Source organism: Malania oleifera, chromosome 1, assembly GCF_029873635.1.
Source record: "Malania oleifera isolate guangnan ecotype guangnan chromosome 1, ASM2987363v1, whole genome shotgun sequence".
Taxonomy (NCBI): Eukaryota; Viridiplantae; Streptophyta; class Magnoliopsida; order Santalales; family Ximeniaceae; genus Malania; species Malania oleifera.
The window spans coordinates 22,649,909-22,721,997 of NC_080417.1; the positions used below are offsets into that span (position 1 = coordinate 22,649,909).

Consider the following 72,089-nt stretch of genomic DNA (forward strand, 5'->3'; position numbering starts at 1 on the left):
ACAAGACTGATTCAATGTGGCGACTCAAATTTGGAGACTCACCAGTTCAATTTATAGACCTACACCCACCAGATGAAATTCCTCCTGAGCCTCCACCAGAAAGACTATAATGTTTTTTCTTTCCTTTCTTTTCATTTGTTTTACCTCATTTTATTTTTAGTTTATTTTCAAATACATTTTTCTGTAGTTTTAGTTTTTATTTTCCCTTACTTCTCTACCCAGGTACTTTTGTACTTCCCTCATTATCATTCTTTTGTTTCTCTTTTCAAACATTGAGAACAATGCTATATTTTAGTTGGGGGGAGAGAATTTGCATGGGATACTGTGTACTTCCACCTTATGAGCTTTAATGTGATATTTGAATATTATAGATGTTTGCATGTTACCTTGGTCCACCTTTTGGGACATATTGGTATTGAGCTCAGAGCATGCTAAATTCCTTATTTGTGAACGTTACATGCCCAAAATTTTTTTCTTTTTTTTTAGGACATGGAACATGTAGGATATAGTGCAAATCAGAGTTTAAATCAAAAGAGAGTTTTATCCATTTTATTTAGTTATAACCAAGAGAAGGATGTTAGAAGTTCTGCTACATACACTACACAGGTTAGAAGATTTAGAAAGATTATCTTAGATCATTTCTGGTTGATATACATTTCAATTGTTTGGGACTCTAATGAACCATATCCTAATGGCATAGAAAAAAGGCGGGGTTTGAAGCAAATGAAAACAAGAAACAAGCTAGGGATCAATTTCGAAAAGAAGAAAAAGAAAAAAAAGGGGGGGGGGGAATAAAAAGAAGGGAACAATTGTGTATTGGAAAGGGCTACCTATTACCAGAGTCCTAACTAAACAAAAAGTGGGTATCTTTTAAAGCATAGTAGCATGAAAGCCACCTTTGTACATTCGTGCACTGGAAACTACGTACTACTGGGGTCCTAACTAATTAAGAAAATGGGTACCTTTTAAAGTGTAGTAGTGTGAAAGCCATTAGTACAATGGTTTTGAATTAGAGTAAAATCATGTGGTTGTCTTAGATTAATTGGTGTGTTTGAAACCGTTAATGTTTGTTGGTGGTCAATCTTGGAATTCTGATCCTCTCTTGTACACGTGAGTTTTGTTACACTCCATTATCTTGGTTGTTTTACTAAATGATGTATAAATATTTCAGTTGAGACATAACTTGGGTTAATTTGCGTCCTATGTTCCTAAACTCATTAAGCGTATTTCATGACATGTAATTTTCATAAGTATTGAAATTTTAGTTGCTATTCCCCTGGTTTGAATGCATGCACGTTATTTGCTAGGGACTAACAAAACATTAGTTCGGGGTGTGATTATGCGTCAAAAATGCGTAATTAGGCATTTAAATTCATGCATTGATGATTGTAATTTTAATTAAATGTCTAATTATTTCTAATATTTTAATGTCGAGCTCAATTGATAATCTTGAGATAAATAGCCTATTTTTGTCATAAATTTACAGTCATTTGTGTCCAATTATTACAGGACAATTTTTGGACATTAAAGATGTACGTGGGTCGTGAGCTTGAAGAGGTGTCATGTACATGAGACAGAGTCCAAATAAAGACCGTAAGCATCTGAGATTTTTGTGGACATTTAAAGGATAATTTTCGGAAGCCAAGCCATGCATGCAAAAAGAGGCCATTTTCAACACTACTTCATAATATGGGCGTAACTCTCTCATCCAAGCTCCAATTGAGATAATTCAAAATGCTGTGGAAAGTCAAGGAAATTATCTACAACTTTCGTGTTTGGAATCGGGCTTGTACGTTGGAAAACAAAAAAAAAGTAAAAGAAGAAACAAGAAAAGAAAATGATATAAAAAAAATAAACTGGGTCGGGTCTTTGATGTGACGCAGCCATGCAAAGGTTAACAACCCGTGAATGTGTGCTGGAGGGCTTTTCTAAAATGCAAAATGAGTGGGCTAGCTTGATTGGCTTCTGCAGTGTGAAGGATGGGCCATGGCTTTGTGTGTACTGAAACAAAATTGGGAAAGAGAAAAAAAAAAAAAAAAGCAAGGTCGGGTCTTGATGTGACCCGGCCATGCAAGCTCATGTGTGTGTGTGTGTGTGTCTTGGTAGGCTGGTCGTGTAGGTTGGGGGATTGGGAAAAAAAAGTAAAAGAAAAGTAAAAGAGGGGGTATGGAAGGAAAATGGAGTGTACAACAGTAAGGAGGAGACCCCTCACGGCCACTCTCTCTCTCTCTCTCTCTCTCTCTCTCTCTCTCTCTCTCTCTCTCTCTCTCTCTCTCTTCCTAGTCTCTTTTATTAATTAGTTGTTTGTTGTTATTTGTTTTATTTTATCATTTCAATACATGTTTAAATATTTAATTTTAGTTGATTATTACAGTGAATATTTTTTCTTAGAGTTAATATTGGACTCATTTATGTTTAAAAACATTGGTAGATTAATTTTAATTGCATTTAAGTTAATGCTAAGTTTGTCTCATTGGTATGTTTAATTTACTTTTAATTTTTATTCTCTCTCTCTTTTTTTATCTTGTGTCAATTTAATATGTGTTTTGAGTAGCTTATTGTTAAGTTTACTTTGCTTAATTTAAAATTAATGTTCGGTTAAATTTATGTTTGTTTAAGGTATTATTGTTTGAGTTTATTTTATTTGTTGAATGTTTGCATTAGATTAATGGAATTTTCATTTTGGTTCGTTATTTGAATATTTGAAGTTTGGATTATTTCTTGTCGTTTATTTGATGCATGTTATGTTTGTTTAAAATTCATTTTAATACATTGCCTTGAATACTTTATTGTTGGGTTGATTTTCATGTGAGCTCATTTTTAATGTGGATTTAATTTGTTTAAGCATTTGGTTAAGTTTAAGACTTTGTGTAGGTTAATTTATTTTTGTTTAGGATTTTTTTAAAATTTAGTTCATTCGTTTGTTTTAATTTTCTCACAAATTTTCACAAACCCCAAGAAACTGAATCTGAACCATATTCAATAAAATTGTTTTCTTATTTTCTTTTTCCTATTTTGCGCTAATTTAAAACTAATCTACATTTCTTGAGGAGACAATTTGGCCTGTTTCGGCTAATTATTACACGACGTAACTCCTATACTTGGGATAACCATAGTGCTACTCATTTTTAGAAGTGAGTCAACTCCCTTCATGGACTTGTTGATGAGGTGACGTGTCTCGTCGATGAATCCGCATTTTATAAATAGGCCTAACTCGGTTTTCTAGCGAGAATTTCATGCAAATTTCCACTCTCTCTCCAAAATTTGTCTCCTCCTCCTTCTTTCTATGATTCCGGCTTCGTTCTTCGCCGGTTTGATGGTCAGAAGCCACCATGCTACTTCTGGGAAGATTCTCTTCAAGTCTGTTGGAGTAGATTGTTGGTTAGGCCAACTTGGACACCATCCCAAAATCAGAGTAAGTTTATTATTTGGGTATTTTCAGTATTACCAAGATTATCTGCGTTTAAATTTTGTGTTGTATATGAATATACTGGTGTTTTGTGGAATAAACTAGGGTATTATGTTTTCAGGATTCAGACCTTTTTGGGACCCTGCAGATATGGGTTGAGGACCCCAACGGGTATATTTCCAAGAGCTCAAGTAAATTATAGTTTAGAAATGCTGGATATATGAAGTTGGGGAAAATATGAATGTGATAATTATTATGGTAAATTCAATTGTATGACTGGGAATTATATGAGTGTTATTTTAGGGAATTGAAAATTATGAACATCGTATGCGTGAAATTATGAGTAGTATTTAAAACTAGATAGCCAGGTAAGGGGGATACATGTTATGTCAGCCTTATTAGACATTTTATCAATATAATATAGTATTTGATCAGAGCATGAAAATTATACAGTTTTACAGAACATATTTATAGAGTTTTATTGAATTGTGTGGCATGAGAAATGCTTACGCGCTTAAATTATATAATTAGGCGTTTAAAATCATGCATTAAATATTATATTTTTAATTAAACGCTTAATTATGTGCAATAAATTAACATTGAACTCGAATTACAATATTTGGATCATTACTCGATAAATTATGAATTTTTGGTAACTTATTATTGCAGGATAATTTTTGGACATTAAAGTCGAGATTAAAAATGTACATGTGTGTACGTGAGCTAGAGTTCAAATCAAGGTCATGTGCATCGAAGACCGAACCGTGAGCCACATGCATACAAATGATGAGCCATGTACACAGTTGTTTAAAGCTGCGTGCGTATGTAAAAATTGAAGAATTCATGTCTTGCAATGAAAGTGGACAACAATCCAAGTCCGAAATTCGCTAGGAGATAGCTTGAATGTATTTAGGTATTTTAATCATAACTCTCTCATCTGATATCGGATTAGTGTGATTCAAGTGGCATTGGAAATCTTACTAAGATAGCTACGATTCATTATGAAATAACCTTTTACTAATTCGGACGTTAACTGGGTCAAAATTGGGTTTGAAAGTAAAAGACAGTCGAAGCCGTATTGAGATGAAAAAAAAAAACCCATGACTCATTGACGTGACCTGGACATGCGGAACGTGCGCACAAGAGCAAAAGGGCTAGGAATTCCTTTTTGATTAATTTGGATGTTGAAAAGTCAAAGGAAGGGAGGTAGGGTTAAAAAGTGAAATTTTTTCTTTTGGCTTTTGGGGAGGAAATAGCCGCCTTGGAGGCCGTGCGCACCAGGAAGACTCTCCTCTACGACCAGTTTTTCTCTCTCTTCTCTTTTCTCTTTTCTCTTTTCTCTCTTCTCTCTTCTCCTTTACTCTCTCATCTCTCTCTTTTTTGAACTCAATTTTGTTAAAATTAATTTTATTGTTAAGTTTTTAATTTATTCAAAACTTGGATTATTTTTATTTAAAAATAGTTTGTTTAATTTAAGAACTTTCTTTTTACTTGATAAATTTCTGTTTAAATCTATCACTCTCTTGCATTTAAATTCTTGTTTGAGCATTATTATTGTTAATTTCAATTTGTCTTCTTATTTAAAGTTTTTATAGGGATTTAATTATTTTCTTTTAGTGTTTTTATTATTAAGGTTGGTGTTTTTATTTAGAGTATATTTTTGCTTGGGTTTATGTTTAAAGTTAATATTTTTATTTAGTTGAATGGTTCCAGGGTTTAGTTCTCTCATTATTCTAGCATTGAATCTGGTATTTATTTAAATAATTTTATGTACATTTAATTTTTAGTTAGAACTTTAATTTTATTGCAAAAACTTCAAAAATCTCAGGAAACTGAATCTGAACTATGTTCAATAAATTTTTATTTTCTTAGTTTCTTTTGGAATTACACAAGTTTGGAATTAAAATGCATTCCCTAAGAAGACGATTTGGCTCTTGGGCTAATTATTATACGACTAAATTCCTATACTTAGGATAGCTTCCGAGCTGCACATTTTTTCGAGTGAGTCAAGTTTTTAGTGTTGTTGCCAGTGAATGTCAGTTTTAGTTTCAAACTAGTGTTTTTCCCGTTAGTTTAATTTTTCTCATGAAAAAAAATAATAATAAAATAAAAAAATAAAAAAAAATAAAAAAAATGAGTTTTGAAGAAAATATGGCTGCACCAGCACCATGCACGCTTATGGATTTTTTGCAACCTACATACACCACTGCACCATCTTATATTTCTTTACCTAATGACGCATTTAATTCCATGATGCAGCGCGAGAGGACGTCATTGATACCTTAGTTCTACAAGACGGAATCTGAGTGTCCTTATCGACACTTGATGGAGTTTTAATTGACTTGCAATATTTTTTTCCCTCGTGCTAAAACTGATGAATTTACTAGACTTTGTTTATTTCTTGCCTATTTGAAGGATAGGATGAAGAAGTGATCTAATTCTTTAAAACCTCACTCCATCTCTAATTGGGCTGATATGGAGTGTGAATTTATGCATAAGTTTTGCCCCTCACGAAGAACTCAATTTTTGTAAGAACATATCATTCAGTTTATGCAAAAAGGTGACAAGACTTTTCGAGCTTGCTGAGAGAGGTTCAAGGATCTGATAAGTATTTGTCCACATCACAGATTTGAATCATGGAGTTTAGTCAGTTATTTCTATACAACTCTTACTCCTGATTGTAAACAATTTGTCCAAACTATGTGCAATGGAGAACTCTTCAGCAAGGAACCGAATCAGGCATTATCATTCTTTGATTACTTAGTTGAAAGTGTCCGACAAGGAATACACGATACGATCAGGCACCCATGGCAGTACAACGTATCAGCACAATCAGTGGTGAAGGCAAATATGAGCCAACATATTATCTAGACGTTCCTCCGCCTCAATATCAGCCACAGCAAATCTATCAGAGCTACACACTTTCAGAATTTCAACCTAATGAAGCTCCTGTTTCACCAACGACATATTTTGAGGATAGTATGGCACATGTGGCTAATACACTTCAAGAATATATGCAAATTAATACTCAGACCATGAATGAATTGTGGGACACCATTAATGAGTTGAGCACACAGTTGAATATCTTAGAAAAAAGGGAATTTCCGATAGAACCTCAGCCTAATCCTCAAGAATACCAGCACCAACAGCAACAAATACATAATATTTCTCTGGAGACAGCGGAGACCATTATTACTTCAAGAAGTGGAAAAGAAGTTCTCCAACCTGAGATACTCATTGAAAAACAACCAGTTGTCTCGGCACCTGAAGTCAGTGGAAGTCAAATAAAAATCAGTGGAAGCGAGCCCAGAAGTGAAGAAGTCAGTTAATGAGGAGACCGAGACCAGTAAGGAGTACCAACCTGTGGTACCTTACCCTCAGAGATTGACAGTCATGGAACTGTCACTCCCTACTAGAGTAAATGTCAAGGAGTGCAATGCTGACACAAATTCCCACAATGGTACGGTGATGGGTATACCCGATAAAAAGGGTGAGCAGAATGGTGAACATTTAAAGGAACTAGGTAAAAATTTTAATGATGATGCTTCTGAAGAACCAAAGGTAACTGTTCTGACAACTTTGCCTCAAAGACCGGTTCTTAAAGAAGTGAATTTCTTGGAAAATATGCTAAATAAAGATCCTTTCTTGTTAAAACAAGGAAGTCAATCTGCACATGTTTTGTCTGTTGCCTTAGAATGTATTGATTTATTTGAGGCTAACTTTTGTGCAGGCAACAAGACAGATTCATTTTGGTGGCTCAAATTTGGAAACTCGTCAGTTCAATTTATAGACCTGCACCCACCAGATGAAATTCCTCTAGAGCCTTCACCAAACAGACCATGATGTTTTTCTTTCCTTTATTTTCATTTTGTTTTACCTTATTTTATTTTTAATTAATTTTTAGGTACATTTTTCCTTAGTTTCAGTTTTTCTTTTCCCTTACTTCTCCACCCAGGTATGCTCTACTTCCCCTATGCTTTCACATTGAGGACAATATTCCACTTTAGTTGGGAGGATGAGAAAAAAAAGTTTGAATATGGATGATAAAACCATGATTAACACTGAGTTATTGCGACACCCCGAACCCGCCAAGTGGGGCTCGAGTGCCACGTGTTCCAATCACCAGTATTTGATACCATAACTAACATGCACGCAGCAGAATATAAATAAATAACCTCAAATAAATACCCAAGTTCTATATAACAACCCAAAAACGAACACCACAACATCCAGATATTCATATCCACAACCAGTATTTAAAACATAACTCAGTACAAATATATCTGTATATATACTAGTATCTCACAATACCCCAAAAATAAACCACCAAAAACAATCCCAGCCAAGGACTTCAACCCCGATCTCTAAAAGACCCTAAAAAGTAGTTAATCCACTAGGGTGAGACACTTCTCAGTAAGAGTGGAATAAATTATAACGGTGTGTGACAAATGAGTTTTAATATTTATACATCAAAATAAATTGCTTCTCATATAATATCAATAACAACTGAGAAAAAGTATCATTAATAACATCTCTGACATCTAATATCATACACACGTCCAATATGCACAAGTATATAATTTTTATGTAGGCAAAAGTCCCCGAGGATAGGGAAGATTACCCGCCCATACAAGTAGCTTCCCTCTGCCCTGGTACCTAAAAGATACCTACCAGAGCACTCACCTTACTCAGTAAGCCCTCAGGTGGAGAATTACCTTGCCGTCAGTATACACATCTTTATTATTTTAAAGGCAAAGGTTTCCTAGGATCGGGATGTCTACCCGCCCATACAAGTAGCAACTCTTTGCACTGATACCCAGAAACTAACTATCAGAGCACTCGCCTTTCTCAGCAAGCCCCCGATGGTATGTTTACCTCACCGCATGCACACACATGCCTTCACAATATGCTATATCATTATTATTTTGCTATAATTAAATTCACATACGCACAACACATCCACACAGGAATCATGCATCTCATCGTCTTCCAATGTCCTCAGTACGTGGCCCACACAGAGCAACTACGTATATATCATTATGTCACCAACACAGGCACCACTACCCACACAGGGTACATAACGTGGCTCGCACATGCACCACCATTCACACAGGATACATGACATGGCCCACACAGGCGCCATTACCCACACAAGATATAACGTGGCCCACACAGGCACCACTCCAACTTCCGTAACACGTGACCCACACAGGCACCACTATTCACCAGTATCCAATTCCCATGACCTACCCGTAGTACATCAGTAGAACAAGCTCCTCGACCTGCCAATGTCCTACCCCATATAAATGACAATATGACAAGCTCCTCAACTTGCCAACATCATACCATGACTCTAAACAATATAATAACCTCCTCATGCCAACATTATATTGAGATGCATACAAATAACCACACCAGTTAGTTCACACAGACGCATCAATGCATTACCACACAGGTATTCAATAGATCAATACATTCCCACACAGTAATCCAACAGATCACTACATTTCCACGCATAAGACAAACATAACAATTCATTCATCATGTCATAATAATTCCAAACATTCCCACATGCAAACCCAAATACCACAATAATTTATATTCAATTTATTAGGAAAAAATATTCCTATGTCACACGAATTTAATATCATATGAAGTTATCCCAAATATAAACTTTAAACAAAATCATCATTTTCTAGCACCCAGGTGGTTCTAAAAATCATATACATAAATAATAAATTTCATATGCTCGTAAATAATCGGTTCACCTTAATAAAATACTGATATAATTTTATTCCCTTTACCTGATTTCTTGGACCACGCCTGTAGGGTTCCCAAAATTGTACCCGTGGCATTCACTCGAACCCTGATTCAATCAAATCAACCCCAATAAAATATTATTTTAACCTTTCCTAATTTACAATAATTAAATAAAATTAATTTTTAAATAACTCATTTATCCTAATTTTGGGGCTATGCCCACAACGACCCCATGAGAAGTCCGCTCCGCTAGACTTGTAGAGAATCATCCCTAAATTCTCGTTGTGGTGTCTGATCATCAATTTGGCTTAAAATTTAGGAAAAATTGAGGTAAGAGTGAGAATCTGCCTTACCCCAAGAGATATGTCTACGTTGCTCCTACAACAAATCCATTTCGGTGGAAATGTCGGTGGTAGAGAATGGAGTCCAGTGGTATTCTTCAATTTCGATGGGCTGAATATTTGTTGAGAAATTGAGGAAAGAGAGTGAAGTGAACGGAGGAGTGAGAAAGTGAAAATGGACACAGCTGGGCTCTCTGGTGTCTTTGCAGGAAGGAAAAAAACTCTTCCTGAAGCTTGTTCAAGCTTCAAGAAACATCACTTTACTAGATTTATATGTCTTATATTATAATATTATTATTTTATATACTTATATATATACACACACACACACACACACACACACACACACACACACACACACATAATCCCCAGATTTCTTCATTTAATCAATTTTCTTAATAATAATTAATTAATTATTAATAATAATATTTTATTTTTTTTGTAATTACATTCTCCCCTTCTTATGAAATTTCATCCTCTAAATTCACTAATAAATTCTTTTACAAAACTCAAAAATTACTTAATCATCATTCTACCACAAATTCAATATACTCCACACAATTCTAAGTAAGCATATGAATCTAAAATCAAATCAATCTTTAATATAAAATCATACTTGCTCCTGCACCATGAGCAATATCCTTATCAGCCGGAACCATGGTATACACACACGCCGGACCACCACGAGGCAGTGGCTCATTCCTCTAGTGTTGATCAGGAGCAGATGCGTTGTTCGGCAGTCCCCGATAATCTCAGGCCATGTGGTCGTATCTACCGCACCAATAGCACTTAATGTTCCTAGTTAGGCATTCTCCCCAATGCCTCAACTTACAATTGGCACAATAGGGAGGTGATAAATCGCTCTGACATCCTCGATCACCTCTATCAAATTTCTGTCCCTTAATATATCTGTCCCTCTTCCATGAGCCTGGTTTGGCATCATTAGAAAAACTAGGAGGCATAGGCCTCTTCCTCTGCTCTGCCATCTCTGCACTCCTCTGCAGACTCAATTCTGCCACGATGGCTCTATCCACCAACTCTGAAAAGCTCTGTACCTTCAGGACTGTCACTTGCTCGTGAATTCTCGGTTTCAATCCCCTCTCAAACCACCTCGCCTTCTAGAATTCATCTGGAACCATAAAAGGTGCAAAATGAGAGAGCTCCATGAACTTCGCAGCGTACTACTGAACAGTAAGTTGCCTTTGAGTCAGGTGGAAGAATTCCTCTGCCTTCGCAGCCCTGGTGGTGGCAAGGAAGTACCAATCGTAGAAAAGCCCCTTAAATTGATTCCATGTCATATCCGTGGGTACTGCCCTCTGTTCCTTTAGCAGCTTCACTACTTGCCACCAGTGCTCGGCCTCCCCTGTTAGCTTAATGGTAGCAAATAGAACCTTTTATGCCTCAGTCCAAGATAACACTACCAACATTTTCTCCATTTCTTGCACCCAGCTCTCTGCTACAAGTGGGTCAACACCGCCCGCAAATGCAGAAGGTTTCAGGCGAGTAAATTAGTCAATTGAGCAGCCCTAGTTCACAAGTGGGCAATTTTGTCCTTCAGAGTCTCACCTAATTTCTTCCCGAACCTGTCGAGCTAAACCCCGCAGTAGAGTGGAGGCATCGATCTCTCCCACACTGGTAACTCCTACATCATTCTCCTCTCCAGCATCAACGTCCTTTCCCCTGGAATCCATCCTGTGGACAGGAAAAAGCAAATTTAGAACCTTCATATCACATTAGGTACAGTTATAAAACAACAAATTTAACATTTACATCCTCAATTAAAACATCAAATGACCATCTTATCCCCAAATCAACCTAGCCCTCAAGTTCTAATTTTAAGTTCCAATCTCTCTACTTAGAAACATCACCGTCAATAGATTTACCGTGGTTTTCTGAAATTGACTGGATTCAGAAACTCATAGAAGTCCATTAAGGGATTTCTGCCTCTAAACTACAAAAAAAAACTCAAAATCTCTTATCAACATCCTAATCTACCCATTCCTATCCTTATCCTTATTCGTACCTATACTCTGGTATTAATCAATCCTAAAGTTTGCAGAACCTATAACCTAATGCTCTGATACCACAATGCAACGCCTCGAACCCACCAAGTGGGGCTCGCGTGCCATGTGTTCCAATCACCTATATATGATACCATAATTAACATGCACGCAATAGAATATAAATAAATACCCTTAAATAAATACCCAAGTTTTATATAACAACCCAAAAATGAACACCACAACATCCAGATATTCGTATCCACAACCAGTGTTTAAAACATAACCCAGTACTAATATATCTATATATATACCAGTATCTCACAATACCCCAAAAACAATCCCAGCCTAGGACTTCAACCCGATCTCTAGAAGAACCTGAAAAGTTGTTAATCCACTAGGGTGAGACACTTCTCAGTAAGGGTGGAATAAATTATAACAATGTATGACAAACGAGTTTTAATATTTATACATCAAAATAAACTACTTCTCATATAATATCAATAACAACTGAGAAAAAGTATCATTAATAACATCACTAACATCTGATATTGTACATACGTCCAATATGCACAAGTACATAATTTTTATATAGGCGAAAGTCCCTGAGGATAGGGAAGACTACCCGTCCATACAAGTAGCTTCCCTCTGCCCTGGTACCTAAAAGATACCTACCAGAGCACTCACCTTACTCAGTAAGCTCTCAGGTGGAGAATTATATCATCGTCAGTATACACATCTTTATTATTTTAAAGGCAAAGGTTTCTGACGATCGGGATGTCTACCCGCCCATATAAGTAGCATCCCTTTGCACTGATACCCAGAAACTACCTATTAGAGCACTCACCTTTCTTAGCAAGCCCCCGACGGTATGTTTATCATGCCGCATGCACACACATGCATTCACAATATGCTATATCATTATTATTTTGCTATAATTAAATTCACATGCGCACAACACATCCACACAAGAATCATGCATCTTATACTTCGTCTTCCAATGTCCTCGGTACATGGCCCACATAGAGCAACTACATACATATCAATACGCGGCCCGCACAGGCACCTACGTACTTCTTATCTACACTTGGCCTACACAGGCACCACTACCCACACAGGGTACATAACATGGCTCACACAGGCACCACCATCCACACGGGATACATAACATGGCCCACGCAGGCGCCATTATCCACACAGGATATAATGTGGCCCACACAGGCACCACCCTAACTTTCGCGACACGTGGCCCACACAGGCACTGCTATTCACCAGTATCCAATCCCCATGACCTACCTGTAGTACATCATTAAAACAAGCTCATCGACCTGCTAATGTCCTACCCCATATGAATGACAATATGACGAGCTCCTTAACTTGCCAACATCATACCATGACTCTAAACAATATAACAACCTCCTTATGCCAACGTTATATTGAGATGCATACGAATAACCACACCAGTTAGTTCACACAAACGCATCAATGCATTACCACACAGGTATCCAACAGATCAATACATTCCCACATAGTAATCCAACAGATCACTACATTTCCACACATGAGACAAACATAACAATTCATTCATCATGTCATGATAATTCCAAACATTCCCACATGCAAACCCAAATACCACAGTAATTCATATTCAATTTATTAGGAAAAATTATTCCTATGTCACACGAATTTAATATCATATGCAATTATCCCAAATATAAACTTTAAACAAAATCATCATTTTCTAGTACTCAGACGGTTCTAAAAAGCATATACATAAATAATAAAATTCATATGCTCATAAATAACCGGTTCACCTTAATAAAATACTGATATAATTTTATTCCTCTTTACCTGATTTCCTGAACCACGCCTGTAGGGTTCCCAAAATTGTACCTATGGCGTTCACCCGAACCCTGATTCAATCAAATCAACCTCAATAAAATATTATTTTAACCTTTCCTAATTTACAATAATTAAATAACAATTAATTTCTAAATAACTCATTTATCCTAGTTTTGGGGCTATGCCTAGAACGACTCCACGAGAAATCCACTCCACTAGACTTGTAGAGAATCATCCCTAGATTCTCGTGGTGGTGTCTGATCATCAATTTGGCTTAAAATTTAGGAAAAATTGAGGTAAGAGTGAGAATTTGCCTTACCCCAAGAGATATGTCTACGTTGCTTCTACAACAAATCCACTTTGGTAGAAATGTCGATGGTGGAGAATGAAGTCCAGTGGTATTCTCCAATTTTTGATCGGCCAAATATTTACCGAGAAATTGATGAGAGAAAGTGAAGTGATTGGAGGAGTGAAAAAGTGAAAATGGACGCAGCTAGGCTCTCTGGTGTCTTCGCAGGAAGGAAAACATCACTTTACTATATTTATATATCTTATATTATAATATTATTATTTTATATACTTATACACACACACACACACACATAATCCTCAGATTTCTTTTTTAATTTTTTTTTTCGTTACGCTTATGTAACCTAAGAGTTACATGCATAAGCTATATAGTGAGTTATTTATGTATAGTTTCTCTTTATATGGCTAATTTAGGAATTGTAACTCTTTGTAGGCTGACTAGTAGTTCATTCGTGTTAATTTGACTATATAAACTCTTGTATTTACATGGTATCTCATGAGGTTAAAAATACACGTTCACGTGACTTGTAGCACTTAGGGTACCTTGTGAGCAGTGAGAGAACACTCGTGGCGACTATGACACCTTGTGAGGTATTATTGAGTCATTTATCGTTCTTTTGAGTTTTTTTACGCCAGCTCAAAGTTCATGAAACTCAACTTTCCCTTTTTTTCTAGATGCTTTTTGTACACTAGTCTATGTTTTTGACTTGTTAGCCTAGAGGTGACATCTAGTAGGGAGATAGAAACCTAGGTCTTGTAGCCTACGCAAGATGTGAAGGCTGAGCCACCCCTAGAAATAGACTTATTTCATGGACTACTATTCGAACGTAATTTACATGGGTGGTATGAAGACGACAAAAGATGTGTAATGATTGTCCTAATTGAAAATGAAAAGACATAAATTGTAGAATGAGCAGAAGAAATAGAAAAAAAGAAATGCTCATGAAATGAAAAGTTAATAACTGCACCACACAAATACCACAAAGAGTCAGAGACACGACACATGTTCTCCACATATGAAAACTCTTCAACCACTTAATGCTTCAGATGTATTTACGCTTGATTTATGAATAAGTTGATCTAGGGTGGCCTTGGTGGGACATAGCGAGTAGGTGAGAAGATGCTAGGGTGAAGGACCCGACACCTCACAATAGGTTGCATCCTTTTTAGACTAGTCCACTCCATACATTTAGCGTTTGTTCCTTACAATATGTGGGATGTTTGATCATGACATTCCTCCTCACATATAACGAGTGAACCCATCCTTTTTGAGTGTTTTTAAGGGTATACCAATTAGGCAGAGTCAAAAAGACCATTTTGTAGGTGTTCATGGATACCCTTGGTGTAACGAGTCATACACATTACACATGCCTCGAGATTTCGCCTATTTATACTCAAATTTATATGGCAACATTAACTCTGTAATTGTTAGTTAACTTTATATGAGTATACTGTTCTTAACGGCTACATAATGATGAAACTTGCATGAATGACTTGCTTCAAAATTGCATAAATTGTGTATGAGCTTGTGTGTAATCTGTTGATATTCATGTATATGAAATGGTATATTCGTGTTGTATGTACATTCATTTAATATTCATTTGAATTGGTGTTTGTGGGTGTCGCCCTAGGAACCCTCACGAGACTAAAACTCGTCCATTAGGATTGACCTAGGGGTTTAAAGTCTTGTTGCAATTGGTAAATACAACTGTGATTCCTACGAAAGAGGAGGTAGATAGGGTTTGGTAGTTTTCTTAGCTTTTGGCTTGCTTAAGTACTACTAAAATGTTATGCCATGTGATTTCCATAAGTATTGGAATTCAAGTTGTTAGTCTTGGTCTGATTGCATTCACGTCATTTGCTAAAGACTAACAAAACGTTAGTTGGGGGGTGTGATTACGCACTTAAATTGCGTAATTAGGCATTTAAAATGATGTATTAAATATTATATTTTTAATTAAATACTTAATTATGTTCAATAAATTAACATTGAGCTCGAATTACAATATTTAGATCATTGCTCGATAATTTATGAATTTTTGGTAACTTATTATTGCAGGATAATTTTTGGACATTAAAGCCAAGATTAAAAATGTACGTGCATGTACGTGAGCTGGAGTTCAAATCAAGGTCATGTGCATCAAAGACCAGACCGTGAGCCACATGCATGCAAATTACGAGCCATGTACGCAGTTGTTTGAAGTCATGTGCGTGTGTCAAAATTGAAGAATTCATGTCTTGCAATGAAAAGTGGGCAACAATCCAAGTCCGAAATTCGCTAGGAGACAGATTGAACGTATTTCAGTATTTTAATCATAACTCCCTCATTTGATATTGGATTGGTGTGATTCAAGTGGCATTAGAAATCTCACTAAGGTAGCTACGATTCATTGTGAAATAGCTGTTTTCTAATTCGGACATTTACTAGGTCAAAATTGGGTTTGAAAGTGAAAGGCAATTTGAGTCGAATTAAGATGAAAAAAAAAAAATCCCATGACTCATTGACGTAACCTGGCCATGTGGAATGTGCGCACAAGAGCAAAGGGGCTGGGAATTCCTTTTTGATTAATTTGGATGTTGAAAAATCAAAGGAAGGGAGGTATGGTTAAAAAGTGATTTTTTTCCTTTTGGCTTTTGGGGAGGACATAGCAAGGGGGTCTTGGAGGCCGTGTGCACCAGGAAGACTCTCCTCTATGGCCAGCTTTTCCCTCTCTTCTCTCTTCTCCTTACTATATCATCTCTCTCTTTCTTGAACTCAATTTTGTTAAAATTAATTTTATTGTTAAGTTTTTAATTTATTCAAAGCTTGGATTAATTTTTGTTTAAAAATAGTTTGTTTAATTTAATAACTTTCTTTTTACTAAATAAATTTCTGTTTATATCTATTTCTCTCTTGCATTTAAATTCTTTTTTGAGTATTATTATTAATTTCAATTTGTTTGCTTATTTAAAGTTTTTATAGGGATTTAATTATTTTCTTTGGGTGTTTTTATTATTAAGGTTGGTGTTTTTATTTAGAGTGTATTCTTACTTGGGTTTACGTTTAAAGTTAATAAATTTATTTGGTTGAATGGTTGCAGGGTTTAGTTCTTTCATTATTCTACCATTGAATCTAGTATTTATTTAAGTTATTTCATGCATATTTAATTTTTAGTTAGAACTTAAATTCTATTTCAAAAACTTCAAAAATCTCAGGAAACTGAATCTGAACTATGTTGAGTAAAATTTTCTTTTCTTAATTTCATTTGGAATGAAAATACATTCCTTGATAAGGCAATCTGGCCCTTGGGCTAATTGTTATATGACTGAACTCCTATACTTGGGATAGCTTCTGAGCTGATCATTTTTTCGAGTGAGTTGAGAAATAGTGGAATATTATAAAATATGTTATACAGCTTTACAGAAGCATGGTTATATAGCCTAGAGAGTTATGAAACATAGCTTATACAGTTTTATATACAGAGCTACGACTATAACAGAATTATACAAAAATATAGTTTATATGATATAAAGTATTTTATAGAATTATGATTACGTAGTATATTTCAAAACAAGATTGTATAGAATTTTACACAGTTGATGATACAGTGTTTTTTTACCATGATATACAGCATATAGAACCATGATTATACATAATTTTATAGAATCATGATATAATGAATATAGAACCATGATTATATAGAATTTTATAGAATCATGATATATAGAATATAGAACCATGATATACAGAAATACAGATTATACATAATATAGAGTCATGACATACAGAATACAAAATTACAGTTACAACATTACAGAATATATAGATATACAGTTATTACAGCGTCATGGCTATACAATTTATACAGAATCATGGTTATACAGAAATACAAAATCATGGTAAAATAGCTAGACTTATATAGAAATATTATTATACAGTATCATATCCCGATGTAATACAGTAGTTTACAGAGCACTGTACTGTTGCATTACAATATAAACAGTGCAACCATACGTCTCAAATCGAGTATGGTACAGCCGATTGTGCCCTCACGTAGAGTTGTGAGCTCCCTAGCATCCGGACCAGGTGGAGCGGGCCTTTCGTGCTATAAGCATCCAGATATGCATATAGTTAGGCTAGCACTGGAGGACCAACCAGTGTTTAGCCCCACCTTCGGGCTGCATAACCCAGTCATAAGGGGGTAAGTCATGACATTTAACCATCCAGGGGGAAATTTACAGAGATATATATATATATATATATATATATATATATATAGTTATATAGTTATGCATAGTACACACAGAAAGTAGAGATTACATATTATAGATAGAAGTACTTTTGGATAGATAACTCAGAAATTTTCATAGTCTATATGATATAAGCATGTGTTATTATACAAATATTTTCTTGAAGTATATTGTATACAGTATTAATTAAATGATATGTTGTCAATTAACTCATATGTCACACACTAGTGATAACATGTTTCTCCTTACTGAGAGGTGTCTCACCCCAAAATTATTAATCATTTCAGGTAATCTAGAGAGGCGAGCAGGGCCGACTTAGAGGTAGAGTTGGCATAGTGTCGGCGTAGTTTTTGGGGTGAGTTTTGGGCTAGTCTATGGAGCCCACAGTATTTTGGGATTTTTAGGAAAAGTTATATATATATATATATATATATGTATGTATATATGTGTACAACTAGGTATATGGTACTCTGGTATTGTATTTTGGAATATGTTGGATATGTTTGTTCTTATGTTGCTTAGGTGTTATATGAAATGCACAGGATTCCACGGTCCCACTTTGGGCTGTGATGATGTCAGCTATGCTCATGCAAGGTATTAGAAATCATATATTAATATAGAAAAGAAAAAAATGGATGGAAATTTCAGGTCGTTACAATTTGGTATCGAAGCCTAGGTTGTTAGGTTCTGTAAACTATATAGTGCAGCAGAAAACAATACCAGCGTATAGGAATGGATCAAGAAGTTAGTGAGTCAATGTTTGGGAAATTAAGATGAGTATTTAGGGTTTTGTTCCATGATCAGGAAGCAGGATTTTCGTAGTAATTTCTATGTTCTTCTTAGGATGATGATTTCAGGAAAGTCATAGTAAACTATTGTTGGGTTGTGTTTCTCAATTGCTAGATTGAATCTTAAATTGAGAGTAAGAACAATAGAGTAATTGGTGATATGAGATTTCAAGTAGATGAATATGTTAGTTATGTTATGCAGACAGGGTCCTCAGATTATTTTTATTTTCCTTTTCATGATGGACCCTGGAGGGAGTAGTGCTCATGCCAGTGGGGACGATGGGGCAGGCCCCTCTGGTGCATGTGGTGGGGATTCAAACGCAATCTTACATAGTGTGGCTCAGTAGGTTATGGCTGAGATTGCACGTAGCTTCAGAGAGCAGAGAGGACCATCGACAGAGCGAGGTTGTACTATTGAAAAGTTCACGAAGATGAATCCTCTGGCCTTTTCAGGAGGAGCAGATCCTACAGTGGCTGAAAATTGGATGCAAGAGATCGAGAAAATACTAACGGTCCTCCATTGCACTGACGAGCAGAGGGTACTTTATGCTGCTTATAAACTTACAGGTGAGGCCAAAAGGTGGTGGACAGCTATGAGGTTACTAGAGGAACAAAGATAGGTACTAGTAGTTATGACCTGGTGCTGATTAAAAGAAATCTTCTTTAATCATTATTTTCCCACCACCATCAGGGAGGCGAAGGTAGTAGAATTTCTGGGATTGACTCTGGAAAAATATTATGGTCCAATAATATGTAGCGAAGTTTATCGAGTTGTCACATTTCACCCCTTATATTATTCCAGATGAGGTGAAAAAGGCCAGGATGTTTAAGAGGGGTTTGAGACGGGATATTTATAAACAAGTGGTGGTTTTAAAGTAGCAGGACTTCTCTAAGTAGGTTAACAGGGCCACTATGGCGGAGGAGAGCGAGTAGAAAGAAGCAGGAGCACTAGGCCAGAGGGATGTGGGGATCTCGAGTCAGAGAAAGAGGCCTACATCTTCAGGATTTCATACGAGTTCTAGTCGAGTCGTTGGAGGGGAAATAGATTTGGCAGAGTTCAGAGATAGGAGGGAGGATATCATGAGTATCAGGGTGAGCAGTCATACCCTATTTGCTCTATTTGTGGTAAGAGCCATACAAGAGCATGTCGATTAGGGAGTAATCATGATTCTGAAATAACTGTAATAACCATGATAATGAATAAACTGTAACTGTAATCCATACGTCATAATACTGAGAACTGTATAATAATAACGCTGAAAACTGCATAATCATAGTACTGAAACTCATATAATCATGGTACTGAGATTGGTATAATCATGATACTAGAATTCGTATAACATATCTTCATACTATATTCATATTCTCAGGCCACACCATACTTTAATACATAATTTTCATAATCTAATAAACTGTATAATATTTTAAAATTACTTAGGATAGCATATTTCTCTTACCTGACTTCTAGAAACCCCTATGGTATACTGGCCTAACACCCGCAGGACCTCCTACATAACACCCTTAAAACGACGTTTTCCATAACAAAATATCAGTATTTCTTCACCTACATCATTTTCTATAACTGTCAGATTGCCAAAAATGGACTAAAAGGCCTTACCCTGAATTTGAGATGAAATCCAACTTTGTTTCACCAATGATCTGCTCCAGAAAACTTGCAGAAAACTTTGCTAGGAGCGTCGTGGTGGCTTTGAATCGTCGATTCGGCGTCTGGCAGGGCCGAAATCGAAGAGAGAAGGGAGATGGACCGTAGGAGAGAGAGAGGAGAGAGAAAGATTACTGAAAATGTCATAAAAGTCCGATTTTTCACTACTTATAGGGCCAGATTCGTCGATGAGACACGTCACCTAGTCGACAAGTCCTTTAATAAATTTGTCGACGAAATTTACCCTTCGTTGATGAAATTCAGAGCAGCCCAAAACCTTCACTCAGTATTTTCTCGTTGACGAAATCTTATCTTCATCGATGTGGTCCTGAAGACCTTCGTCAACAAAACCCTGTATTTGTCGACGAAGCCTGGTAATTCTTGAAATTGTTATCTCCAAAATGCAATGTCGTCGACGAAGCCTAATGCCTCCTTCTGTTTCTGTTTTCATTCTCTCCCTCATTATTATTTAAATACTATTATTCTTCAGGTCACTACATAGGAGGCCTAGTTGAAGATTGTCCCTCTCCAAAGGGAGCTACGCCTAAGCTAGCCATTACGATCTTTTTATAGCTATTAATTAAGATTTGCTATAACCCCGCTCTGATACAAAAATTAGGAATAGCTTCCTAAGAGGGGGGTGAATTGGCTTTTTAAAACTTTCTCTTTAGTTCTTTTAAAGTCCTTAACTTCTTTTGTGATTTAACCAATTCTTTGACTTGTTTATTTATTTTGTCAATCAAACAAGAACTTGGTTTCTTTTGAACAATCGATCAACAACACAATTAAACATTCAATCTTCAACCACACTTTGAAAGTAAAAAAAATCAAACAATTAATCACAATTTCCAAACCAACACAACCACAATTTATTTACCAAATATAAGTTCACTGCAACACTATTAGATTGATGAAATCATTCAAGATTTAAGACTCTTGGAATATAAAACAAATCTTTATACCATCCAATCACAGTCAATATAATATTTATAACTTTTAGCTTTTGATGTTTTTAGCCCTGTGGTGAATATGAGTTTTGAACAAAGCCCTGTATATATGAAATTTCTTCCTCAATATGATGTTTAATATAACATCCAATCAACACAACATCTACACTCTTATATATTCAGAACTCAACTAAACTCTCAGTTAATTTATCCTTGGGCTGTTAACCAAGTAACGTACTCTCGTATGGTTTTTGCAAGATATGGTATAACCAACGTACTCCCTTTCGGTTTTCGCAAATCAAATCAAAATTAAACTTTAAGTTTACTTGATTTCTATATTACATAGTATATATGATTATCAATTAAACCATTCACGCAATTTAAATATGCTGAAAATAAAGAGTAAGGGAAAGAGAGAGTGAGACAGAGATTTTTACGAGGTTCGGCTTATACCCAGCCTACATCCTTGCCTTTGGCAAACCACCAAAGGATTCACTAAACCAGTTCCTTTAATGGGCGGAACAATACCTTTACAACACTCCTTGGTTAAGGCTAGAGCCCGCCCTCTCCAAACGATATCCCCTCGTCCGGTCACTCCTTACATAGGCTAGAGCCCGCCTCTCTAAGCAATATCCCCTTACTTAGCCAATGATCCAAACAACCCTTAGAATTGTCAATCTACAAGATACAAATCAAATATTTGTGTACAAAGAATTTTCTCCTAAAAGAACTAGTTAGTACAACAATTACAGAACAACTAATATACTTCAAATTCAAAATATCAAAAGAATGACGTAAGAAGCTCAATATAAATATCATCGATTAACTTCTCTTTGAAGAGGATCAAGAACTTAAATCAAATACTTCAGAGAAGTTGTAAGAGCTCAAAGATTTCTCAGAAATTTCGCAGCAATTCAAAGCTTTAAAAACAAATAGCAAGGAGCTTTGAGTGAAAGAGATCTTGAAGGAATTTTCAATGCTTGGTTGGTTTGTTTCTCATAAACCATGTACATATAGGCTTCAAAAAAACTTTCATTCGTGGTCCCCAAGTTTACTTGGAGTGCCCCCAAAATTTCCAAAAATATTAGGGCATATGTCAATTAGATTTGAAAAAGAGAAGTTTGAAAAATCTGCTTGTTGCCGTACTTCGGTTGCTTGAAGTGCAACCTCAGTAGCCTGAAGTACGTTCAGGAGCCTGAAAACACAGGTTCAGGAACCTAAAGATACAATGCCTGTTTGATTTTCTTCAGCAAAAATCTTCGGTTGCCTGAGGATTTAACCTCAGTCGCCTGGACAATATAAAAACACTTTCCTTCTTTCTTTTTCAAAGATATTTGGTTTCTGTGCTTTCTTACTTTTGAAAAACATTTTCTGGGGTATTAAAATAAAGTCTATAAGTCCATCTTTATCCCCTAATGAGCTTCATTTCATTCAAAATGACATTTTTAACTTAGAAATACTTACATGAAGATTTCCTAACAATATGAACATTTCTTGTTCTTTGAAACTTCATGATCATCTTGAAGCTTTAGGTTCATTTCATCTTCAGATGTCTTTGTGTTTCCTGGTTTGATCACTTCATGACACAACATACACCTTTAAGCTTATTGGTGATCTTTCGAAGCTTTGTTGAGTTTGGCTTTTTCAGATTCCTGAAAACATCATTACATGAACACATAATGTCATTAACATTTTCTTCATTTGTTATCATCAAAACTAGATGTGAAAGTCCTATTAGGCTAACAATCTCCCCCTTTTTTATAATGACAAATATGGAGCAAAAATTTATAAAAGCTTGTAAAACACTCCCCCTTACAATAAGCATAGATTCAAGTAATATTTCCCAATATTTGCATTTATTGTATTTTTCAACATTCAGCATAGTATTCAGTTCAGCATTGCATTTTATATAGTCAACATATAATGTTTTCAACATATAGTCAATTGCGTGCATATTCAATTTAGCTTAATATTCAGGAGCTCAATATTCAGCTCAAATATTCAATTCATATTTTTGTTCTCTCCCCCTTTGACATCATACAAAAAGGATACATAATTTTAATACAAAGAGCAAAGAACTATATGCATCTAGAGAACCAAGTGATAAATCATAACACTCCCCCTGACAATTAGCATACTCAAGAATTTATTTTAAGTCATAAGTTTAGAAGTTTCAAAGTTTGCAGATTTATCATTAACAATAGAACTTATAATACATCAAACTGATAACAAAGCTTTCAAAGATTCAGGGTTTCAGAGTTAGAAACAAATACATCTAGAGACTTATAGTCTTTGCTTACACATACTTCCCCTTTTTACATCAACAAAAAGCAAAGTACATTCAGAATTTAAGCATGTGTAGCATACAAAGTAGCAAAAACACCATCAAAAGTCTATGTATCAAAGTTAGTGTCACTATCTTCAATAGTCCCTTTTCCTTTGGATTGTTGTGAACCTTCTTCTTCTTCTTTATCATCTTCCTCTTCCTCAGCTTCCTCTTCTTCTTCATCATATCCTTCTTTCTCTTCTTCAGATTCTTCAGCTGATGAATCATCACTATGGGGTATGGAGCTAGTGTCCATAGGATCACCGTGTGAGGAACTACCTCGAATCATCTCAATGTGCATAAGACGCTGATCTAAGGAGGAATAGTTATCCTGAAGAGTTTTAATACCCTCGTGCATATCTCGGCTAAAAGAGGTGAATTCATTATAGAACGGTGTGAACCATGAGGGAGCTTCAGAGGCTGAACCATCTAGCTGATCCTGAGGTGAAAGAGGAGGTGTAGCAGCTACTCTTCGTTGTCTACCTCCTTTTAAGAACCACTCCTGATTTCTTTTTTCATATCCCATCTGTTTGAGAGTGGTTGAGGAAAAGAGTTCATATCTGGTCCTTTTTATGAAAAAGTCTGATGAGGATGTGATATTTTGATTTGCAAAGATCATATTAAGAGCTCCCCCATATGGAAGAGTGACTCGTTTTGCATCCATCTTTGCCCACATCCATTTAATAATCAGACTAGCCAAATCGAGCTTTTTTCCTTTTAATAGACACCACAACACAAAACAATCGATAAACGAGAGACGATCATATGATCCAGCTTGTGGCAAAATGTTATTTGTGATGATCTTTTAAAGGATTTGAGCTCTCAAATTTAGCTGCTTATAAAGTGGCGGATGTCCAAAGTAGATAGGCTCATTCTCTATAATTAGTGGCAAAAACTCTTCTGGTGTAAACTCTTGTTGAAGAATCCAAGATTGGGCAAATGCAGGACATTCAAACTCTCCTGGAGTAATTTGAAGAATGGGAGCCAACAATTAAGGAGTGAGAACTATTTTCCTACCCTTGACTTCAGTTAATAAGCTATTCTCTCCTTGAACTAAATTAACATAAAATATTTTGACAAGATTGGGAAAAAGTCCTTCAGCTTGGTAAATAATGAAGTTCTTCCATCCTATGGTTTGAAACAACGGCAAAATATCCAAAAATTCTGAGTTGAAAAATTGAACATCAAGGACCTTGCTAAATATAGGATCTATGGATTGAAGACGTGTTCGATAAACATGCTTTGCATGAGAAGATACCAGCCATCGATCGATATTAGGATCTTCTCTACCAGAAGATGAACCACGATTTGTTGTTTGCTTAGTTCGAGGCATTGTGAGATTTTCTTGGAGCAGCTAATACCTTCTTTCAAACCCTAGAACACGTATGATTGAGTTTAGAAGCTTGGAATCAAAAGATTTAGCATCTAAGATTGAAGGGGGTTTGGTGTTGGGAACTTCGGGTGAGTGATAGATCTTGGTTTAGGAGCCTAGAGTTTAGAAGAAATAGGGTTTCACGCGTTTAAAATATGAGGACTCCGTGACTTCAGGCGCCTGAAGAATAAGTATAGGCGCCTGAAGAATTTTCTGGGTGAAAATTCAACAGACAGTAGTTGTTCGGTCGCCTGAGGTCTGGAGCTTAGGCGCCTGAGGTACATGTAGGAGCCTGAGGTTATCTGCTCAGTCAACCGAAGTGCTTCAACTTCTGAATTTTCCTTATTTCTTTGTTTTGAACCTTTCTAACTTATTCCTCTTATTGTATAATGGTTCAAGTCTCTCTTTTTATTGATATATTCCTATCTTTTAGCAGCACTTAGGTTATAAGCTTTTAGAGTTTCCTTTTTGTTTCATTTAATCATCCAACCTTTATGGATCCTTCTACTCTCTATTTTATTTTTGGTACCCATATCTTCTTGGTTCCTTTTGATTTGTCAAGGGATGTTTCTTTTATTTTCCACACCTGTTTAGTCTTCACACCTTTTCTCTTAAATGGACATTCAAACTCCTTATTCTTACATTTATAGAAAATTGTATTCGTGTAGGCTTTACTAGATGTGGTAGCATAGACTTTGGATTCTTTTGAGAAATATTCCATATATAGATTCTTTTTCCTTTTATTTTCAACTCCATTGAACTCAATGCCTTCTTTGTTCAATAACATTCTTTGTGAGCAATCATCTTATCAAGATTTTCCTTCCCTTTTGTAAAGTTATAAATAATTTCATCCTTATCTTTGATTTAATTCTTGAGATCATTTAACTCTATGTCTTTCTTGTTATCAACCTTCTTTAATGATTTCTCTAACTCTAGAGATAATTTTCTGATTCTATCCTCTAATTCAGAAATATACATATCTTTCTCATGTACAGTAGAGGATAGGGATCGAAGGTCTTCTAACATTCTTTCATTCTTGCTTTCTAATTCTTTGATTTTCAAGTCTTTTTTATTTTCAGTAAGATTTTTGGATTCTAATTCTCTTTTCATAGATTCATTCTTACTTTCTATTTTCTTGATTCTAGAATCCTTTTCTCTTTCTTCGGCCTTAAGAGTTTCTATCTCTTTCATTATACCTTCATTCATATTTTTCAATGAAGTGTTTTGTTTAGTTACTTTAATCAGCATCTTATGAACTTTGAATAAATCATTTTGAAGTTCTTCATATGATGGCATGCTCTCATCATCGGATTCATCACAACAAGAATTATTTGAAGATTTAGATGAGAAACTTTCCTCATTGTCCCAAGCTATAAAACATGTATAAGCAACCTTTTTGTCACTTGATTCATTTTCTGAACTACTTATACTCATCATGTCCCAAGTAGTGGCTTTCATGGCCTTTTTCTTTTTCTTCTTAGGCTCTTTCTTTAGTAGTAGTGGACATTCTGGTTTTATATGTCCAACTTTATTACAATTGTAGCACATAGGAGTTTTATTCTTTGATTTCTTGCTAACTTCTTCATTTGATTTAGATTTTTGATTTCTTCTTTTGAATTTGTTTCTTCTTCTTAGTATTCTTGCTAACTTTTTAAATATGAAGGCCACTTCATCTTCATCCATTTCTTCTTCACTACTTGAGTTGTCTTTTAAGGCTCTGAAGGCTATTGAATCTTGGGTTTTGGTTTTTCCATTCTTTTCATTCATAACCATTTCATATGTAAGTAGAGAACCTATAAGCTCATCTAAGGAAGTGGTTTTCAGATTTCTTCCTTCCGTTATAGCAGTGGCTTTTGGTTCCTATTTAAGTGATAGCCCTCTAAGAATTTTTCTTATCATCTCATAAGTAGTATAGGTTTTTCCTAGTGCATTTAGGGAATTGATTATGTGAGTAAACCTAGTAAACATATTAGTTATGGAATCATCTGAGTTCATTTTAAAAGTTTCATATTCACTTGTAAGCATATCGATCCTATTATCCCTTACATCTATGGTGCCTCCGTAAGTGACTTCAAGCTTGTCCCATATTTCCTTAGCTGATTTACAAGCCATTACTCTATTAAATTCATTGGCATCTAAAGCACAATATAGAGCATTCATAGCACTAGAATTTACTTGCAGCATTTTATAATCTTGATCGGTCATATCTTTCTTCTCTTTTGGGATTTGTTTTCCATCTACTATCTTAGTGGGAATTCGATCTCCATCTATAACAACTTCTCATACTTTCCAATTCATCGTTTGGAGATAGATTTGCATTTTCTTTTTCCAAAACATGTACTTCAAACCACAAAAGATAGGAGGCCTAGTTGAAGATTGTCCCTCTCCAAAGGGAGCTATGCCTAAGTTAGTCATTAAGATCTTTTTATAACTACTAATTAAGATTTTCTATAACCCCACTATGATACCAATTGAAATTAGGAATAGCTTCCCAAGAGGGGGGGTGAATTGGCTTTTTAAAACTTTTTGTTTAGTTCTTTTAAAGTCCTTAACTTCTTTTCTGATTTAACCAATTCTTTGACTTTTTTATTTATTTTGTCAATCAAACAAGAACTTGGTTTCTTTTGAATAATCAATCAACAACACAATTAAACATTCAACCTTCAACCACACTTTGAAAGTAAAAAAATTCAAATAATTAATCACAATTTCCAAACCAACACAACCACAATTTATTTACCAAATATAAGTTCACTGCAACACTATTAGATTGATGAAATCATTCAAGATTTAAGACTCTTGGAATATGAAACAAATCTTTATACCATCCAATCACAATCAATATAATATATGTCACTTTCAGCTTTTGATATTTTCAGCCCTGCGGTGAATGTGAGTTTTGAACAAAACCCTGTATATATGAAATTTCTTCTTCAATATGATGTTCAATATAACATCCAATCAACACAATATCTACACTCTTCAATATTCAGAACTCAACTAAACTCTCAGTTAATTTATCTTTGGGCTATTAACCAAGTAACGTACTCCTGTATGGTTTTCGCAAGATATGGTATAACCAACGTACTCCCTTTCAGTTTCTGTAACCCAAATCAAAATTAAACTTTAAGTTTACTTGATATATTACGTAGTATATATGATTATCAATTAAACCATCCACGCAATTTAAATATGCTGAAAATAAAGAGTAAGGGAAAAAGAAAGTGAGATGGGGATTTTTACAAGGTTCGGCTTATACCCAACCTACTTCCTCGCCTTTGGAAAACCACCAAAGGATTCACTAAACCTGTTCCTTTAACGGGCAGAACAATACCTTTACAACACTCCTTGGTTAAGGCTAGAGCCCGCCTTCTCCAAACAATATCCCCTCGTCCGGTCACTCCTTACATAGGTTAGAGCCCGCCTCTCTAAGCAATATCCCCTTGCTTAGACAACGATCCAAACAACCCTTGGAATCGTCAATCTACAAGATACAAATCAAATATTTGTGTACAAAGAATTTGCTCCTAAAAGAGCTGGTTAGTACAACAATTACAGCACAACTAATATACTTCAAATTCAAAATATCAAAAGAATGAAGTAAGAAGCTCAATATAAATATCACCGATTAACTTCTCTTTGAGGAGGATCAAGAACCTAAATCAAATACTTCAGAGAAGTTGTAAGAGCATAAAGATTTCTCAGAAATTTCGTAGCAATTCAGAGCTTTAAAAACAAATAGCAAGGAGCTTTGAGTGAAAGAGATCTTAAAGGAATTTTCAATGATTGGTTGATTTTTTTCTCATAAACCATGTATATATAGGCTTCAAAAACACTTTCATTCGTGCTCCCCAAGTTTTCTTGGAGTGCCCTCAAATTTTCTAAAAATATTAGGGCGCAAGTCAATTAGATTTGAAAAAGAGAAGTTTAAAAAATCTGCCCGTTGCCGTACTTCGGTTGCCTAAAGTGCAACCTCAGTAGCCTTAAGTACATTCAAAAGCCTGAAGACACAGGGTTAGGCGCCTGAAGACATAGGGTCAGGCGCCTGAAGATACATTGCCTGTTTGATTTTCTTCAGCAAAAATCTTCAGTTGCCTGAGGATTTAACCTCAATCGCCTAGACAGTACAAAAACACTTTCCTTCTTTCTTTTTCAAAGATATTTGGTTTCTTTGCTTTCTTACTTTTGAAAACCATTTTCTGGGGTATTAAAATAAAGTCTCTAAGTCCATTTTTATCCCCTAATGAACTTCATTTCATTCAAAATGACATTTTTAACTTTGAAGTACTTACATGAAGATTTCCTAACAATATGAACATTTCTTGTTCTTTGAAACTTCATGATCATCTTGAAGTTTTAGGTTCATTTCATCTTCAGATGTCTTTATGCTTCCCGGTTTGATCACTTCATGACACAACATACACCTTTAAGCTTTTTGGTGATCTTTCGAAGCTTTGTTGAGTTTGGCTTTTTCAGATTCCTGAAAACATCATTGCTTGAACACATAATGTGATTAAGATTTTCTTCATTTGTTATCATCAAAACTAGATGTGAAAGCCTTGTTAGGCTAACAGGGTGTTTTTGGGATCCTGTAGATATGGGTTGAGGACTCGAGCCGGTATATTTCCAGGAGCTTAAGTAAATTATAGTTTAGAAATGCTTGATATGTGGAGTTGGGAAAAATATGAATGTGATAATTATTATGTAAATTCAGTTGTGTGACTGAGAATTATATGAGTGTTATTTCAGAGAATTGAAAATTATAAACACCGCATGCATGAAATTATAAGTAATATTTAGAGTTAGATAGCTAGGTAAGGGGAATACATGTTATGCCAGCCTTATTAGACATTTTATCAGTATAATATAGTATTTGATCAGAGCATGAAAATTATACAGTTTTACAAAACATATTTATAGAGTTTTATTGAATTTTGTGCATGAGAAATACTGGAATATTATAGAATATGTTATGCAATTTTACAGAAACATGATTATATAGCCTAGAGAGTTATGAAACATAGTTTATACAGTTTTATATACAAAGCTATGGCTATAACAGAATTATATAGAAATACAGTTTATATGATATACAATATTTTACAGAATCATGCTTATATAGTACTTTACAGAATTATGATTACGTAGTATATTTCAGAACAAGATTGTACAGTATTTTACAGAGTTGATGATACAGTATTTTATTACCATGATATACAGAATATAGAATCATGATTATACAGAATTTTATAGAATCATGATATACATAATAAAGAACCATGATTATATAGAATTTTATAGAATCATGATATATAGAATATAGAACCATGATATACAGAAATACAGATTATACAGAATATAGAGCCATGACATACAAAGTACAAAATTATAGTTACAACATTACAGAATATACAGATATACGGTTATTACAGCGTCATGACTATACAGTTTATACAAAATCATGGTTAGACAGAAATACAAAATCATGGTAAAACCGCTAGACTTATATAGAAATATTATTATATAGTGTCAGACCCTGATGGAATACAGCAGTTTACAGAGCACGGTACCATTGCATTACAGTATAGATAGTGCAACTATACGTCTCAAATAGAGTATGGTATAGCTGATTGTGCCCTCGGGTAGAGTTGTAAGCTCCCTGGCGTCCGGACCAGGTGGAGCTGGCCTTTCATGCTATGGGCATCCAGATATGCATACAGTTAGGCTAGCACTGGAGGGCCAACCAGTGTTTAGCCCCACCTTCGGGTCGCACAACCCAATCATAAGGGGGTAAGTCATGACATATAGCCATCCAGGGGGAAATTTACAAATATATATATATATATATATATATATATATAGTTATGCATAGTACACACAGGAAGTAGAGATTACGTATTATAGATAGAAGTACTTTTGAATAGATAACTCATAAATTTTCATATTCGATATGATATAAGCATGTGTTATTATACAGATGTTTTCTTGACGTATATCGTATACAGTATTAATTAAATGATATGTTGTCAACTAACTTATATGCCACACACTGGTGATAACATGTTTCTCCTTACTGAGAGGTGTCTCACCCCAAAATTATTAAACATTTCAAGTAATCCAAAGAGGCAAGCAGGGCCAGCTTAGAGGTAGAGTTGGTGTAGAGTCGGCGTAGTTTTTTGGGGTGAGTTTTGAGCTAGTCTGTGGAGCCCACAATATTTTGGGATTTTTAGGAAAAGTTATGTATATATGTGTATGTGTACAGTTAGGTATATGGTACTCAGGTATTGTATTTTGGAATATGTTGGATATGTTTGTTCTTCTACTACTTAGGTGTTATATGAAATGCACAGGATTCCATGATCCCACTTCGGGCCATGATGATGTCAGCTATGCTCATGCAAGGTATTAGAAATCATATATTAATATAGAAAAGAAAAAAAATGGATCAAAATTTCAGGTCGTTCCATTTAATGATTATTATTTTGGGGTGGAGTTGTTTGAACTGGGGAAATGTGTTTTCAGGGCTTCAGAGCCATGTTGCCGTGGGTTGGGCTTTAGGAGCGTCGCAGGAACTCTCTCAGTAAACAGGTAAAGGGATCAAGTTAAGTTAGGATTTTATTAAAGTTGAACCGATTAAACTGCTATATATATATATATATATATATATATATATATGATTTCAAGGGTTATTTCGAAAATCGACTGTTCAAAGTGGACTTTATAAATTTAGGATATATGATATGGTATTTTGGATAAAATGAACAGTGGAAAATAGGGTTTTATCTTACGAACTTCAAACTTTGTTTTCTTGATTGTTTAAATGGCTATATTCAAATGTTGAAATTGTATGGTAGGTGAATAATCGGTATAGGTTATGGTATAATTGAATTTGGGTATGGTTGTGAAATACTGAATTGTTTGTGAAAATACAAAAACTGCCTTTGTGAAATATTGGGTTTTATTTAATAGCCGAGACCTAGGTGTTACTTAACAGCTGTGAGCCGGGTTTTATTTAACGGTCGAGGGTCGGGTTGTATATGATGGCCGTGAGCTGGGTTTATTTGACAATCGGGGGCCGGGTTTTGTGAAATGACAAATTTTATGTAGAATGAAATTTATACTACATTTTTACTATTTAAATTGCATGATATGGTATAAAAACCCTGAGAACCAGTTGTATTGTGAGCACGGTACCGCTACTAGGGAATTATTATTTGGCCATGTGCGCCCACACTGGATTGAGAGGTGTAGGATGGTTTCAGCTGATTAGCTTACATAGAGGTGGTACCTTCCCTGGGGTCTGGACCAAGAAGTGGTAAGGCAATCAGACCTGCAACTAGATTGCGGATGCCTGCAGGTGTATATTAGCAAATGGATACTTTGACTTTGTCTAGATTGATCCCTCAGGGCTAAGTCCGGCTTTCGGGCCGCACAACCCGTCATGGGGGTTAAGCATGTCGTTAGTCACGGGGAGTGTCTTTTACGCATATATGTCTATTTATCTAAATGGTGTTATTATTTATAAAACAAGTTTATACTGTGGAAATGAAAAAGGGTATTTTCAACTGTGTAGGGTGAGTATAATGTATAAATGCTATTTTTGGTTAAAGGGAGAATGAGATGTTATCTATATACACTAAAACTCATGTTGGCCACACACTAATATTAGCTTAATCTGCCTTACTGAGAAGTGTCTCACCCCAATATACAAATCATCTTTTCAGGACCATCTCGAGGTCGAGTATAGTGAACTCTGGGGCGGGATGATAGTCAATTTAGTTTTTTTGAGTGTTTGTAAGAACTCTACTGTATTTAAGTTATGTGTGAAGTTTCCTAGATATGTAATACAGTCGTACGGATTGAGTTAGTTTTCTTTCTTTTGGTTGGAATGTAATATGGATGTCGAAAGACTTTTATATTTATTAGCACTTTAGAACTCTGGTAATGGATTTTGGAGAATGCTTTATTTACTTCCACTGCATTTATATAATGAATATGGTATCAAGTACACAGATGTCACTAAAGTAGCACCCCGAGCCCCACGTGGCAGGTCGGGACATTACAGTAACAATATGATTAACATCCAAACCATGTAGCATGGGATTAACTCTTCATAATAAACTAATTGTGAGTCATTGTGGTATCTAAGCTTGTGTATTTGGGTGATTGTGTGGTTATTCGTGTAATTCACAATATAACATTGGCAGACCATGAGGAGGTTGTTATATTGTCCATGATATAAATAGCAATATAACATTGGCAGGACTTGAGGAGGTCGTTATATTGTCATTTATATAAATGGGGTAAAATGTGGCAGGGTAGGAGGTTGTTTTACTGATTTACCATGAATAGGTCAATGTGAAAGTGTAGCATGTCCGAAGTGAAGTACGTATTGAGAACGATGGGGAGGTATGCCCTGAGAACCACTGAAAGTGAGATGCAGAAGTGAAGTTTTGTGTATTGTTTATTGTGGTTGTGTGTATGCACATGTGAATTGAATGTGTTGTGAATATTGATGTGTTCTGTTATAATGTATGATTCGTGTATACGTGGATCTCTGGGGTATGATTGATGTTGAATATGTGTGAAGTTAAAATGAATAAACAAATTATGGCAAGGTAAAACTCTCCACCCGAGGGCTTATTGAATAAGGTGAGTGCCCTAATAGGTATCAGTTATAGCCACACCCAAACTAAATGGGCAAAATTATAAACGGTATTAGAGCAAATGGATGTTACATGTATGGGCGTGTAATCTCTCCAATCCTCGGGGAGCTCTTGCTTATAAATAATGAATGTGTATGTGTGAGAACAATCTGCATGTGTCTTTACTGTTACTGTTAATTAATAAACGAGTATATTTTGTATACACTAAAACTCATTTGCCACACACTGTTATAATTTATTCCATCTATATTAAGAAGTGTCTCGCTCCAATATACAACTCATTTTTTATGACCTTCTGGCGATTGAGCTTAGCCAGCTCCAGGGCAGGGTTTAGAATTTTTGGTAATTATGAGTGGTTGTAAGATATGAAGTATTTAAAAGTTAGGTTTAATTCCTGGTTATGTAATATAAAGTGAATGGATACACTTTTTGGGATGTATAGTATAGAACTTTGGTATTTTAATTGAAAATGTTTAATTATTTTTCGCTGCGTGAATGGTATTTATGGTATCAGAGATAGGGGAAGGGAACACATAACACCCCGAGCCCCACTTGGCGAGTTCACGGCGTTACAACCCCACTTTGGTCCGGGTTGATTATGTCTATATTATAGTTTGGTATCAGAGCAGACATATCATATTATTTAAATATATCAAAATAATAATAATAATAATAATAATAATAATAATAATAATAATAAAGAAAAATTTTCGGGCCGTGACATCTTTGAGGAGGATGGGGGTGATTTTCACTGTGGCGGCAATGGTGAGAGTTTACCTTTTTAAGATTCCTTAGACTGCATATCATCTGTATGCAATAAAAATTAAAGAAGAAATGCTTCTTTGGTCATGAGTTTACCTTATGAATAAAACTTAAAGAGACCTTGCCATTGGTAAAAAGGAAGATGTCGAAGGAATAGTAATTGATGGAACAAGATTAATTACAGGCTCCCATTAGGATTAATTTCTAATTACTACGAGAACCCAAAAGAAGTTAACAATTACTTGGTAAAAGTAAGCAAATTAACCAAAATTGACGTATCAATTGAAGTACATCTCTCAATTGATGATTTTAATAAAGAGTATATTGATGAATTTGATCAATTAAATTAAGAAAACAACAATGACTATTGGGAAAGTCCTACCAGGCACGATATGAAAAATATGATGAAAGATTGACAGATGACATCATCGGAATCGTAGTGGACAACCTAAAAAAGTTATTATCTTTTTATCTTTCCAACTTAGCAAATAAAGATTCCGAAGATAGCTCATGTGATGCAATCCACCCGAATAAATACGAAGTTTACACCTCTCCATATAATATAACCTCTTATCTTCACTTTTGCTTCCCTTATTCTGCATAAGGAGGCTTGTCATCTAATGACAAAAAGATAACAAAATATTCCTCTCTTCCGTTTATGTTTAAATCCTTACGAGAGTATTAGTCTCGCTATTCTATGTGAATCAATTCTAAGTGATTGTAAGAATTTGTAATAGTACTCCTATTGTAAGATTTTATAAGGCCTCGTTTGGAATTCAAAAAATATCAGTGAAAGGAAAGGAAAATACAAAGGAATCCACGTTGTCATGTGTTCATTGTTGAGGAAGATAAGAAATAAATGAAAACTTTACCAAATTTATGAACAAAATTTTAATTTTACACATAATTAATATTTAATTTTTCTTAATTTTAATCATGTCAAAATAAAATTTTATTTTAATATAATTTAATATAAGAGGAAAATTCAATAAAAAAAAATGAGTTTCCTTGTTTTTTCCTTTCCTTTTCTTTCTCCAAGTAAAATTTTTAATCCAAACATATTCTAAGTATGTTATTCATTCATATTGGTTAGTGATATATTCTTATTTTCTTCTTGTTCCCAACATATATCCGAGAATGAAAGTTATTATTAATAAAGTAGTATTTTTTTTCTAATATTATTTTATTTCAGTATTTGATGTTCTCACAGTATATACATATAATTTTATATTTTATGTCCCAGACCCACCAACGAAGCCCTCCCCCTCTTAATATTTTACACTGCTTACCCGAAAAAAAAAAAATTAAATAAAAGCAGTAGACTCTTTTTTTTTTTTCCATTTTTCGAAAGTTGGCCGGTTAATATATTGTGGCCCACCGTCCACGTATCGTTTCTTGGTTGGCTAAAAAACCACATGCTGACGTGGTGGTGCGACCACCTAATATTTTCTCCTGACTGTCTCTCACCTCTCCCTCACTCGCCCTACCGTCCTCAGATCAACACCGCCGTTGACGAAGAAGACGACCGGAGAGGATTTGATCAACAACAATCTTGCACAAAATCTATGAGCGGCCCGGAGACTTGCTACAGTTGATCAGGAAGACCACCGGAGACGACTTGAAACGTTCGATTTCGGTCCTTGACTACGAAACCCGTGAGTTGCTCTCCCTCTCCATATTTTCTGTTTCTTATTCGATTTACACTAGGAAGGCGACGGATTTGAGCCGTAGATCTGTGTTCAAGACACAGCGTATAGATCTAGAGTTGTGTTTGAAATTGAGATGGGGATTTGAGCTGCACATCTGCTGTCCTTGGTGTGTTTGAGATTGAACGGAGATTTGTGGGCGTTTGTGTGTATGTGCTATCACTTCTCCTGCATCCTCGCTTCACCCCGCATGTGTTATATTCGCAACTTAGTGTTTTGATCTGCTTTTGCCCTAAACAATTTCGCAGAATCCTTTCAATAGATTTCATTTACATTACGTTTCAAAAAGAATATTTATTTGAATTCATTCACATAACGTATCAAAAATAATATTTATTTGAACTTTGAAAAGATAGTTTTATACATAGTTTTGTCAGTATTGTATATAATTTATATAACACTTCCTAAAACTCTCAGTATAAATATAGTTTTTTCAAAATTAATATTTGCTCATTGATGCCTTTTATTTTTGCCCGAAGCAATGGTTGACTGGTTGTGGACTCAATGGAAAAAGGACCTTTGATGAGAAAATTCTCTTTGATATGTGCGAATTCTCAGTGTTCTCAATCTGTCAATTTTGGTTATCATGTATGCAAAATTCTCCTTGATGAGAGAAAGACCCACAATATGGCTTTTTTGAGATCCTGATTATTGGAAATATTGGATTTTCCTTGAAGCATCATGTTCTTTGGTGTTGTCTTGTGTGTTTGGCTAGAGACAACTACTATTACGAAGAAACGAAAAAAAAATTAAATAGCAATGGCTTCTAGCCATCTATCTACCACTATTAGGAAAATCCTCATGATTTGTGGTGAGCTTTCCCCAACACAGCTTTTGAAATGAGGAATTCATGATCATGCTGCAAATATTTTAAACTTTAAAGTATTGACGGCATATGGCTTATTTCAGCATGATGGATGTAATAACTGCCCATTTGTGAAAAGTTTTAAACCAGATTCCTTGCTGAATAATAATCCAGATTTACTTATTTCTGCATTTCTCTAAATTTATGACTACTGCTGCATAGGTTGTCTATTCTATCTAATTAAAAGCCAGATCAGATCTTAGGCAAGTGGGTGTATGCTAGCCTAATGTTTGCTATGGAATGGAATGAAAATTTGCATGGCAAAAATGTAAAATTAGGTAGACCAGTTTCATCCCATCCTTGCGTATTAAACAAATCTACTAGCCTTTTTTACCACTAGGAACTAAATTAATTAGGCTTCATGATCTTATACATTTCATGAGGTCATGTAATATCTGAAAATGCCATGACATTTAGCACGACTTCATCAATTTCTACCGGCATAGCACAATAGCACATGCCATAATTCTATAGTTATGATTGTTCCACAAGGATCAGGATTATTAGGTTTAACAAGCAAAACTACAAAGAATGTAAATAGAAATAATACTTCTTGCCATATTAGTTTGTAGTTAAGCTCACATTATTGAATTTTCAGATACAGTACTATTGACATTTGGCAGTAAATATCTACTGATTGGAGTTTATACTAGTCACAGACTGGTTTTAAATTCAATGGATTTGGGTGTGAAGTTTTCTGTTAAAAGTTTAGCACTGCTAATACTTATATGAGTTCATTATAGAAAAAGTTGACGACTTATATTAAGAAAAGGTAATAGAAAATGTAAAAGCATATAAAAATTAAATTTCAGGGAAACATAAATATAAGGTTTATATTTTAGTGTGATTTGTTTCCATGTTGTAGCTAGTGATATGCATTTCCATATCGAATGGTTCTTATGACAACTTGCAATACATTTTCACAAATCATTTCAGCTACCATGCATATCAAGTTAGGAAACCCCTCAAAACAGTTTATGGGCAGGGGAGATGCAGGTCTATCTCTCTTTGTTTCTTTTCCATCCTCAAAATTTTCCTAGGTTGTGTACAGGGGCATGATTTTAAGCCATGAGTTTGGATTTGTGTGGATTTGGACGAAACTTAGTATAATTTTGTATTGATTTCTTCTAAATCCACACGAATCCGAATTCAAAATCCTAAAGGAACATGATGCTTTGTGAAATTGTCTCTAGCCAAGTTGTCTAGGTTTTGAGCCAACATGAGCTAATCGTTAATTGTCTAGTATGGCACTCTTTTATGTTCTGTCTCTACTTGCCACTTGCTATTTTGGGGAATGAAAGAGTATTTGTGAATAACGTTTTGACTGTTAAAAAAAGAATATGCAATCACTGTCAATATATTTTTTTTTCCTTTGGTCATATGGTTGTATTGTAGTTTCCACAATACCCTTTGATTTAAGTAAGGCTCTGAAAATTCAGTGACACATTTTTTAAAGTCACTAGATGGGAGAGTTAAGGAGAAAAAAAACTGAAAACTTTGATAGTGAAAAAAAAAAATCTATTGGTAGAATAAATCAAGTATATGATTCATTAAGGTGCAATATATAATATTTGAATCATCATCAACTTGCAAACATAAAAATTGATAGCATAATCAAATTTAAACAAAAAAAGAGTTAATGGGAAAGAAAACAAGCCAAACGAAATACAATTTGCAACTATGGATAAAATACCATTAGATGCATAGAAAAACTATCATATCAAGCTTTTAGAGAAGTTTCAATGAGACTTTGGTTAACCTACATTAGTATTAACATCATACATAGACAATGGTTAATTTTTGACCACATTAAAATGTTGGAAAAAGTTGGCTTTGGTTTGTGTTGTTGAATAATAATACTAAATTTGGAATAGGAGATTATATATAGACAAAATAAAATATATTAATGAAAAAAAGATTGGAAGTAAGCATATAAGCCACCACAGAGTTGCTCCCTACAGTTGATTCAACCTCCCTATCTGCTGGTTTTGACGGTTTAATTGGCTCCAAAATAAAATCCAAGTACTCTTAGTGTTGTCCCTTAAAATTGACATGTCGACAGAAAATAAATTAAACAATCTAATCAATATTATCCATATTAAGGCTGTGCAGAGAACCAGTCAAAGCCACCCAGTTTCTTGAACTGATCAGCCTGAAACCTATAGGTGGGTCAGCAAACTGTTCACAGTCAGTTGCATTGAAAAAAATAGTGGACAAACCACTTCCTGTCAGTTTTTGGTTCCACTGTGGGAAAATCAGTCATCAGTTTAACCAACCATGTTAGTCGATAAACACTGTTGTTTTATAGGCGAAATGTAATTCTCATAAGAACCCCTGCCCCCAAATACTCATATGTGTTTGAGAGTTTTGCCAATCTCTCCATTTCTCTGGAAACCCACGCCCATTACAGCATTACCATTTGTAGACTCTGATGATTGACCCCATCGCCTGACTGATTGATCTCATCGCTGTCGTTTGGGCTCTTGAATTTCCAATATAATCAATAAGAATACAACTTTGGCCTTTGACACTATCGTTCTTTGACTTCTTTTTCTTTTTGTTTGTTCTTACTTATGAATTATTTCACAATTCCTTTATATTCTTGATCTGTGAGTTTGGTGAGGGTTGTAAAGCAAATGAAGGTTAAGGGTTTATTGATCTAGTTTTGCGTTTAGGCTGAATGGCTGATGGCGAGGCTGCAAGGGTTAAGCTGTTAAGTGTGTTGATCTTTTGGCTTAGGCACGTGTGGGACAGATTGACTGAGGGTTTCGTACTTTGAAGTTTGATCATTGATGTGGAACCGTGAAAGCTTTGAGCTGGAAGGCTAATACTTAATGGGTTAAGGACTTAAGGGTTTGAGTTTGACACTTTATGACTGTTAGTGAGAACGTTCTAATTTCTGACATTTTTTTGATTATTGTGCAGTTGGGGGCATTGGGTAGCATAACTAAAATCTCCTCTAGAACTGAGAATATCCCCTAATTCCCTTCCTTCTTCAGTTTCAACTTTCAACTCAATTTTGAGCAGCTGAGAAATTGTTGTTGTATGTGAATAAAAATAAAGAGTATTAATAACTAAGTCTTATGTAATGACTAAGCAGTAAAGAGTTAGGGATTTGATCGTTTAGGTTCAGAATTTTCCATTTAAATAATTAAATGTTTGATTGTTAGTTCCCTTTTTTTTGTCATTATATATGGATTTGTAGGTTTAAAATGGATATGGATTATATTGAATATTTGGAATATGGTCTGATTATACATTTAATGTTTATAATTTATAATTTATTGTTTATGGTTGATGCACTCACACATATAATCACTGCATTTTATTCCTTTTTTTTTGGTTTAGATGGACAACCCAAAGGATGACAATCCAAATGCTACTGCCACTAGTACTAGGACAATCATAGATAGTGATGCTGCCAAAGTTCTAGGTGATGGTAAAGATGCTGAAAATTTCTCATCCAGCAAACAGCCGACTTCATCACAAAAGGAAGACACTTGCTCCAATGCTAATGTGAGTAAGCATGCCACTTGTATTGATACTGTTAGGAAAAGGTCAGAGGCATGGATTCATTTTGATAGGGTAAATAATTTTGAAGGTGGTACACATAGGGCTGTTTTTAATTTTTGGTTTTTCAGTAGTTTAGGTGTGGTTCTGTTTGGAACTGTAAATAGATGAATATTTAAATTTAAAAAATTACAAAGAAACCATTAAAGATGCTGCCAAAGTTCTAGGTGATGGTAAAGATGCTGAAAATTTCTCATCCAGCAAACAGCCGACTTCATCACAAAAGGAAGACACTTGCTCCAATGCTAATGTGAGTAAGCATGCCACTTGTATTGATACTGTTAGGAAAAGGTCAGAGGCATGGATTCATTTTAATAGGGTAGATAATTTTGAAGGTGGTACACATAGGGCTGTTTTTAATTTTTGGTTTTTCAGTAGTTTAGGTTTGGTTCTGTTTGGAACTGTAAATAGATGAATATTTAAATTTAAAAAATTACAAAGAAACCATTAAAGATAACTAAAAAGAGTGAACCCAACTTATATTCAGTCAGGTTAGGTGTACTGTTGTTTTCTGATAAAATTTGAACATCCCCCTAATAAGCAAAGAGTTCCCCTGTTTTATTACAAAAATAGGAAAAGAATAATTTATTCTTCCATGCTTCTTCTTAGTATAAGTCTTCAGAAATCCAAAGCATTTGCATGCATCAAATTCATCCTTTCAGCATGATGCATTTTGGCTCATAATTAAATAAGGATTTGATCCCCAAGGAAACATTCCAATTGTTAGAACTTGGGACTTTTTAGAGAGCTTCTGCCTCATCCTCCATCAGCTCTTCTAAATTGGGATTTCTAAGAATCTTGTCAATCCTTTCAAGTACCAATGCCTACCATGTGCCCTTGTAGTCTACAGTACATACTCTTTCTATTCAACAAGGCAAAGTACAACTGCCTTTTTGAACAAAGGAGTTTTGGACAACTCTTGGAACAACTCAAGTAAATCCCCATTCCAATTTTTTTCTTTCCCTTTTCAAGTGTTAAGATCTTGAAGTATAAAATATTTATGTTTAGAAAGTAAGTATGAAAATTTGAAACCTACATGTACCTTTCATGAGAAACTTTGTTTCTTAACATTGTTCTATCAGTAGTTTCATGATTTTGTTCTTGATTCTGGTTACCACTCATCAAGGCTAGTTTTGTAGAAGTGTTTCTAATTCACACTTCACCTGCATTTCCTTTGCATTAATAAAATAATTCTATTCTGTCATTCTTATGATTGGGTCATCTCCTCCCTGAACACTTAAATCCCTCAAGAAATTAAACTGCACCTCCCCCCCCAATCCCCACCCCCGTCCCCACCCTCACAGTGTCTCTCTCATATTTATTGGTTGAAAAAAAAAAACCTTGTCTTTTCTTGACTGAAAATAGTATATACAGGTGACTGGGGCAGTTCCAGTAATTGCTGTTCATTTGAACACTCTGCTTTGGACTTCACAGCTGCCAGCTCAATGGCTCTTGAAGGAGGGATGCTGCTTTTCTAAAGCAGCAACACATTACTGCCCTGTGCATTGATGCTTTTGGGCCTGCTCTGCACATGATGTGGGTCCACTGGACCAATTAATTAAAGTTAAATTTTTTTTGAAAGATTGTGGAGTTTTAAATAAGTTTGTGAGAGTAGCCCCCCAATATTATTGGAACTATGCAAAAAAGAAATTTCCTTTTAATTAGAGTGGTGTACTAGAACAAGAGAAAGAGTTCTACAGACAGTTTTTCCATGTAAGATTTGGAACCCTCCAATCACAAGATACTAAGTTGGCATGTCGACCCATTGAAGTGAAAGGTATGGTTTGTTGTGGGTCCTAATACCACTTTATGGATTCAAATCTTAATATATCATCTTATAGTTGGTGCATTTCAAATCCTATGTGGAGGAACCGTTCCTTAAAAGCATTTCTCCTAGAACAATGCATTCCCTTAGCTCCTAAAAAAAGGGGATGAAAGAAAACTGAGTTGCACTTTCAAGTCTTTTAAGTTTAAGCGATAGAACAGGCTTTTCTGTATGCGAAGAAAATGAATTAAGATTTTTGGCGAAGAGATTGACTCAGCGAGTGAGTGTTGTGTTTACTTTGGCAGATCGGTTGGTTGGAAGGATTAGTGTTTGTCACATGCCTTTTTTGTCGCCTGTCTTCATTGTAGTTTTTAGAGAACAAAGTGGCTAAGGCTCCTTATTAGATTCTGCTAAAAAGGACAGTTGGAAGGGCAGTTCAAATTACAACAAAAAGGCTTCTAGTTTGAAGAAGAAAGCATTAGTTGAGGTTGAGTAGAATGAACTGCTTTTCACCTTGCACATGCAATTTCCATCTATTCTTGGAACTCAAGTGGCATTTTGCTCTAACTTGTATTGTTAAAGCTGGGGCATTGCTCCAATTAGAAGATAAGGTTCTGTTTTGCAGAACTTCAATAACGTAGGGGGAAATCATTGTCAAATAACCTATATGATAAAGGTTTGATTAAAAAACAAAAAAAGAATATTTATGACCAAAATGAGTCATGATTTAACCAAGTTTCATTATTTCTTAATAAGGTTCAATATCAGATTAAGGATTTTGGAACTGTATAAATTTGGGCCTGTATCGATTTTGGGCAGAAACCAAGCTGCTAAAATCTTGTTAAATGCTAAGATTCGATATTTTGGTTTCTTGCTCTAGCTTAATCACCTCGATGGCTTTCTTATTGCAGATACCAACATTCCCAAGTTACCAACCTTCAAGTGGTGACTTTCAGATGTTCCCTATTATGTATCCTGCATTTGTTCCAGGGTTAGTCCCTCTGCAGAGCCAGGAACAGATGAATCGCGGAGCAGGCATTTATGCTGTTCCTGTTCTTCCATATATGGGGCCTCTTGCTGGAATACCGTCCACCAATCTTATTCCTCTTACGTATAATATACCCACGTAAGTATTTTCCTGTGTTTTGAATTTTGTGGAGCTGCATTTCTGGCTATTTCATTAACTTATTATTGTTTTCTTGCATCAAAGTAAAATTCATTTTTAAAAATTTTTCATACCAATGTTTCTTGGTACAATAATGATAACCAACCCTTTGTTATAATTTTTCTTATTAGATTAACCAGGTCATGTGACATTGTAACTAGAGGAAGCTCCATTAAATATGATGGAGGGGTGTTAAGGAGAGAAATCACATATTCATATGCAAATAAAGTGAGATGTGATTGACTGATAAGATTAAAATAAAAAAATAATATAACTGAACAGTCTGCTTTTTGGCAGATGTTGTATCCCCTCTATAAGTCCAAAGAAATACAAATGAGAAGGTTTCAAATAGTTAAAGTCTATGCTTCCCCAAAAAAGAGGATGTGAAAATACAGTGTACTGAAAATCAGGCTGGACCGCTAGATCAGCCTCCAGTCTGCTTCAACCTAAAAATAGAATTTGGTCAAAGGTGGTTAAGATTGATCAAAACCTGGCTAAACCAGTAGAAAAAGGAAAAAAACTGGATCTGTTTGCACATGATTTTTATTTAATGATAAAAAATATGCATAGATTATATGTTATATGCTATATTTAATTGTATAAATTAGTTAAAAACGTATTTGATCTATTTGCATAAATATTTAATATAGTAGTTCATAAAATATAAAAAAAAAGAAATTGAAGATGAGTTTGTGGTTGAATCAGATTTTCTACCCATGAACCGTTTGGCTCTCTCACTGCTCCAGTTTTTAGAACATTGCAAAATTGCCTTAAAAAAAAAAAATTAATCATGAGACATATCGTCACAGGAAAATAATAATTACTGGGAATCCTATGACATATCTTTGAAGGAGTCTCTAAGTCTGTTGGATTTTTTTCTTATTCCAATTTAAGTTCCTTGGTTCAATTACTTGTAAAGAAAGGTTCTTTGGTGCAAAACAATTGTACTCTGTAGCTTGGTTTTCTGATGGAATTCTGGGAGTCATGAGGGAAACAAATAAAGAGAGATGGGATTTTTTTAATCGGTTCTATCATCAAGTTGAACCAAAACTGTTGTGTTATGGTTTTCGTCAAAACTAGTGAATTTATTTTTTTATTTTTTTTATGACAAAGAACCAAGCTGACCCAAAATGTCAAACCTCAATGATTTCACACTTCTTTTGTACCTGTAGTCAGATTAAATACATTTTGGCTGAAATGGATTAGAATCAGTAGTTTCAAAACTTTGCAACATGTCTGAGAGTGCTTATTCTGATGGGGCTTCAAGTCAGTTATATTGCTCTTGTCACTAATTATTGAGACAAAAAATCAAAATTATTTGATTTTCTGTTGCTATTGATAAAAATAATTGTGATAAGTCATCTATTGCCATAAACTACACTAAAAAAAAATAGTTCGAATATCTAATACTACCTGCAGCAGCCAGTTTGAGTTTTAAACCTCTTTCTAGTTTAATCAGGTTTATTCTTCTTGGTGACAGTCACTTGTGTTTTTGGTGTGGTGGCAAAGCAATTGAACTCTAGTGCATCATATTAGTTTCTCACAGTATTTCCAATCCATCAGACTGTTGATGTAGAGTATTTCCTTATTCATTTTTTTGCAAATAGCAACTGTCACTTTTTCATCTTGGGCTTTATACCTGACTGGATAACTGTAGAATTCTTTGCCCTTTTTTCTTTAATAAAAGAATACTTTACTCTTTCATCGTCCAGATAAGAAAGAAAGCATCCACACTTAATTTGACAGAAATAGTTCAACAGGCATAACAAACATTAGATTTATCTGGTAGTGTGGCATCTTATCAAGTAGGCATTGCCTTTTACATATGTGGCGAAAGATATGGATTTAATAAAGTATTAAGGAAAACTTATCAATCGGCTCATCTTCAGGGCCATTTGTACAGCAGCTGGTTCAATGGACTTCTAGAAATTAGCTAGTTATCTTGAACATGTGGCACCAAATGAATACACCAGGTTAGAAAAGAAAAAGAAGCGAAAAATAGGAAGAAGAAAGGCCACTGATACGTCATCCCCCTCTTCGACGAACTGAAAGATAAAAGATAAAAACAAAATTAAACAGAAATAAATGGTAAAAAATGGAAACAAGAATGAAAAAGTATGTAACTGTAACTGTGGTCTATGGAGGAAACATACAGATTCAATCCGTAAAAGCATAAAACCATGATAAAGGATAGAAGGTATCATTTGGGAGGGAATTGTAAAGACAGATAAAGCTAGGATCATAGTTGTTAAAGCCACGATCTAGATAGTTCCAATTCTTCTTTTCCTTTCTATAAATCCATCTGGAAGGTCAATGTCCCTCTAAAATCAAAGCTTTTCTCTGGTTGGCTGTTCTTAATAGAATCAATACCAATAACTTGTTCCAGATTAGGTGACCTTTGAAGGCTCTCTTCATATATTTGTGTGTATGCTTTAACTGTTTGGAATCTGCATCCCATTTTTTTTTTATGCAATGTGAGTTTGCCTACAGGGTTTGGAATAAGTTATTTGGTTTATTGGCGAATGTGGGGTTTTTCCAGGAACAGTGGAGGATTTTTTTGGCAGGAGATAGGAAAGGGAAGCACTCTGGGAATGTGCTTTCTTTGCAGTATTTTGGGGGCTGTGGATGGAACACAATGTGTGCATTTTTTCAAGGAAGAAGTTGTCGTATTTGCTGGTCTGGGAGAAGATTCATTAATTTGCTTCTCTTTGGTGCGTGGGTCATGGGGACTTTAAGGGGGTGAGCTTTTCAGATATTCGGCGTCATTGTGATATTTGTTGGACTGTTTGGGTGGGGTGGTTTCAATTCATTCTTTTTCGCTTTTTGGTTTTCTTTTCTGTTTTGTCTAGATTTTTCCAGATTTTGCAAAGGAGACGCCTTATTCTCCTGGTTGTACATTCTTAATCTCTTAATAAAATTTTTCTTTATCTGAAAAGAAAAAAAAAACATAATCTAAATCATAGGATTGTACAATCCTGGGATTCTGTTTTACCAAAACAATCCCAATCCTATATAGAATAGCAAATTGGTAGGATTGATAAGATTGTGGTAGGATCATATATGATCCTAAAACAAATTACATTTTTAAATTTTTAGTTATTTACTTGTACTTTAGTGTTGGTGTTTATTCTGTATAAGTTGTACAAGGAACGGATAACTTAGAAGTGCTTTTCTTTATCTAATACTCAAAAAATAAAATTTATTTTTATACTGATTATCATTAAGTGATCAAAACTTCCAAGTCCAACATCAATACTGGGGTTGAGGATGAGTAGAATAGCAGATATTTAATACAACAGTGCATTTGTCGATAATAATGATGATGGTGATGATGGTTTTTGTGATGAGCTTGATGAAGGCACCCATGATGATCTCGTTGATACTAATGGACCAAATATTGGCTTGAATGTTGACACTAATGTTAAAGAGCTGGCTTGATAGTTGGATTTTGATTTGTGTTGGCTATATACAGTTGATGTTCATGTTGTATGGTAGTTTGTTGGCTAATTCATGTTAAAGATTATCTATTTTTTTCTTTTTTTTTTCCTATAAATATTTCTTTTCTTTTTTTTTTTCATTGCCAGTTGGTTTTACTGAGTTAGGATTGCAACATTTTAAAACATATACAATTTCATCTAGGATTACAACATTTTGAACACTTGAGAGCTCTACCGTTTAAACTTTTAATTGTTATCTTCGTAGTCTTGGCACTTACTAGACAATTTATCAGGTTTGTAATATTCAAATTAATGATTTGGTTATAGTTCATTGCCTAAGTTTACTTATTGTTGCCATTCACATTTCTCTGTTGCCAAATTGTTCTAAAGAAAACCTTCATTGTCATGCTTGTCCAAATTGGACCTCACCCATTGCACGTACCATAAGGTACACATTCATTTTGCATACTTACTCTGAATATCACCTGTAGTTAACATTGTTAGTGTTTGAGTTGCCTTGACTCTAATATCAGTGCACCTAGCCTGCTTGTTTACATTTTTTCCCCCACCATGACCGCTTAAAAGAAGCTCATGCTACCGTGGTAAAAAAAATTGTCTGTTTAAAGTAACCAATCCCATCTTAAAGAAACTGTAACCCAACTCCATAAGTCAATTAACCAAATCCAGGAAACCATCACTGAGTTCTGCAAAAGAGAAACTACTTTTCACACTGATAGAGCGAACTCTGATAGGTCAACAAATGGAACATCAACTTAGCTTGCATGAAAAGCATACAGCAAAACAACCTATGAAGGTGGCCCATGTAGACTAGTCTAATATGTACTCCACTTCCTCGGTGCACCATGCGGCGCTTGCTCTTGGCAACCTTCTTCACCATTGCATGGAATATTTGCAGCCTGCAGTTAGTCCTCTGCCTAGGTTGCTGCACCTAGAGTTCCTCTTGAAGATATGGTAGTAGTGTCCATAGGGGAGGAGAATCCTTATGAATGTCATAGTAGTAGGCCCTCTTTTGATTCATAAAGTAGGCGTTCTAGTTTCCATACGAGGACTGTTGATGGGCTTGGTAGGATATTCCAATTCAATTTGGTAAGGGTATACTGACATTATAAAGATGGTTAAAGTTGATGTGCCTTCCTATCAGTGTTTCGAAAGGTGTTTTTGAGGCGCGCTTGCGTTTTGGGACAAAAACGCCTCAAGGCGTATGTGTAAATGTGTAAATCCAAGAAAGCGTTCAACTCAGCCAACAAAGCGTACGCCTCAGCCAAAAAACCACGCTTTTTTAACGCTTCATAAGCAAGGTGTATGCCTTTCAGTCTCCTGCGAAGCTTCTTCTCCTCTGCTCTGTCGCCGAAGCGTGACAACACCTTCACTCTCTCTTCGAAGCCTGGACGAAGCTCGATGAAGCCTCTGCTCTCTTTCGAAGACTTGACGAAGCTCGAAAAACCTTGGTGAACCCTCTGCTTTCTCTTTCGAAGCCTGGACAAAGCTCGACGAAGCCGACGAAGCTCGACGAAGCTCGGCGAACCCTCTGCTCTCTCTTTCGAAGCCTGGACGAAGCTCGACGAAGCCTATGCTCTCTCTCGAAGCATCTGCTCTCTCTCAAAGCCTTTGCTCTCCCTCTCTCTCTCAGCATCTGGTCTCTCTCGAAGCATATGCCATCTCTCTTTCAAAGTCTCTGTCCGACGTGTCTGAGTTCTTTATTTGTCTCTCAGGCTTTTGTTTCATATTTTAATTGTTCAAATTAAATCTTGCTGCGCCTGCTGAAATTTATGAAGCTGATTCAAGGGGCAAAAAGAAAAATTTTTTTTGGAAATACATAAAAGATTTTCTCCATTATTCTAACATTTTTCTCATTTTAATACTATATATATATAATTTTTTATTTATTAATTATTTTAAAAAATACAGTCCCGAAAGGCTTTCACCTCGCCTTGCGGAGGGTAAAATGCCTCGCCTTACTCCTTCGCCTTTTAAAACATTGCTTCCTATGATAGTAGGTTAGACCCCAACATCTTCTTAGATTGGCTACAAGAGTAAGAAGACTGCCGTTGAGTGGTATGGCATAATCAATGAGTGACTTAGTACACACATGTAGGCCACCCATGTTTCAGTGAGAGGAATGAGTTGAAGAGAGAGGTTTCTTGGAACTTCGCCGATTCTTTAGAGGTGACTTATCAATAGGCTTTGGAGATATCATGGGACTTATCTGAAGAGGAGAGTCACTCCCTAGGCTCGATTAACCAATCAACCTAGATTTGTGCCCTTTAACAGATTTGTAGGGCTGCCAACTTTGTTTGTTCTCATGGCATCTAAATCCCTACAAATCTATCAACTCTAATAGCTAGTCAAAGTTTCAACCAATTTCCCTCCTGTGCAGAGTGGAGACATTTCCTAGGCTAGAATAAATGGTCAACCTAGATCACTGTTCTTGTTCCCATGGCCTTAAGATGCTCACAAACATTCTCCATCAGCTCCAATAGCTAGTCAAAGGGTCAACAATGGCCCTCCACTTCTAGGGATGTAGGGTCAGCTCCTTTCATGACCCAACCATTTAACCCACAATTAAGTGTCATCATTGCCATGCCGAGGGGCACATAGCTGCCTAGTGTCCATACCATGCACTAACTGTAAAGAGAATAAAGGAACCTCAAGAAAATGACAACAGTTACATTTATGAGCCGATCGACCCACCTTGCTCCAAAGAGTGAGGATGAGGACTTTAATGCTTGTCTTAATTTTATGAGGTATATAGTGGCCACCCCAGCAAAAAAACATTACAGTGCACTTTTATCCTCTATACTCATGTTAAATGTGGAGATAATGTTGCAAGCTTGTCATCTATAGGGGTTGTCCCATGAATTTAGTGATGGAGTTGTCCTTAAAAGAGATTGAATATCAAGCCCCAACTAAAGTATTATGTGATGTCTTACGCATGGAGATAGCTTGTATTTTTACTTGATTGGACCTGGATTTATGATTTTAATGCGCATAACATTGGGCAGGAGAACGCTTGTATGTTCAAACATGGTACAGGATAATATCTTTGCAGCTTGCGAAGTGCACTACCAAGGGGTGCCTTCTTCAGTGCCTAGCACAATAGGGTGCCACATTTTGAGCTGTAGGAAATTTGAGTCATGAATTCTGTTAGCATTGAGGTACCAAAAGGAGACTAAGTTCACCACAGACTTTGAAGAGACTCAAACCTCCAAAGATTACCCTATTGTTGAGTGACTTTCAGGATATCACTCTTAAATAAAGCCTGAAGGGTCGGCTCCCCTACAAGACATTCAACATGCTACTATTGACTTTGTCCCCAGTTTCAGTTATCAAATCTCCCACATTATATGTTGAACCCTATGGAGCATATTGAAAATGAATAGATAGATGGAGGATTGTTAAGCAAGGGGCACGTTAAGCTGAGTCTTAGTCCTCAGACCAGTCCAACTCTCTTGACTGCCAAGGAGGATGGTACGTGGAGAATGTGTTGATAACTTGATAGTCAGCCATCAACAAATCACAGTGAAGTACAAGTTTTCCATTCTTAGATTGGATAGTATCTTAGACTAATTAGTGGATCTAGTGATCTATTAAAAGCTTCATTTATGTTGTGGTTATCACCAAATTAGGATCCGACCTGGGGATGGGTGGAAGACTGCTTGCAAGACCAAGATGGTCTCTGTAAGAGGCTTGCCAATGCATTTTGGGTTGTCTTCCAACACATGTATGAGAGTCATGATGCAACTACTTTGTCTTTTTATAGGTTGAAGTTCTTTATTGTCTACTTCAATGGCATCTTGATCCGCAGTTAGTCCAGAGAGGAACTCTTGGACTGTCTTCATGAAGTTTTCATTACTTTTGGGTATACTAAGATGTTTCCCTTAAGAAATGTTCCTTCCTTCAGACTCATGCCATTTATGAGATTCATGATGCATTTAGTGGAAATGGTCTATGGCTGCTGCTATAGATCTCTGGGAATGAAAGCAAAAGATGTCTAAAGGCAGTTGTTTAATCACATCTTGACTTATCTAATATTTTCAAGGTTGCTTGTGATGTGCTTGGAATAGGTATTGGCAGAGTGTTTAAGTTAAAAGGATGCCCTCATAGCCTACTTTAGTGAGATATTTGATGATGCAAAGTTCGAATATACCACGTATAACTGAGCTCTATGCTGTGGTGCAGGCACTTGTCTACAATATCAAAAGAATCTTAGTGCTAGACATGCCAAATGGGTTGATTTTTTCCAAGAATATACTGTTGATCTTAGGGACAATGCGGGTATTGACAATAAGCATGCTGATGCTCATAGTCAAGTTGTAGCAGTTTTACACTCTTTGGGTGTTCACATAGCGGGCTTTGAGTACCATGAATCAGTACCCTTATTGTCCTGGCTTTGATATCATTTCATAGGTGTAAATGATAATTGTTGTGATTGTAATATTGTATTGATTTTTTATTAGGAGTGGTTATTTGTTTACAGGGACTAGACTCTGCATTCATTGTCCTTGCTTTGTGACTTTTTGGTTTGGAAGCTGCATGTCAGCGTACTTGTTGGCCCATTCGACAGCTCTTTCATTAAAGATATAGGCTCTATTGGGCATCCTTAAAGAAATATGTTGCTAGATTTGTGTCTCAACATCACACTAGCCAATCACTTGAGGTTAAGGAGCAGATCTAGTGCACACTTCATCCCATATTTTGATCTTCGTCTCTGCACACACGTGCACACATTTATGTTACTTGTAGGATTGTGTATTAAACATTGGATCATGATATGGGTTACTGATGGTTTGGATTGTATTTGTATAATTTCTTGATCAATTGAATATGAAATTGTCCAATAGAAAGCAACAATTTTGTGTTGATACCATGTCATAAAATGAGAATGAGTGGAACAAAGAATCTGATGATAATAATGAAAATTTAAATCTTCCTTGATACTTGCTAAATGATCATTCAGAAAACACCATATGCATTTGACCTTAGAAAGGAAGTGGTGCCCATCTTTATATGTACTATCCATTTACAGACTGCCACGTTTGTCTTATTGTGGTTGAATGGGTGCCATCAACAGCAGATCAACTCCAGAGGCTGGAGCAGCAGGTGAGGAGCATAGGCAAGCTGGGCCACAGCAGCAGCAGCAGCAGCAACAGCAACAACCTCAGCCCCAGCCTGCACCTCAGAGACAAGTTGTCGTTAGGAGATTTCAGATTGCATTTCAGCTTGACTTGTTGCTCATACTAAAGCTGGCAGCTGTAATTTTTTTGTTCAATCAAGATGGATCAAGACAAAGGCTTGTTCTCCTAGTGTTTTTTGCTTCCCTTGTCTATCTGTAAGTGTCAAAACGGTTAATTCTTTCCAATGTGAAACTTGTTCTGCATATAACTTGTGCAATTGCAGTTCTCCTAGTAAAAACCAATATCAAGGAAATTTACTATGAAACAAAGAAAGAAAATACAGTCAGCAAGCAGCAGAAGTTGTAGTAAAAGGCATGTAGCAAAACCCAATATACCCTGCCCACGAGAAAGCAAGCCAACATATTGAAAATTAAAAAACTAACAGGGAACAAGCAAATACTAATTGCTTCACACCAAGAAAAAAGACATCATAGTGACTGCTCATCAAGCATTAGGACTTCCCCACAACCACTTTGGGGCAGATGAAGTCAATCCACAGCAGACCATCCATCACAAGTTGGAATTGGCAACAATAGCACTAAAAAACTAATTAGGCTGCCTAGAAGACTTAGAATAACTAGATCGATCTGGAAATGCTGTTTGTCCTCTTGCTTTTTTTTGTTTTAAATTTATATATATATTCCTTCCATGAAAACCAGGAAAATGTTTTCCATTTATTTCCAGTTATAAGAAAGCCAGTGGTGACTTGTTCATGACTTTTTCTGGAAGCAGTCAGAAGCAACTTTTTCATGATTTCAAAAAAAAAAAGAAAAAGAAACAAAGAACAAAAACAATGATTTTTTTTGTCAAACTATTCTCATTGTTATCTTACTTTTCATAAGACAGGCTCTCAAATTGGGCAGTTCTTTAAAGCATGAAAAAGTTGCTCTCATCTGTTTCCAGAAACATTTGCACAACTTCTTTCTTTGTTTTCTTTATTATTGTAAATAAAATGAAAACATGTTTGTTTTCATGAAACAAAAAACAGAAGAGAGCCAGCATCTCCAACCACACCTAAATTATCATTTGTATTTTTGGTGTGGTTATTTTTACGATTTGGTTATGTTGTCATCAGAGTTTTTCTAGATGCGTGTGGATCGTTTTTTAATTTATACTTTTTAAGTATGTATAAATGTTATATAAGATGAGTTTTTGAACATCATTTTTATTCATTTTTTTAGAGCATAAATGACAGCTGAATTTTCTTTATATGGGGAGTACTGCAGTTATCAGACTGGAGCTCTCACGCCATTAGTAAGATGGCTTTCAGAAGGCATGCAGAGGGCAGCCGCACCTCCCCAACAGCAAAGGCATGCTGTCAGGGCTGAGAATGCCCCTGCTGCTGCAAGACAGGGGAATGACAATGCTGATGTGGCAGGTATTTTCTACAATTTGGAGATCCATAAATATCTGTATATAGCACGACTGTTGAAGTATGTATGTGTTGATTTGCACAATTATATATTACAGCATTCATTATAACGAATTGTGAGACTTGAATTTGAGCTCAAGCTCAGAAGTTTAGCCCATAAAAGATTCTTTGTTAACATGGCTTGCTCATAAAATCATAAAAGAGTTGGGCGCTGTGTAGCTTCGACGTGCCTCTCAAACAAGCTGTATTTGTGTTGGACATTTGTCAGGGTGTTGGACATTTATTCTCTGCAGGCATTCCCAACACTTATCTAATGCTTCTTCTTTAACAGCAGCAGACTACATGTAATTAAACTTCCATTTTGTTTCACTCATAAAAATAATCATAAGAATTACTTAAAACAATAATAAACTTGGCTACATTTAAAATAAAAAAGGTAATATATTGAGAAATTTCTTTTGGATACACAGCATTACACTGTAGCTACACCTAATATTTATCATGTATAGTGTATATATACATGTGGTTATGTGTTTATCTTTTTGCCTTATCCTTGTCATATCCCAAATATTTAGAATTTGTGGTGTCCTCGTGTTTATATATTATTTCATTATCTCATATTTCTGTCTGTGTTTGCTTCTGGGCTTCATGGGCCGAAATGGAATTAATGTTTAAACCCATGAATGCTGGTCAGTTCCGTTTGGTTCATGGTTCAAATCAAATCTAGCCACAGGCATGTTCCACTGCTGGACAAACTTTACTCATACCAAAACGGTTCAATTTTAATATTTCATTAGTTGAGATGTGATGGTTCTTGCATACAAAGGAAATGGGTTTGGAAGAGTGGATACTTGGCATACTTTCTTATTCATCACAACTGCCTTTGTCAGAGGGACTTGCCAGAGCTGAAAACGAGAATCCACCTCTGCCTGGCGATGTTGGGAACGGGCGGATTGAAAATGAGAACATAGCAGAACCCGGAGAAGGCAACGGTGCCAACCACTGGTGGGGCATTGTGAAGGAGATCCAGATGATTGTATTTGGCTTCATCACTTCCCTTCTCCCAGGGTTTCACAATCATGTAGATTAAGATCATACCTGACCGTTGAACAGGCCTCAATGGAAACAGCTCTGATCCTGGAAAGAAAAGCAGCAGTACTCTCTTCTTCTTCTTTCCCGCATTGAAATAAATGTAGGATACACAAATATTCCCATAGGAACTGTCCTTTACACACTCCCTATGTATGGTTGCGGATGCGTGCGTTGACGATAACAATTTGTAGAGTGAGTTTTGTTGAGTCGGGATATTATGTTCTGTGAATTGAGCCTCAGGTTTTTTTTTTCCCTCCTATTACCATAGATGATGTGTAGCATATTTATATTTTGTGCTGCCTCAACTATTTATCATATTTGGATTTCAAACGATCATGATTTCATTGCCCGAGTTCTCATTGATATTTTTTACTGAGAGCAGACATGATATATTCCTTTTTCTAGAATTTGAATATATATTTTCTTTAAAAATTGTATAATTTTTTATTTATAGTTATTAAATTTGTATTTTCAAAGTTTTTGGAGTAGGTTTGCATAAGCTATGAATGCACATTGTTTTTTCAGTTTCACTTTTATTATATTATTATTATTAGGTGTCTTCTCCAGCAGTTTGGTAAAAGGATGAGAGGACTTCCTCTAAGGTTCCAAAAATTTCATTAACCTTTCTTGAGGTTTCAATAATGCTATAGGCCTCTCCTCATTTTGTCAAAAAGACACTAACTCTCCCTCAAAAGACTTGTCTTTTGCAAAGTATAAAGGTAGATTTGTTTCTCTTTGACAAACCTCAAGGGAGGTGCATAGAGTTTTTAAAATCTTAGTGGTCTCTAGAATTTGTGAAATCTCAAGGAAGGGTTATGCCTTTTTACAAAATCATAAGGCCAATGTCTCTTGCCTTTATTATTATTATTATTATTATTATTATTATCTTCAATGGGGATTCTTTTTTTAGCAGTTACCTCTTGGCCTTATTTTTGAAAATTTTAAAATACCTCTTAATTGTATATATATTTTTTTCATTGACTAAAAGGATGTAATAGTAAAGTAATAATATAATTAGTTTTAAAAATTGAAATTTTGAGTCGTACATTAATACAATGCGTAATTTTTGGTAAATTATAGCTTTTGTATCATTGTTCTTGTTATTGTTATTAAATTATGACAAATTATTTATTTTTACCTTTCCTCGGCTAATAATTCATCAAAAACATTTTTATATTTCTCTATTGCAAAATTAATGTACATGATTTGCAGCAATTACTATGAAATTCATAAGTGAAGTAGTTAATGTATGTCTCAAGGTTCACAAATTTTTATTGGGTTAAAATAAATTAGAAACATATAATATACTTTGAAAAAGATTGTTAGCATTAGCATATAATAAAGTGAGAAAAAGACGAGTGAGAATTGAGATTGAATTCATGTTAAATTAGATATTCACATGAATTCTTATGTTTAGCACCACAAACCTTCATTTGAGTTGTTTACTTAAATATAGGTTTGATTCTCACAAATAATTAAGTTCAAGATATTTGAATTGAGGCTTTACCCCTATGCTGATTAGTTTGTTATATTTATTTGTCAATTTTTCATTTAAGTAATTCTCCTAATTGAGATAAAGCACCTCATGTTGATATTATTGATTATATCCATTAGAGAATTAAAAAAATTGTAGTTCCTCAAATTTTTTTTTAAAAAAAATTTGTGACACATGGACTATGAGTACTACCAAACATAAGATGAATTGATTCATTTGAGTTGTTACCCTTATTTTCTCATCTTATTTAGTTGAGGTCTACCTTCTTTCAGTTGCTTATGTTGAAAACAAAATTTTTCAAAGATTGAATTTTGGGAACTAACCCAGTGCAAGTAATTATGACATTGGAATTACATTTAGAAGGTAAGAAAAATATGTTAATCTTTTGTTTAGAAAAATTTTAACTTTAAATTTATGTAAGACATAATATGCCCCGAGCATAAGCTCAGGTGGTAAGAACGGGCGACAAACAGCCTGAGATAAAGGTGAAGTTTGAAGTTCAAATCCTACCGCTTGCAACGCATATTCGCAATTTATCTCTTACATGTTAATGGAGGGCATGACTTACATAAATATGAGATTAGTCTAGTGCATAATTTCAGGAAACTCAGCAATATCCAAAAGAAGAAGAAGAAGAGTGATGCCGATCATTTCCTAAACAATTGGTCAACAACATTCCATTTTCTAAACAATGGAATATGTGAGAGAGAGAGAGAGAGAGAGAGAGAGACGAAATGAAATGAAAATGTAAGATTTACCTTTCATTCGGGTGAAAGTACAAAGAGACTTTATTCACAATCTATGCGCAGATTACTAGAATCGATCATAGAAGAAACATAGATTTAACATTCGGAGGGGACATCAGCAAACATAGGAATACTGAGATGTTTCATCCTAATCTTAGCGGCAAACGTTAATCTCACTTAAAAGCAGCAAAGCAAATGGAGGCATCTGTCCTCGGGAAACCCCAAAAAATATAAATGAAAAAAGGAGCGAAGCATCTTCTGGAAGCATAGAACAGCAGATCGCAAAGCGGATCGCTGGATCCAAAAATGAAAGAAGGAAAGCGTTTCTTTCTCCAGCAGATCAAAAAAGCAAATCAGAATACAACAAAAATAATTCAAGGAAACCAAAAACAAGCATATTACGCAAATCATTGTCAACCTTTAATCTGCAAAGTGCAAACAGATAATATAAATTATGTTATCCTGCTCGTATCATTAACAAATAATACATGCATCAACCTCCTCTCATAATTGAAGGAATAAACAACACATTGATTTAAACTAAAACCAACCAGGCAAACTTATGCAAAATTCCATCACCTGCCCTTTTAATTTTCTCCATCTTTCCGGGGAAAGCCTGATCCACTGTGAAAAAGAAAAAGCAAAAGGAAAAAAATACATTGTTAGGGATCCTCTCTCTACGTTTAATGATATATTTTGTGCTCAGAATTACTTCCTCATCACCCATGTACTAATTTTATATGCAAAACTCATGATTGATTAGTCTCTAATTCTTGTACATCATCGTATTAGTTTTGGCTTGTGCAGCCGATCTTTCCAGCTATGGCTTTTTGATTTCTCCTCTTCTTCTTCTTCTTCTTCTTCTCCAGTGATAGACACCCCTTTAGCAGACCCATATAAGTGAAGGGGACCTTCTGGTGAATCGGACTGAGAGACTTTCCCTTTTACAGGAGCAGTTGATGAAGCAGGGAGTCTTCGTACGTGGAGTCTGTACTTCTGCAATGGCAAAAATTCACAATTTGATTTCCCAAAAAGGATCAAAATAGATATGGATAAAATTGAAGAAGTGTTGCGTTGCGTTGTGTTTGCAGGAGAAAAAACCCACTTGTAAATGGCTTTTCACTTCATCGTTAGTGAGGCCATCCACCTGCATTAGCTCTCTTATCTGTTTGGGAGTGGCTGCTGCAAAACACAACGCATTATATTTCAGAAACCTGAGAGACTCAATAAACACAATCAACACCTGGGGTTTTTTTTTAATTTGGTTTTTAATGGAAATCTCTTGAATATTTTTCCCCTCAAAGATGAATTTTGGTTGTGGGGAAATTCATGAACATCTTTATCCCAATATTTAAAGAAAAATTATAGTTTTCAGATGATTTCGGCTCTCCATTTTCAGATCCACAGTGAAGAACGCAAAGAAAGGGAACCTGGCTGTTTCCCCTTTGTGCAGATTCATTCAATTCACGCCCCAGTTCGGCAATGCCCATTTGGGCCATTTCCCACCCAAAATAAACAGAACAATAACCAGAAAAGCCTGAAAAACATGGAAAGGAGAGATCTTTTCAATGCAGAGATCTCTGTTCCCTCCCCTCCCCCCCCCCCCCCCCCCCCCCACCCCACACCTCTTTTTTTTCCCCAGCGGGATTGTCCAATTTCGTGGAAAAAGAAAACGATTCCCCCAAAAGCAAGAAAAAAAATTCATTAAGAACTACCAAATTATCCCCAAATCAATTTGAAGATCAGGGTCTAGAACACATATAACCTTGCCAGCCGCCAAGTCGTTGAAGTGCATCAACGAAACGCCGGTGTAGCTCCGGCGACCAACACCGCCTATGTTTCCTGAATGTATTTTGCTGCTGTGTTTTCGTCTGCTCTGTTGCCGACGACGAACCACTCAAACCGCTTCTGCTACAGCTATTCGAACTCAAATTGAGAGAGCCCACTTCAGAAATTGGAGTTTTAATCCCCGGAGTCATCAGAGAAAGGTCTGGAACCTCCCGCTCGCGCCCATCTGTTAATGCAGTCGCCGGAAAACCAGAGTTCCCTCTAAACGGCACAATTGCCCCTCCTTTATTTCTGTAATCACACTGCTGATATGGGGTCTCGTTGTCTTCTTCACATTCCTGTTGCCATAAATTTTATTTCAAAAATTTAAAAGAGAATGTGCTTATAGAGAGAAAGAGGCGGAAAAAGAAAGGGGGGGGGGGGGGTGTGGATTTGTTACCTGTTTGAGCTTCAGCTGTAATATAGAGTGCTTAGAATTCCAGAGCTGAGCAGAGCTCATCCAGTGTTTCTTGTCTTTGCAATCCTCTGCAACTTTTAACCCTCCATCTTCATCTTCATCAGAATTTGCCTTTAATGGCATGAACTCTTCCATTACAGATCGATCCTCTGATTCCCTACATTGCATTGCTTCCTCCTTCACTCTCACAATAGCTACAACAAATTCACCCCCAAAACAAAAACGAATTCATACCCATCACCACAAAATCACACACCCACAGAGAGAGAGAGAGAGAGAGAGAGAGAGAGAGAGAGAGAGAGAGAGAGAGAGAGAGAGAGAGCGAATTACCATCGTTCAAGAGAAGCATACAGAGAGGAAGCTCGCGTCTAAAGGCGTCGACCTTTCTCAATTCATCTTCCAATCTGCGAACATAATCTTCAAGCTTCGACAGCTTCTCAGAGATCTCTCCAACCTTCGCAACTTCTCTGAGAAAACCCGATACGTCATTGGGAACATACACTGCGCCCAAATCCATCCTCAGCTCTGGCTTCGAACCCATTTCCATTTTCACTCCTCTCTCCCTCTCTCCCCTTCTTTCTCTTCTCATTAATCCAGTTAAAACCCACGAACATAAATTAAATTTATACACAGCCTTCTGGTTCTGGAGATGGAGAATCAGAGGAACGCGGAGATTCGGGGACTCGAAGCCGGCTGTCCAAGTCTTGTCGCGTGATGGGTGCGACTCGGTAACTCGGTGAGAGAGACCTGGCGAGTTCCCGGGTCGGGTACTGGGAATAGAACCTTTGGGTACCGAACGCTCTTTATTTTTTTAGGGTTTTATTGGGATTTTGTTTGGTATTGGAGAATCTTTTGCGGACACTTTGGCTGAGCAATGAGCAATGAATTGCTTGTAGGGGGTAGGGGTAATTTGATCTTTTGGACCCTCGTCGTTTTCCTTATCTTATTTGATCTTTTCTTTTTTTGTTGCAATTTTTGCCTGCCCTTGTACTTGTTTGTCTACCAAGAAAATATTTTTTTTTCTTCTTCTTTCTACTTTGATTTATATTTTATGGTGAGAACATTGGAATGGAAAGATGGGGAGAAGATTTTCTCTAGGGGGAAGAGAATGTTTAGTGGATTGGTAAGCGGAGTTAAAAAAAAAAAGTCGGTGGCTAGAAAAAGTATTAATTGCATTAAAAAAAACTTACCAATTACCAAGAAAAAAGACTGGCAAATTTGTCATTTCAAAATGGAAATAAGGGGTAAATTTGTAATATATGAAAGAAATATATAGGTGGAATGCCGTAGTATTATTTTTTGAGGGTCAATAGTGTTTTAATTTAAAAATTAGGAAACGATTTAAGTTCTCACTTCCAATATAAAATGATATCCTAATTAAACACGTAGGTCGTCACTCGTGAGATCTATATAAGCTCACAATTACGCATAGTTGAGAAATCATTTAAAATGAGAAACAATTTAAGATGCCTTTGCTGAAATAGTAATTTTAAATCGTAAAAGTTAAGTTCTTTAGTTTGACTTCAAAAAATATTTTAAATAATGCCTAACACTTTTCAAGTTTGAAATGGAGTCTAGGTCTAGACTTCATTTAAATACAAAAAATAAAAAATAAAAAATAATTAATTATAAAAGATATAAATTTTAAGATCAAAATAGTATCACTTCAATTAATCATGAACTTTGAGATAAATTTTATGTTATTTGTGAGAAACAAGTATACATCATAATTTAAATTAACATTTACACTATATTTGGAGAGACCGTGAATTTGAAGTTATATTGAATTTGGATAAAATGCAGTATAAAATAATATTAAAATTTGTTCAAATCCACTCAAATCCAAATCGAAAGTGCGAAATTCATGCTCCCAAAGATTACGGGTGAAACTTCAAAAAGGTTAAACATGCCTTTAATATGCACAACTTTTACAAGCTTGTGGGAGACCAACAATTCCAATGTGAATATTTATCGGCAAGTTTTCAACAAATGCATACACTTCGAAGAAATTGTAATGTTAAGTTGATCCCTTTTATAATTAATATTGTTCTTAAATTTTGAATAATTTTATTTAAGTTTAACTTAAACCCAAAAAAGAATGTATGCTTACGAAATTAAGCAATGATATTTCCAAAATGATTGTCACAAGAAGTCATGGAAAGACTAAAAGACATTTACATTTATGCATACTATAATTTTTTTTTTTTTAATTTTTCACATCAATATGTTTTGATCCTATCTAAGACTTTGCAAAATCTTTAGGCTCCATTTGAAATTTAGAAAATATAAAGAAAAGAAAAATGTCTATTAATCCACATTTTCTTGTTTAGTTGTCGAGAAAATTAAAGAAAAAAATGAAAAGTATGCGAAATTCATGAACAAAGATCTTACACATCATTAATATTAAGTTTTAAAAAAAATTAATCATATAAAAAATTTTCATTTTTAATAGAATTTAATGTAGAAGGAACATATAATAGAAAATGAGTTTCTTACTATACCTTAAAATTTATCGTAGGATTTGATATTGAGTTTAGGTGGTTCACCTCCTCATCCCTCATTGAGGAGACTAGAGTTCAATTCCTTAAAAGGAGTAATTCGCTTGAACCCTAGAAGGGCGTGGGGTGGTTTTACTCGAGGCACTCGCTAGGAGCAAGGCAATGGAAGGTTGTTTAATAATGACAAATGAGTCTTAACTCAAGTTTATATTTGAAGCTTGCTAATAAAACAAACCACTATTGAGCTTAATTATATTTGGTTTACTAGTTTGCTCATTTAGTAGTTTGTTTAACTAGCTATCGAATCGGGTAGCTTATAACTTAGTAGTGAGCTCGTAGCCAACATATTAAATTACTTTGCCAACATGTTCTTATATAGACTCATTATTCAACTTCCCAATAGGGGTCCTAAAAAAAAAAGCTCAATGCTAGTCACTGGATGATAAAAAGCTTAACAATTCATATTCTTATCATTATTTTAATATTTTAAAATAGAATAAAAGACACTAACCTCTCTTGAGATTTGACATAAAAACAGTGACTTTCCTTGAGATTTCAAAAAATTTAGAAATCTTATTTGAGATTTTAAAAATCTTAAGGACATCTCTTGAGGTTTGTTAAAAAGACACAAATCTCCCATTTTACTTGCTAAAAAAAAGAGTAGAGGTCTATGTCATTTTGACAAACCTCAATGGAGATTTGTGATATTTTTTGAAATCTCAGGGGAGGTTTGTGTCATTTTTGAAAAACCTTAGAGGAGATTTCTATCTTTTTATCAAATCTCAGGGAGGTGAGTATCTTTTACCCTTTAAAATATATTTCTCTTGAATTACTATTTGTTAAGGTTTCAAAACCGGTCTAACTTGAATTTGATTCATTTTTTTCATATGAAACAAGCTTTAGCTGAGTCGAGTTCAAGTTATATATGTGTCAAGTCAGCCAAACTCGAATGGTACCAACCACCTATACGATTCAGGTGAAGGTAAAAAATTAAAAATGGAGTGACCTAGGATAGAACTAACGAAACCTATATTTGATGCTAGATCAGCTTGATTTAATTTATTTTAATCTAGAAAATATAAAATTTAAAAACAATTAATGTTAGAAGAGCAAATATATAAAATGCTAAAAATTAGACTTTGATTTTGGTGGTGAAAAAATTATTATGTATTTTTGTATTGTATTATATGATCGAGTTTGAATCACAACTTAATATTTTGTAGGTGAAAATTAGAATCACCTTACTTAAAATTGAGAGGTCGGCAATGAGTGTATACCCTGAAATGCTTAGATGTCTTTCATTTTTTATTATTTATATTTATAATTATAATTATAATTTTATACATAAGTAATTGATTTTAGATTATATATAAATTGAGTGCATAATTTTATATACATAAAAAACATTATGCGACACCAATTTGACCATAAGGTTGAATCATTAGTTTGATAATTCAGTGATCTTAGCGTGTCAGTCAATAGTCTGTTTTTTCAAAAACGTGTTTTTAAAGTCTTATTTTATTTAGGATTCCTTCCATAGCAATTGAGTTCAGGTTTGAACTTATACGTGAACTTAATTACGCATGCATGACATGTGTCTAATGTCTAGTCTTTATATAAAAAAATTATTCCCATTTAGCGCTTATTTTCTTCATTGCCTAAAAGCCATATTATATAAATATTAGTTAAATAGTAAACTAATGCTATATAGAAAATATTAGGAAAAAAATTTGACGAGATAAAAAGTATATATTAAGAATATTAAAAATTAATTTAACCATATAATGTATAAAATGAAAAATAATTAATTTTATAACAACTAAATAAAAAACGTATAACTTAATTTTTGATACGTAAGAATATAATGGATTGAAAATATAAAATTACATAGATCAAGTTAATTTATGTATGAAATAAATATAAGAGACATAACTAGTGTGACTATTACTATCAATACCCATGGGCTCACCCATACCCATGATAAATAAAACGGGTACACCCATATAGTTATATGGATCATAAATGGGTGACCCTTTTTGATACGTTTATTAAATAGGTCAAATGGATGTACCCACTCAACCCATCAACCCATTTAAATTTTCAACCTTAATTAGTCTATTTAATTTATCGCATTTAAAAATATATTACAAGTAAATAACTAATATTTATGCATGTTCGTAATTGCATAATTGCTTTGGCTTGCTATGTAATTAAAATTATAATTAAAGAATCGACATGCATAATTTTATAATTATGGACGACTAAGTTGTAATATGTACATAATTATACAATTATGTATATGTAGGTAATTTGATTAATTTTAATTTTTTAAACCAATTAATATGCATGTATGCACGTAACTACGTAATTGATTCGATTTAAATATCTTTGTAATTATTTAAATATATAATTATAGTATTAATTATACATATCATTTAAAATTAAAATTCATAACTATGTAACAAATTTTATAGTTCGGATATCTATGTATATGATTTTAAAATATGTTAATAGTTTGGTTCAAATATCCAAGTACTTACCTAATTATATGTACATAATTAGTTTATTTTACTGAATTATGCAATTATGAGTGTACATAATCAGTTGGATTTGTTTATGCAAACCAATTAATATGCATGCATCCATATGTAATTATGTACACTACAAAAAAATAGGACTATTAGTGACGGTTTTAAACCTAAAATCGTCACTTATAGTATTAGTCACGGTTTGAAAAGTATTAGTGATGATTTTAAATTAGTCACCATATTTGTGGTGACAAATACTTATTAGTGACGAATAATAGAAACCGTCACTAATAGTGGAGTATTAGTGACGAAAAAAAAACTGTCACTAAGCCTACCACCATCACTATAAATTATATATATTCTTGACTCAAATTTGTCACTAAAGCTTAGTATTAGTGACGGTTTAATAATCGTCACTAATATGACACTATTAGTGAGGGTCAATAAATTGTCACTAATGTTACGCTTTTAGTAACGGTTATTAAAACCGTCACTAATAATATACTATTAGTAACGGTTATAAAACCGTTACTAATATTTGGTCTTTAGTGACGAGTTTGAGCCCATAAGATGTTGATTCTATAGTGACGGTTTTAGTCTTTTAGTGACAGTTTAGAAATTGTCATTAATACTTCATTCTGCTATTAATAGTAACGGTTTTGCAAACCGTCACTAATACTTTGAAATAATTAAATTTTCTTCTTTTGAAAATTCTTGTAAAAACCTATAATTACATTTTAACATAGATAAAATTAAACCAAAATTAAGAAAACATTCAAAAATTATTAAAATTTAGAATACAAATTGTTCAAAATTCAAATACATACAAATACAAATTTAAATTAAAATATATAAATTAATTCTGTTCAGATAACAAGAAATATAGGAAAAGTCAAAAGCTGTGCACATCCGACACGACTGTAGTGCCTAGCATCGTTGTATTATTTTGACAACCGCAAACCCTACAAAATAATAATTATACAAGAAATTAATTAGCATACAATGTTTGAACATATATGTATATACTATAATTAAAAATGATTTCATAACAAAATGATCGGACATTCGAACATAGTGTAAAAAAATGATATAATTGTAACTAACTAAGTTTAATTAGTCGGAATTCACCCCACTCGGTTTGGACCTCGTATGCTCGAATTGTAAGTTAAGTGCTTAAAATGAACTAAGTTTAATTACTAAGTTTGTTCGTATTCTAACTTTATTTTTAAATGGGAAAAAAGATCTCGGAGAGGAGTTTTTTGGCACTGTAGCTTTGACATGTCCAGGTCAATGTGACGTACGTGTTAGGACTGACCCCATTCAATTTGGACCTCGTATGCCTAAATTGGACACTTAGGTGCTTAAAATAAATTAAGTTTACTATATTTGTATTCTAACTTTACTTCTAAGTAGGGAAAAAGCTCTTAGGAAGAAGTTTTTGGGCACTGTCAGTTTCGGCACGTCCAGGTCAATGTGACCGACGTGTCAGGATTGATCTAACTCAGTTTGGACCTCGTACGCCCGAATTAGACACCTGGGTGCTTAAAATAAACTAAGTTTACTATGTTTGTATTCTAACTTTACTTCTAAATGGGGAAAAAGTTCCTGAGGAGGATTTTTTGGGCACCGTCAGTTTCGACATGTCCAGGTCAATGTGACGGACATGTCAGGACTGACCCCACTCATTTTGGATCTCATATGCCCGAATTGGACACTTGGGTGCTTAAAATGAATTAAGTTTACTAAGTTCGCATCTAATCGCATAATAAGCTCCCGTGGAGGATTTTTTGGGCACTGTCAGCTCTGGCACGTCTAGGTCAATGTGACGGATGTGTCGGGACTGATTGCACTTAGTTTGGACCTCGTATGCCCGAATTGGACACTTGAGTGCTTAAAATGAACTAAATTTACTAAGTTCGCATCTAATCACATAATAAGCTCTCGGCGAGGAGTTTTTCGGCACCGTCAGCTCTGACACGTCCAGGTCAATGTGACGGACGTGTCAAGATTGACCGCACTCAGGTTGGACCTCGTATGCCCGAATTGGACACCTGGGTGCTTAAAATGAACCAAGTTTATTAAGTTTGCATATAATCGCATAATTTTCAATTGGGGAGGAGTTTTTGGACACCGTCAGCTCTGGCACGTCCAAATCAATGTGACAGACGTTTCAGGATAGACCCCACTCATTGGACCTCGTATGCCCGAATTGGACACTTGGGTGCTTAAAATTAATTAAATTTACTATGTTTGTATTCTATCTTTGCTTCTAAGTAGAGAAAAGCTCCGGGGAAGGAGTTTTTTGGCACTGTCAGCTCTGGTATGTCCAATTCAATGTGATAGACATGCGGGACTGACCCAACTCAGTTTGGACCTTGTATGCCCGAATTGGAAACTTGGATGGTTAAATTTAACTACGTGTACTATGTTTGCCTCCGCATAATTTTTAATTAGCACGGATATTTTGGGCACCGTTAGTTCTAGCACGTCGAGCTAAATGTCATGAATGTGTTAAGACCAATCCCACTTGGTTTGGACCTCGTATGCCCGAATTGGACACCTAAGTGCTTAAAATGAACTAAGTTTACTAAGTTTGTTTGTATTCTAACTTTGCTTCTAAGTGGAGAAAAAACTATTGGGAAAAAGTTTTTGGGTACCATCAAATCTGATACGTCCAGTTTGATGTTACAGACGTGTCAGGACAGACCCCACTTGATTTGGACTATCACATGCTCGAATTGGACACTTGGGTGCTTAAAATGAACTAAGTTTATTATGTTTGTATTCTAACTTTACTTCTAAGTGGGTAAAAAACTCTCAGAGAGCAATTTTTGGGTATCATCGGCTCTAGATTGTCCAGGTCAATGTGACGAACATGTCGAAACTGACTGCACTAAGTTTGGACCTTGTATGCCTGAATTGGATACCTGGGTTCTTAAAATAAAATAAGTTGACTAAGTTCGCATCTAATCACATAATTTTCAATCGGGGAGGAGTTTTTGGGCACCGTCAGCTCCGGCACGACTATTGAGCTTAATTATATTTGGTTTACTAGTTGGCTCATTTAGTAGTTTGTTTAACTAGCTATCAAACCGGGTACCTTATAACTTAGTAATGAGCTCGTAGCCAACATATTAAATAACTTTGTCAATATGTTCTTATATAGACTCATTATTCAACTTCCCAATAGGGGACCTAAAAAAAAAATGCTCAATGCTAGTCACTTGGATTATAAAAAGCTTAACAATCCATATTCTTATCATTATTTTAATATTTTAAAATAGAATAAAAGACACTAACCTCTCTTAAGACTTTCCTTGAGATTTCAAAAATTTTAGGAACCTTATTTGAGGTTTTAAAAATCTTAAGGACCTCTCTTGAGGTTTGTTAAAAAGACACAAATCTCCCATTTTACTTGCTAAAAAAAAAAAAAAAAAAGTGGAGGTCTATGTCATTTTGACAAACCTCAATCGAGATTTGTGATATTTTTTGAAATCTTAGGGTAGGTTTGTGTCATTTTTGAAAAACCTTGGAGGAGATTTCTATCTTTTTGTCAAATCTCAAGGGAGGTGAGTGTCTTTTACCCTTTAAAATATATTTCTCTTGAATTACTATTTGTTAAGGTTTCAAATCCGGTCTAACTTGAATTTGATTCATTTTTTTCATATGAAAAAAGCTTTAGCTGAGTCGAGCTCAAGTTATATATGTGTCAAGTGAGCCAAAATCGATGGTACCAACCACCTATACAATTCATGTCACGCCCCGAACCCGCAGGTGGGTTCCAGGTGTGAATTTAGCAACCTAACATGTCTCTGTATCAATTTAAACGTACATGATACAATACAAATAGAGGGTCCGACCCTGTGGGGTGAACGGATGCCCACATACATACATACAAACATCCATACTCATCCACAATACGCAGCGAAATACGGTCTTTTATACATAACCAATATCATACTAGAGTCTATACAAACTAGGATATACATTCCCATAATTACAACACATACTCCAGGTGTCCACAAAACTATCCCGACAACCTGGATACCAAAATTTGTACCTAGTAGGTATTAGCAGTAGCTACGACACCCTTGCTCCCAGATGTTAGGATGCTATTTACGGCTACTTGAAGGACCTGAAAAACATTGTACGTACATTTGGGGTGAAACACCTCTCAGTAAGGAAGAAAGCAGGTTATATCAGTGTGTGGCATACCAGTGTTATTTTACATACTTTATAACACTATAAAATACGATACTTCGAAACATTTCCATACAGTTTCATACATATACATACAGTTCCTATATTTTCAAAAAAACATTCCAGTACATATGATACCCAAAACATACGGTCAAAGTCGTCACACTAGTTCACAACTATACAAGGTCACCTAGTCTCACATCGATTACATTGCTACATACGCAACTACAATGCGACGACTCAGGCCCACAATGATTACATTGCTCCATACGCAACTACACAAGGTCACCTAGTCTCACATCGATTACATTGCTACATACGCAACTACAATGCGACGACTCAGGCCCACAGTGATTACATTGCCACATACGCAACTACACAAGGTCACCTAGTCTCACATCGATTACATTGCTACATACGCAACTACAATGTGACAACTCAGACCCACAGTGATTACATTGCTACATACGGTGTAGAACATACGCTTCGGTGACTAGCCAGATCATACTGGTGATATTTCACACCCCAGATATAGAGTCGGCCACTCTCGCCCACGGTAGTTAACCGATACATGGCTGTTTTACAAATCTTTGGAATCATTTTGGAACTCACGTTCCTATACATTTCAGCGTACGGTAATTAGCCGCCACATAGCTATTTTGCAAATACTTGGAACAAATACATACACCCATACATACCACACTTATTTGGTTTACGGCAAATCATATCAATTACAATTTCAAGGATACAGTTAATGCAAATATGGATTACGGTCACCTCAATAGTACAATTTTAACATAACCAACAGTTTCCAAACAAAGTAGAGATGATACCCGAAATCCCCAATTTTTTTCGAAAACTATAACCCGAAAATCGCATATTTTCCTGATAGATTTCCCCAACTAAGTAGCCAAAACATACATACGATCGTAACCTACAAGCTTATCGATCCTGATTTCGAAAATGAACTGATATAAACTGAATCCCCTTACCTTAACCCGAATTTCCAACTACGAACTCTACAGTCCTCAAAACTACGAACCGAGACTATAAAACTTACAAACCACAGTATAGTACATGCTTACAATCCGTACTACTACACATATACTAAATCAGAAACGAAAATCGAGTCTTACCTTGATTTTAGCCCGAAACCCGAAAACCTCCAAAACGAGATTCCAATCCACTAGAACTGTAAAGAATCCTTTCCTGATCCTCGCAGTATCATTGGATTTATGAACCGGGCAACGATCGACAAAGAAAACTAGACAGAGAGTGTGTAGGGAGAGTTCTAGAGAGAGAGAGAGAGTTTAGGGAAACTTAGTCCCAAAGCAACCCAAAATCTCATTTATAGCACCTTTGACCCGAGTAGATTCGTCGACAAATTGGGGTCCTCGTCGACGAATCGGTAGCCTCGTCGACGAGCCAGATATTTCACATTTTCTTGGACCTCTCGACATTCACTCGTCAACAAGCTTCTGAATTTTGTCGACGAGAAACCTTCAACCTTCGTCGACGAATTATGGCCTCGTCGACGAAGTCTGTGAACTTCCATTTTTACCCTTCTTTTACATAAAAATCCAAATATCACGGTTCGAGTGCTTACAATTCAGGTGAAGGTTAAAAATTAAAAGTGGAGTGACCTAAGATAGAACTAACGAAACCATATTTGCTACTAGATTAGCTCAATTTAATTTATTTTAATATAGAAAATATAAAATTTAAAAACAATTAATGTTAGAAGAGCACATATATAAAATGCTAAAAATTAGACTTTGATTTTGGTGGTGAAAAAATTATTATGCATTTTTGTATTGTATTATATGATCGAGTTTGAATCACAACTTAATATTTTGTAGGTGAAAATTAGAATCATCTTACTTAAAATTGAGAGGTCGGCAATGAGTGTATACCCCGAAATGCTTAGATGTCTTTCATTTTTTATTATTTATAATTATAATCATAATTTTATACATAAGTAATTGATTTTAGATTATATATAAATTTAGTGCATAATTTTATATACATAAAAAACATCATGCGATACCAATTTGATCATAAGGTTGAATCATTGGTTTGATAATTCAATGGTCTTAGTGAGTTAGTCAATAGTCTGATTTTTCAAAAACGTGTTTTTAAAGTTTTATTTTATTTCGGATTCCTACCATAGCAATTGAGTTAAGGTTTGAACTACTCAAAACCCAACTCAAATTAACTTATTTGTGAACTTAATTACACATGCATGACATGTGTCTAATGTCTAGTCTATATATATAAAAAAAATTATTCCCATTTAGCGCTTATTTTCTTTGTTGCCTAAAAGCCATATTATATAAATATTAGTTAAATAGTAAACTAATGCTATATAGAAAATATTAGGAAAAAAATTTGATGACATAAAAAGTATATATTAAGAATATTAAAAATTAATTTAACCATATAAATGTACATAATTATACAATTATGTATATGTAGGTAATTTGATTAACTTTAATTTTTTAAACCAATTAATATGCATGTATGCACGTAATTACATAATTGATTCGATTTAAATATCTTTGTAATAATTTAAATATATAATTATAGTATTAATTATACATATCATTTAAAATTAAAACTCATAACTGTGTAATAAATTTTATAGTTCGGATATCTATGTATATAATTTTAAAATATGTTAATAGTTTGGTTGGAATATGCAAGTACTTACATAATTATATGTACATAATTGGTTTATTTTACTTAATTATGAGTGTACATAATCGGTTGGACTTGTTTATGCAAACCAATTAATATGCATGCATACATATGTAATTATGTACACTATGCTAAACAGGACTGTTAGTGGTAGTTTTAAACTGTCACTAATAATCAAAAAATCGTCACTAACAGTATTAGTCACAATTTGAGAAGTATTAGTGACGATTTTAAATTAGTCACCATATCTGCGGCGACAAATATTTATTAGTGACGAATAATACAAACCGTCACTAATTGTAGAGTATTAGTAATGGAAAAAAATCATCACTAATAACCTACCACCGTCACTATAAATTATATATATCCTCAACTCAAATTCGTCACTAAAACCCAAGTGTTAGTGACGGTTTAATAACAGTCACTAATATGACACTATTAGTGAGGGTCAATAAACCGTAACTAATGTTACGCTTTTAGTGACTGTTATTAAAACCGTCACTAATAATATATTATTAGTAACGGTCATAAAACTATTACTAATATTTGACCTTTAGTGACGAATTTGAGCTTAGAAGATGTTGATTCTATAGTGACGATTTAAGTCTTTTAGTGACGGTTTAGAAATTGTCACTAATACTTTGAAATAATTAAATTTTCTTTTTTATATTCTTGTAAAAACCTATAATTACATTTTAGCATAGATAAAATTAAACCAAAATTACTAAAAATTCATAAATTATTAAAATTTAAAATATAAATTATTCAAAATTCAAATACATACAAATACAAATTCAAATTAAAATATACAAATTAATTATGTTCAGATAACAAGAAATATAGGAAAAGTCAAAAGTTGCATGCATCCGATCCGACTGTAGTGCGTAGTATCATCGTAATGTTCTGACAATCGCAAACCCTACAAAATAATAATTTTATACAAGAAATTAGTTAATATACAATGTTTTTTTTTTTGATAAAAGAGGGCGGCACCTCCATTTATTTATTAATAAACCCTCACTTTTGGCGAAAGAATACCGTGGTTACAAGTTAACACCAACGAACCAAACTAGGACAAACAAAATTAAACATAACTAA

The 72,089-nt window shown here is 34.9% G+C and overlaps 2 protein-coding genes across 4 annotated transcripts; one reads left to right on the forward strand and one right to left on the reverse strand.

Annotated features, from left to right (window-relative positions):
• The first annotated feature begins 35,817 nt into the window (after window positions 1–35,817).
• Window positions 35,818–54,918, forward strand: LOC131162941 (uncharacterized). 2 transcript variants are annotated; one of them, XM_058119572.1, is made up of 6 exons: window positions 35,818–36,070; window positions 40,335–40,502; window positions 43,233–43,447; window positions 52,016–52,273; window positions 53,345–53,496; window positions 54,381–54,918. In XM_058119572.1, exons 2-6 carry the CDS (start codon window positions 40,335–40,337, stop codon window positions 54,578–54,580), a joined length of 993 nt encoding a protein of 330 aa, XP_057975555.1. In that variant the 5' UTR covers window positions 35,818–36,070; the 3' UTR covers window positions 54,581–54,918. The 2 variants fall into 2 exon arrangements, with proteins under 2 accessions (XP_057975555.1, XP_057975562.1); XM_058119579.1 differs by having other exon boundaries at window positions 35,872–36,070; window positions 52,019–52,273.
• Window positions 54,919–57,233: 2,315 nt separating this feature from the next.
• On the reverse strand, window positions 57,234–59,856 carry LOC131162955 (transcription factor HHO5-like). Of its 2 annotated transcripts, XM_058119591.1 has the most exons (6): window positions 59,399–59,856; window positions 59,051–59,262; window positions 58,589–58,949; window positions 57,929–58,005; window positions 57,603–57,819; window positions 57,234–57,447 (listed from the first exon to the last, which is right to left on the reverse strand). In XM_058119591.1, exons 1-5 carry the CDS (start codon window positions 59,655–59,657, stop codon window positions 57,604–57,606), a joined length of 1,125 nt encoding a protein of 374 aa, XP_057975574.1. In that variant the 5' UTR covers window positions 59,658–59,856; the 3' UTR covers window positions 57,234–57,447; window position 57,603. The 2 variants fall into 2 exon arrangements, with proteins under 2 accessions (XP_057975574.1, XP_057975583.1); XM_058119600.1 differs by lacking the exons at window positions 57,234–57,447; window positions 57,603–57,819; window positions 57,929–58,005 and adding an exon at window positions 58,021–58,360 and having other exon boundaries at window positions 59,399–59,853.
• Window positions 59,857–72,089: the final 12,233 nt, after the last annotated feature.

What these genes read in the sequence shown, in the direction of transcription:
- LOC131162955 (XM_058119591.1), bottom strand. Translation starts at nt 59,657, where the DNA reads ATGAGAAGAGAAAGAAGGGGAGAGAGGGAGAGAGGAGTGAAAATGGAA. An exon ending in TATGCTTCTCTTGAACGATG is followed by an intron (nt 59,263 to 59,398) that starts GTAATTCGCTCT and finishes AATTTGTTGTAG; the next exon opens with CTATTGTGAGAGTGAAGGAG. An exon ending in ACGACTTGGCGGCTGGCAAG is followed by an intron (nt 58,006 to 58,588) that starts GTTATATGTGTT and finishes TGTGTTTTGCAG; the next exon opens with CAGCCACTCCCAAACAGATA.
- LOC131162941 (XM_058119572.1), top strand. Translation starts at nt 40,335, where the DNA reads ATGGACAACCCAAAGGATGACAATCCAAATGCTACTGCCACTAGTACT. An exon ending in CTTACGTATAATATACCCAC is followed by an intron (nt 43,448 to 52,015) that starts GTAAGTATTTTC and finishes TGCCATCAACAG; the next exon opens with CAGATCAACTCCAGAGGCTG. An exon ending in TGACAATGCTGATGTGGCAG is followed by an intron (nt 53,497 to 54,380) that starts GTATTTTCTACA and finishes TGCCTTTGTCAG; the next exon opens with AGGGACTTGCCAGAGCTGAA.